General features: G+C 36.2%; 2 non-coding genes and 1 pseudogene across 2 annotated transcripts; 1 reads left to right on the top strand and 2 right to left on the bottom strand.

Annotated features, from left to right (window-relative positions):
* Positions 1-32,214: 32,214 nt before the first annotated feature.
* LOC126679626 (5.8S ribosomal RNA) lies at positions 32,215-32,370 on the bottom strand. Its single transcript, XR_007640916.1, has one exon. It is a non-coding gene; the product is annotated as a 5.8S ribosomal RNA (ribosomal RNA).
* Positions 32,371-35,515: 3,145 nt separating this feature from the next.
* On the bottom strand, positions 35,516-35,622 carry LOC126679653 (small nucleolar RNA R71). Its single transcript, XR_007640939.1, has one exon. It is a non-coding gene; the product is annotated as a small nucleolar RNA R71 (small nucleolar RNA).
* A 1,386-nt stretch (positions 35,623-37,008) lies between these two features.
* On the top strand, positions 37,009-37,971 carry LOC126676798 (ethylene-responsive transcription factor CRF2-like; annotated as a pseudogene).
* The last annotated feature ends 34,118 nt before the right edge of the window (positions 37,972-72,089 follow it).

Genomic DNA, 72,089 nt, shown 5'->3' on the forward strand with positions numbered 1-72,089 from the left:
ATTCTAAATTGTTCTGCATATATGAATAGATTAACTTTTCCCCACACAATATATATGATGCTTTTTCTGTTAAATAAATTGTCTAATTTAATTTATTGTTTATCGGCGTTATATTTAGTTTACATTCGAAATATAAAATAACTAATCATTTGAGAATAAGTATATAATTCTTAAAATTATATGTTTTAATCTTTTAATTGATTTGGTGATAGATTTGAAAAAAAATGAAAGTTCGTGATTTTATATGGCAATTTTTAAAAGTCGTGATTAAAATGAAAATTCGTGTAAAGGTCGTGACTTTTTATGGAATTAACCCTTTTATAATATGAACCAATTAATTCAATTAGGAATAACTATACATTTTTTTATTAGGGGTGAATAATCTTTGCAAACTTCAAATTGTTTACTAAGCCGTCTCTAAGTGCATCAAGAGGTTGTGGGTTCGAACCACGCCTCCGTAACTAACAAACTAACAATTGAGAGTCTAAAAAGTCGATTATCTTTGATAAAAAAAAAGACACTAAAAATAATAATTAAAAAGTAATTTTATTTGAAAGTAGTGTTTTGAAAAATGAACGGAGTGACCACTGGTTTTTGATTCAACTAGTTGAACCATTGTTTTTTCTCAAAAAATTGGACTCGATTCATGGCTCAACCGTTGGTTAAATTGGTCAATCACTAATTCAAACACTTGTCAATTCAGGTTGTTCAGTTCAATCTGGTTACAATCTCGTTGGACCAGATTTCAATTTTTTTAGGTTAGATGGGTCAAGCAACTGATCTTAATTTTCATTTAAATCAGTGAAAACGATTGATTTGGTTTTTTAATAGCTAGTTTAGAGTTGATTTTTTCTTTGATTTGGTTAACCAATTGGTAAAACTGAAAATTCGATTTGATTTTTCTAGGATTAAAGGTTAGATTCTATTTTCTCTCGGTCTAATAGAGATATGGGTATGCATTATTCAGTGTACTTTGCTAATCAAAATATCAAAAGTGAAAATAACTAAGCTAATAAAACAAACTGAATTAAAGATTGATACTTGATTTTTATCCGCGTAAATCATTCGGAAAATTATAAATTACAAATTGGACTCGGTTTATGGCCTAGTCATTGGTATACCGGTGTAATACCCCGTACGTTTAGCAATTTGTCCTTTTTTCATAACCCGGGCTAATATGATAAAGAATATCGAAGTAATTGGATAGGCAAGACCCGAGTAGGTCGGTTTTAAGAATTCTAATACGGAAAGTTTGATATTAGAATTCATTAAAAGGATAAAATTTGGGACTAAAAGGAACGGTTAGAAAAGTTATTAAAACAAAGATTAGGTCCCAAATTGGTAAATAATAAGTTAATTCTCAGGAAGTACATTTAAAGAATTATCGACGAAAATAATAATTTTGGATTAGTATTATTTATTTGGGTATAAATAATACGTATATAAGCGAGTGATTAACCGTTTAGTTAAAAAGATAAGTTTGAAAGAGAAATGATTTAAGAAAATGAAATGAAGGATCAAAATGGATATTTAGCCAACATATATATAGAAAATCATATGAATATGATTTAAGAAAGAATAAGAAGCTTATAGAGAAGGGTTGACGAAGAAAATCTTGCGATCGATATGTTTTCGCCGTTTCTCATCCGAATCGCGCGATTTTCGTTACGTTTTCTTCAGAAATCTGATCCCTATCATACACTAAAAGTGCTGTAAATGATTTGTCATTCTGTTTTATGAACAAAAAACAATCTGAATGTGCCTGAAAGTATCCTTGAGATGTTAAGGCATCATTCAACTTCGTGTTCTATTGTCTGCTAGCTTATTTTAACCCATACAAAGACTTTGTTAGTTTGCAAACTTGACCAGTTTTAGAAAGATTCATACCTTGTGGAACTTCCATATACACTTCTTCATGTAGATCTCCATGAAGAAATGCATTATTTATATCCAGTTGTTGTAGGATCCAATTATTTGATGCAGCTGTTGCCAAAAGAACCCTTATTGTTGTCATATTTGCTACTGGAAAAAATGTGTATGCGTAATCTATTCCATTTTGTTGTGTGTACCCCTTGGCCACTAACCTTGCCATATACCTTTCAACTGAGCCATCACAATTGTACTTTATTTTAAAAACCCACTTACATCCAATAAGCACTTTATTCTTAGGTAAATCAGTAAGTATCCATGTATTGTTACTATCTAATGCATCAAGCTCTTTTTGCATTGCTTCTTGCCAAACACTATGCTTAACAGCTTCCTTAAATGTTTTTGGTTCACAGGTTTCTAAAACATTAACAACAAACACTCTATGGGATTTTCCTAAATTATCATAAGTCATGACTTTGTCTATATTATATGGAGTTGTCCTATTTGTAACAGTATTGCAGACATAATCTCATAGGTGTATAGGTTCATTGATTCTCCTAGATGATCTCCTAAGCTGATTTTGAGAAACTGGCATAACATTCTCAGTAACATTTTCATGAACAATATTATCAATAGTTGGATTTACAGGATAATAAAAAATAGGAATAGCTATTTCATTTTGGTAAAACTAGAGATGAAGCAGATTTTGTCAATACTGAAATATTTTGATAAGAAAATAGATTCTCATAAAACCTTATATTTCTAGATATAAAAACTTGTTTAGACTGTAAATTATATAACCTGAACCCTTTAGTATTTGCTGGATATCCCAGAAAAATACCTTCAACTGCTCTAGGTGAAAACTTATCCCTAGTATGAACCAAAGTAGAAGCATAAGCCAAACAACTAAAGACTTTTAAATTATCAAACTCAGGAAAAACATTAAACATGATTTCATATGGAACTCTATTTATAAGAAAAACTGGATGAGATACAAAGTCAGACCAAAAAGACAAAGGTACAGAAGATTGATATTTTAAAGCCCTTGCAACATTCAATATGCGTTGATGCTTTCTCTCAACAACTGAATTTTTCTCAGGTGTATAAACACATGAAGTTTGACGTTTAACACCTTTAGAATCATAAAAACTAGGCATGTTAAACTCTTGACCATTATCTGATCTTATACACTTAATGTTAACATAAAACTGAGTTCTGTATAAGTATAAATATTTTGAACAATATTTCTTGTTTCTGACTTAGCTTTTAATAAATATAACCAAATATATCTACTTTTGTCATCCACAATAGTAAGAAAATATTTATGTTCATATATAGAAACAACTCTAGTGTCACGACCCAATCTCATGTGCCGAGACCAGCGCTAGGGAATAGGAGTGGTTCCTCCGAAACCCGTAGCAAGCATAAAAACGTAAAACAATTTTTCGCAAACATCAAATATCATGCATGACAGTCATAAACACGTGTCATGTACCACATATGTCAGGCTATACATTTTCCTCTGGCAATCACAAAACAGTAATAACGCAGCAAGCGTAAAACATTCATAACTTTAAAACGTTAAAGTTATATATACAGAAACCCGTTTGATACAGACTGAAATACAAAATATCTATCTACTGCAGCTCAAAGAGTAAAGTACTGTTTTTTTACATACTTTCAACAATATCAGACTTCTAAATCAAGGATAGAAGTCCGCTGCTTCAAAACTTCTTTTCACCTGAGAGAAAAACTGTGAGGGGTCAGTATATGGGAATATACTGAGCGAGTTAATACATTTACTAATAAGTATTCAAGTAAAATATAAAACAATGCAATAGCGATTAAATCACATGTAGCCAAGTACAGGATCCGACTGAAATCCTAATCCTCGAACATGCCAAACATATATAAACAAATCAAATTGATTCAAATGGTCCAGCCCGAGAGCAATTTTGACTCAACCCCGTCAATCGCGACCAACCTCTTAATCCCAAATGGTGGATCCAACCGACTAGATACGGGGCTCAGGTTACTTTAACCGAGTTCTCTGTCACGACCCAAATTCATGGATCACGACCGGCGCTAGGGAATGGGAGTGGTTGCTCCGAAACCCGTAGTAAGCCTAAAATCCTTTATAAATTTTTTCGCGTTTTAAAACATAATAAGGTTTGCAACCTCGTTGCATAAATACTTTAACACCTTTATTAAAAACGCGATCGTAATTCAAGATCATATATCACATATGATCTGTTTTCAGAAAATATCGTTAAAACCTTTCTCTCGTTTAACGTAAACACATTTCTGAAAACTGGGTCTTAAGACCCTGATTGTATTTCAAGAAATCAGAGCGCAAACATCAATCTCAGTTGACGCACCTGCTCTGTTTTCAATACAATCCTAAAATGCTAAATCATGAAACCAGTGTATCTCTCAAACAACTGGTCCAAGCATTTTAGAAAACACGCAGCTTTTCAAAACTTATATCTTATATACAGTAGTTCAATCAGAGTATATCAAAATAAGTTTGAACTGCTGTAAACAGAAAGACAGACTTCCCAGTACCCAACTACTTGCAGCTCTAGAGGTATGACTGACATTGACTTCCAGAATTATTGTGGAAGTCCGACCTCGTACTTGATTACCTGAAAGGTAAACATTGGGGAGGGTCAGAAATATAAATATTTCTGAGTGAGTTTACATATTTACAATTGAATATTTAAATCGCATATATGTAAAGCATTTGTACATATCAAAAATATTACCAACTACTTGATCCAGATGAAACCCTACAAGGCAGACTATTGTATGGGTCTCAACCTACACAACATGGGCCTTAGACCGTGAACTGAATCACTGCCGTCTAAGCCAGGTGTCTGGACCGTAACCGTGAAACTGCCATCACAGTACTGCCTGTGACCGTAACCGTTACTGCCGCCTCAGACTGTTAAGTCAGGGTCGCTAGCACTTCTAACGCCCAATGACATTAACTGACCTCTATGTCAGACACAGGCTCGTATCTATCGTACTACTGGTGATCACACAGTCCTATTGAAAACCAATAGGAAGTTTGTTCCAATGGATCTTTCATGGTTAATTATACTAGTGCGATTTATTATTTAAAAACAGTTTAAATATAAATATTCAAAAGTAAAAACCACAAAGTAAAACTCACAGTACTGTCGTCCCCATTTTTTTTAAAAACGTAAGCTCCAAGAAAGCTTGTCAGTCAAACACGTTGGTGTTTGGCTCACTAGATCGACCACTCGTCGGATCTAATTAAAATTCAAATGTCAAAACACATCAGACATTGAATTTCTAACTCTAGTCCTATCGTATAAACGATATACACAATAAACAAACTCTGACACTATAAATATCGCATATAAACTAATCTCTATATTGAACTTCTCGTTCAATATATAATACCATTCTTGTATATACTTATAGTCCTTTGGACATTAATCACATTGATTAACGTATGACTTTATTAAAACATCACATTGTTTTAATAAACCAACTATCCTCAAACGTCTAGGTTCTTTTTTAACCTTTTAAACGTATCAACTAACGTTTCAGAAGTCCCTTGAATCAACAATCGAGTATACAACTCGAACTAGGACGAAAACGTCCAAATACCGGACCTCCGACTCGCTGTGCGTCCGCACAGAGGGGTCTGTGCGTTCGCACAGCAGAGCTGTGCGTCCGCACAGCCCTGGCTGTGCGCTCGCACAGCCTTTCCCTGGGCTGTGCGCCCGCACAGCTAGCCTGTGCGCCCGCACAGCGCTTTGGCTGTGCGTGTGCACAGCTACGGGAACACTCCCCGGGCCAAATCCGACGTGTTTCCGATGCTCCGGAACATTCAAAAATATTAATTCAACACTCTACTACACAATCCAATTCAATTCTATTATTAAAACGTCGAACCAATACGTACGCCATCGATTCGATACGTTTACCGTTTAATATCGAATATATAATTAATATATATCGAAATAAATATCGTATACGAGATTAATACCTCGATTACTACTTGATTCGTTGAAGAATCGGAGTCGGAATCGCGAAATGGATCGCGCCGCGGCGGGACCTAATTCCTCGCGCCACTGCCCATCTCCTTTGCCTAAGCAGGCACGTCATTCTGAGGAGCAGAATGAATTATGCGTCCCCCCTCTCCTTTATTTATAGGCAATTCATATGGCTAAAGTACCATTTGGTACTAGCTCAATCATGCACTTTAACTCTGATTTTAATTAGTCGACCGTAGTCCAAACGGAGACTAATTTCAAATTTTATAAAACTTTACCCAAAAATCCAATAAAATATAAAACGAATAAAAATATAATTTTTATTCGCATCCGACTTATATTTTATTTTTAAATAAATCTCCAAAGATTTATTAGGTCTAAATCAGTCCCACTTAAATAAAATTACTACGTCCAAATTTAATGAAAATTGAACCGTAGCTTCTTCGAATTATTTCGCGAATAATGACACCAAAAGTATTCGCTCGGGACTTATATATGATTTTATATTTAATTTAGACCAACTAATAACATTTAATTAGTTTATAACTGAAACTAATTAAAGTTAAAAGTTCAGGGATCAAAGTGGACATTTTTCCAACTTGGCGCCCACTTCTCCACCGCCTCATTCTTTTTATTTTCTTTTTTTTTTTTTTTTTTTTTAATATATATATTTATATATATATCTTAACTTATATTCGCCTATAACTCGTCGAGCTTTCCGAGTTTCGATATTTTAATTTCGGGGTTTTGTCCGAAATCTTAAACTCTCCATTTAGAGTGGTACATTGATATTTTAATTATCAATATATCAATTTATACGACGCTAAAGAGTATTTTCAAATTTATTGCTCCCGTTCACACTCGTTTATTAAAATTTAAATTCCCGATTTAAATTTTAAACTCATATTATTACGATACTCTTTTACGAATTCGTATAAATTAAATTTACGTTTAAATTTAATTTACGTATTTTGAATTTATTAAATCACTTCCCGTGATTTAATAATCTTAAATAGTCAAACCTAACTATTATCCTTTAACTATTAAATTTAGTCTTTCCGAATATTTTTCTTAATATTCGAACCGGCAAAATATTATTTTTAATATTTTGATTACTTCAATTTGACTTCGTGGCATATTCTAATTACTTAAAATTCCGGGGTATTACATTCTCCCCTCCTTATAAAAATTCGTCCTCGAATTTAAAATCTAATGCCACTTATTAAACAATTCTATTAACCCTTAACATCTTTCTACCTCGATCCTTATGCTTTATGTAGCATAAACTTACTTCTACTAGAGGTAGATTCTAAAATCCATCCTTACACTCTTCGTGTACGATACACGAAATACTTATCACGACGCTAGCTCGTCGGTTGCATTTTTATGCAATTTCTTTATATGTCACGATTTATCGTGACTTGGAGTTAACACTCCACACTTCATTATTACTTAGGTTATATTCTTTATCGTATTCCTCTCAACTTCTTAATTACTCTTACTCTTTGGATCAGTGTCTTTCACTGAATGTTCTTCGTTTGTCAACGAAGCGTAAATCTTTACAATGTTCAATTATATATACTTACACGATCTTTATCCTTTTTTCACTTCTCTTTCTATTTGGATTTATACATTTCATCCATCGGTAAAGTGTGTTTTCTCACACTATTCCATCGTGTATATTTACACAACTTGTGTACTCTATAGCCTCTCTTTCTTTTACTTCTCTTAATACAAAGGAGATCAATTACTTTGATCTCATAATGCTGTCTCTTAGCATTATTCTATGATCTTCTCATTATCGGTTAGGTTAACCTAACTCCATATTCTTTTATACACTTGGGATGTGTATATTCTTACTACTGGGTTTACTTCTTTAAGTATTTTGTTACTTATGGGCAACAAACAACACTACTGTCTATTTACTGATCTAAAACTTTTCACAAGTTTTAGTCGCCCGTAGACTTCACCTTTATCGTTTTAACTGTCATCAACTTGCTGCTATTTGCAAAGTTTTGAGAGTATGAAACATATGATCTTCATCATACTGTCCACCACCATTTACATTGAGTCAAAACTTTCCTAATACTTAGGTATTTTGACTACAAATCCTTTGTCATCTCTTCTCATTTCCATTCTAGTTTGGAAATATTTGCCAAAATCAATATAGTGATTGGCATTCCAAATTGACTTACTGGTCCTTTGGACACTTTACTATTATTCTTGTCACCTCTTTCTATGTATCGTTCCCTCGATACATTTCTATTATATCATAGTACCTCTTTGTGGTACTAACACAAAACACTTTATAGTGACACTCAGACTATACATGTCTGGTTCACACAATTTATTGTCCCGTTTTAGTATTTCATCAACAATACTGAATTCGCAAACTTTTCTTTGCGTATCAATACTAATCACATACTCTAATTGTGTATTTCTAAGTTATACTATCTCTAAAGTAATCACTTCATATTGGTCTCATACTTCGTTGAGCCAATAGAATTCCAAAGTTTAAGACCTTACGTCTAATACCTGATCATACTTGACAATTCAAGGTATGAATGTCTTGTTTAATAATCACTAGCACAGTAGTGTAGTATGCATTTATTTTTGCAAACCTCCACACTTTCACTGCGCTACTCTGATTCACAATCCACTAACTGTTCTCTTTCCGGTTAGGTTGTAGGATCTCTATATAACATTCTTCTTATATCATAATCTTTTGGTTTTATTTACCAAGCATATTTTCCTGTCTAAAAATCTACATCCATTGACTTTTGATTCGTAGGCAACTTACTTCTTGTATAATACAAGCAGTGCCTCTTGACTCCTATCACAATATCTTCTATTGCCTTAAATCGTTCGCACGTCGTAACTATTAGTGTCTTTCGACTTTCGGTGCAACTATAACTATTATCAATTCCAATTCATACATTGGCAGTTACCTCGTGCTTTCTCGGCCATCGAGGAACATTTTCTATACCTCCATCATGTTATATCATAACATATCTCCACTTGACTCTTTAACACATCTTATATATCTTATGAATAGTGTTAATACTTGCACTATTGCCAATCATTTCTTTTTAAATCTCTGCATCCTATCTCATGTTGATTTGCCTAATCAACTTTCGCACTTTCTTGTTTGAATTCCATTACTGATGCAAAGATTTTTTTGAAAAATCTTGCAAGCAGTGTTCGCAGTCCTCAGCGAAACATAAGAAATTACTACTTTTATAACCATACTGGTTACTTTCACTCATAACCTCTTTGATGTTTTCAAACATCACTTATTATTGATTGTGTCCCAAAAATGTCACTCACATTTGGAGAACCTAACTTAATTATGATGTTTTCTCAGAATTTATAACACTAGTCGCACACATTGTGCGTCTCATTTCTTTATTAGTCACACAGACTCATTCTCCCTTAACACCACTTCCAGAAATAATGCAGAAATAGTTTGACTAGTTGTTCTTATATATCTCATAAGAACATTTGAAGTGTTCGCTTACTCCATATCCACATCAGAATTAGTAGTACTCATACTACGTTCTGCAAATCCATTTATCAGATTTAACTTATGCTACCTTCATGATAGGTTGTATCATAACCTCTCTCGTGTCCACGTTTTACAAACGTGTGAAACATATTTCTATTATACTTCTCTATCTCTCTTCGTGCAATATCCGTTTGCACTCTTATAAGTATGTCTATGTAATACCCCAAAATATTTTAAGATAATTACGTCGTGCCACGTGTCGTGATTTCCGATAAATTAAATTAAGAAGAATTTAATTTAATTATATCGGGAAATTTGAATAAATTTTAATAAGTCAATTAGCGGGATTTGGGGATTTAACTTCAGAAATTAATATAAAATAATTTATAAATCCCGTAAGGAATTTTATTTCGCCAAAGTCCGCGAAATAATTTATAGTATTTATGGTAAAAGTTTCAAGTCAATCGGAGACTGTTTAAAATTTGGACGCGAATAGGTTTTGGACTAAATTGAAACTTTTGAAAAGTTTCAAGGACCAAAGTGCAAGTTAGCCAGATATATATATAAAAACCCTTCAGATGAAGGATCCAGACACTCCATTCCTTTCATTCCTTTCGCTCGTCAGTTCATCGCCGTTTCCGTCGCTCGATTCCGTTTCTCGTCCATTTTCGACGTTTAATAATTCGAATTGATCGTATTCACGAGGCGAATCACGGTAAGCTTGACGTTTTACCGTTTCGTTGATTATATTTTGAGTTATATTGATTCAAAGTTTTAGGCCACGAAACGATTTTATCGTTTATTCGATTATAGGATCGTATTTGGGTGTTTTGAAGTTAGAAATAGCGTTTTAGTTACGTTTTGAGCGTTTTGGCATGATGGAGCACGTCGGAAAACGATTTCCGGGCAAAAGCCCGTGGCTGTGCGTCCCACAGCCGAGCTGTGCGAACGCACAGCAGGACTGTGCGAACGCACAGTCAATGGACTGTGCGAACGCACAGTCAACTGTGCGAACGCACAGTCAGGTGACTGTGCGAACGCACAGTCATGGACTGTGCGAACGCACAGTCTGCTAGGACTGTGCGAACGCACAGTCACACCGTGCAGACGCACAGTCCCCTGTGCAATCGCACAGGCAGACGTGCGTACGCACAGTGTTTTCGTCTATCGACCTAGTTCTTCGAGAAATTTTATACGCGCATATCGAGACGTGAAATGGGTTAGTAATTGATTAATGTGAGACATTAACCTAATGAAGTTAAAAGTGATATTTTATCCATAAACGAGTTTGATACCGTTTATCGGGATAATCACGTGAGAGGCACGATGGTTAATAAAGCTCAGTGTGTCTAGTCTTGAGTCTAGAGTCAATCTTAGAATAGGATTCTGATGTCAGTCAAATGTTTTGAAATTTGTTTTAGATCCAGCAAGGCAAGAAGGAGCTGGACCAGGAGTTCGGGAAGCTTGACGTTCTAAAGCCCCGACGTATTTTTGGATAAGCGTTTTCTGTGAGTTTATACGATTTGCTTTTAAAGTATTTAAGCAATTATTTTATATTGCTTTGTGTTTGAATTTCATGTTTGGTATGCGAATTCTTTTTATGAATTGCATATGTTTGATTTGAAACCAGTATTGATCCGATGGAACGTGCTACCTATTGGGCGACAATAGGACTGTGTGATCACCAGTTTCGATATGACTCAGCTGGGAGCTGATGATGAATATGAAATTTACGATTGGGTTATGATTTAGATACGCAGAGTGAACTCGGCTACGGTGTAGCCTGGAAGTCCCCGTATCTAGTGGCTGGGCCACCAGCGAGTTGGACTCGCAATTGATATTTATGATTGGATTGATAGATTGATTATTAGTATGTTTGAGGATTAAGGTTTCAATCGGATCTTATACTTGGCCGCATATGATTGATTGCGATTTTACGTTTTATTTGAATACTTATTAGTAAATGTATGAACTCACTCAGTATATCCCAATATACTGACCCCTCACAGATTTCCTTTCAGGATAAAGACGCTTTGAAGCAACGGACTTCTATCCTACTTCCAGAAGTCTGTATTTTTGAGTATGTAAAGAAACAGTACTTTACTCTTAGAGCTGCAGTAGATAAGTATTTTGTGAGTCAGCTGTAATATATAGTTTTCTGTAAATATTACTCTAACGTTTTAAAGTTTTAAACGTTTTACGCTTGCTGCGTTATTTATATGTGGTGACTGCCAGAGGATATGTGTGCCTGGCATGTGTGCTTCTGCATGACACGTGTTTGCTTATGTCATGCATGACGTTTACATTTATAATTGCGAAAAATTATTTTACGTTTTTAGGCTTGCTACGGGTTTCGGAGCAACCACTCCCATTCCCTAGCGCCGGTCTCGGCCCTGAGATTGGGTCGTGACAAAGTTGGTATCAGAGCATGGTCCAGTTACCATTGCTTATGTTAGAAAAGTGATTGATTTTTCCTAGGATTCTACTGCAGCACATAGGACTCAAGTCTTGTCTTTGTTACGTATTCGTTTGATTTTCAAACTTTCAGCTTTCCCTCTAGGATGTGAGTCTGTCTTATGTGTGTGTTCGCTTGTGATGAGATGCGCGTTTATTACGGTATGCGTTTGCGATAATATGCGGTTATGTGGCTAAGTAACGCTGTTTGTCTTGGTCAGGATGTCTGACCAACGACAAGAACTAGAGCGAGCTGCCGCTGCAGCACGTAACGTTATAGAAGGGGCGCATGACGTCCATCCAGAAGCTCAAGATGAGTCTTCTGTTCAGGGAGGAGGTGGTGGCCAAGAGGCCCAGGCGCAGGCACCTGGAGTGCAAGCGCAAGCCCAGCAACCTAATGTTGTGGGTTTCGATCTGAATCAGTTTCTTACGGGAATTGCGGCTATGCAAGCCAATCAGGCTGAGGTACAGAATATGCATCGTGAGCAACTACAGCAGCAACAGTTACGCAATGTGGCTTTCACTGATCGAGATATCGTTTTGGCCTATATGCGCCTTAAGCCAACTAAGTTCGACAGTACAGGTGATGCTCTTGATTTCCTCGAAGAAGTAGAACGTAATGCTCGACGCCTGCAAGCTAATGAGAGACAGACCATCATTATGGTGGAAATGTCATTGAAAGGACCCGCGAAAGATTGGTTTCAGCAGCACATTCAGCCAACTATGGATACTATGACCTGGGCTGAATTTGCAAACCACTTTAGGGAATACTTTTTACCATATGCAGTGACAGAGAGTTATCGTAGCCAGTGGTTGACCCTGAGTAGAGGCAATCGGTCTGTGCAAGAGTATGTGACGGAGTTTACCAGGGTGAGTAGGTTTGCACCAGACCTGACTACAGACCCAGTCAGAGTGAACTCGAGGTTTGTAGAGGGTCTAGGAGCTGAATTTGTGAGTCTGACGTCTGATATCGGAAGAACCCTAGTGCAACTGATTGATAGTGCTAGGCAAATGGAAGTTTCTCTGATTCGTTTTGGAAGAATTCCTGATCCTTCCAATGTTGCACTTGTGAGAGATAATACGTTTCGTAGCGTACAGAGCGCACCTACCCGATCATATGCTGGGAATTATTCTCGACCTCCATCACGTCAGCAGAGAAATAAGAGAGCTCGATATGGAACTAGAGTCAGTACTTCAGGCACTGGATTTAGTGCCAGATCGATGAGTGACATGGGAGGCGGAGTTCCCATATGTCTGAACTGTAATAGGAAGCACTATGGCGCGTGTTACACTGCTAGTGGAGCATGTTTTAACTGTGGTCAACGGGGCCATTTTGCTAGAGATTGTCCAAGGCAGATGCCCCAAGGTTCGATGACTACTGTAGTACAGCCTTCCTATCAACAGCAGAGAACTGCGCAGCAGATAGCGTCAGGATATGATCAAACAGGAAGTACCTTCACTGGCCAGAGAGGCCGTGGCTATGGAAATCGTGGAGGAAGAAATGGCGGAGGACGCGGTACTGGTCAGACTTCGCAGGCTGGCGGGAGTCAGGCCAGAGTCTTTGCACTGAATCCTCAGGAGGCTCAGGCTTCCAATGCGGTGGTGCAAGGTACCTTTTCTATCGCTTCTCAAGACGCTCTAATTTGATTTGATCCGGGCGCTACGCATTCGTTTGTTTCACCTAGTTTTGCTAGTAAGTTAGGAGTGCAACCAGCGTATCTTAGGAACCCTTTATCTGTAGCTACCCCAGTTGGCGAGAGTGTGGAAGTTAGTATCGTTTATCCGTCCTGTCCTGTGAGAGTTCAAGGACGAGATTTGTTAGTTGACTTGATTTTACTCGAAGTATTAGCTTTTGATGTCATATTAGGAATGGATTGGCTAGCTCAGCACTACGCCAATGTGGATTGTCGAAAGAAGACGGTGACGTTTAACACGCCTGGAATTGAAGCAGTTTCAATTCAGGGTGATAGAATGGAATCTTCTGCAAGTATCATTTCAGCTATTAAAGCTTGTAGTATGTTGAAGAAGGGATGTCAAGGATTTTTAGCGATAGTACGAGACACAGAGAAGAAAAGTATAAATTTAAGTGACGTGCCAGTTGTGTCAGAATATACAGACATTTTTCCAGAGGAATTACCTGGATTACCCCCAGACCGCGAGATTGAGTTCTGTATCGAATTGGCTCCTGGCACGAAGCCAATATCGATACCACCTTATCGAATGGCGCCAGCAGAGCTCAAAGAACTTAAGGATCAATTAGAAGAATTGTTTGATCGTGGTTTTATCAGACCGAGTGTATCCCCATGGGGTGCACCAGTGCTATTTGTGAAAAAGAAGGATGGATCGCTTCGATTATGTATTGACTATCGACAACTGAACAAGGTGACGATTAAGAATAGGTATCCGTTACCTAGGATCGACGATTTGTTCGACCAGTTACAAGGAGCGAAATACTTTTCCAAGATTGATTTGAGATCAGGTTATCATCAGCTAAAGATTCGCGATGACGATGTTCAGAAGACTGCTTTCCGAACTCGATATGGACATTACGAATTCCTCGTTATGTCATTCGGATTGACGAACGCCCCAGCAGCCTTCATGGATATGATGAATAGAATATTCAAACCGTACTTGGATCAGTTCGTGATCGTGTTCATCGACGACATTTTAATCTATTCGAGTACAAAAGAAGAGCACGCACAACATTTGCGGATGGTACTACAGACGCTAAGAGAGCATCAGCTTTACGCCAAATTCTCTAAATGTGAATTTTGGCTAACGGAAGTGGCTTTCTTAGGTCATGTGGTTTCACAAAGCGGCATTAAGGTTGACCCAAAGAAGATTGAAGCTGTGATAGAATGGAAACGACCTGAATCAGTTACGGAAGTTAGAAGCTTCCTTGGTTTAGCGGGATATTATAGACGATTTGTACAGGACTTTTCGAAGATCGCTGTACCTTTGACGAAGTTAACTCAGAAGAACGTGAAATTCAACTGGACGGACCAGTGTGAACTCAGTTTTCTGAAATTGAAGGAGTGTTTAACGACGGCACCAGTCCTAACGTTACCAGAAGAAACGGAAGGATTCACAGTTTACTGTGACGCGTCAAGAGTTGGGCTAGGATGTGTCCTTATGCAACACGGTCGAGTGATTGCATACGCTTCGCGACAGCTCAAGAAGCACGAAACGAACTATCCCACGCATGATCTAGAGCTAGCAGCGGTGATTTTTGCATTAAAGATTTGGAGACATTATTTGTACGGCACTACGTGCGAAATCTTTACAGATCATAAGAGTCTCAAGTACATTTTTGACCAACGAGAGTTAAACCTCAGACAGCGGAGATGGATGGAGCTACTGAAAGATTACGACTGCACGATACAATACCATCCAGGCAAGGCCAACGTAGTGGCAGATGCCTTAAGCAGGAAGTCAGCTGGAAGTCTTGCGCACGTTACAACGACATGGCGGAGGCCATTAATCAACGAGATACATACGATGTTTAGCCAAGGAGTGGAGTTCGAGATCTCATCTCTCGGAAACCTAATGGCTCAGTTAACGGTACGATCGACGTTGATTGATCAGATCAAAGAGTTGCAAGCAGACGACCCTCAATTGACGCATCTAATCGAGGAAGTTCAACAAGGAAAGAGTCAAGATTTCAGTATCGTCAACGGAATCTTGAAATACGGCAGTCGAATGTGCGTTCCAGATGTGGAAGACTTAAGACAGAAGATCATGGAAGAGACTCATGGAACGATTTATAGCGTTCATCCTGGTTCCACGAAGATGTACCATGACATCAAATCAACATATTGGTGGAGCGGAATGAAGAAGGATATCGCAGAGTTCGTGGCGAAATGCCCGACTTGTCAACAAGTCAAGTTGGAGCATCAACGGCCTTACGGATTTCTTCAACCATTACCTATTCCGGAGTGGAAGTGGGAGCAGATCACGATGGATTTCGTAATCGGACTACCCAAGACACAGAAAGGTTTTGACTCTATTTGGGTAATCGTGGATCGTTTGACGAAGTCAGCGCACTTCATTCCTATCAAGACGACTTATTCTGCAGCAAAGTTAGCGGAGATTTATATCACTAAGATTGTGAGCCTACACGGAGTTCCCGTGTCAATCGTTTCCGACAGAGGTTCCGTATTTACCTCTCATTTCTGGAAGAGCTTACAAGACGCGCTGGGAACGCGATTGAGTTTCAGCACTGCGTTTCACCCTCAGACAGACGGTCAGTCTGAACGGACGATTCAAACGTTAGAAGATATGCTTCGACTTTGCGTATTAGACTTTGGAGGTAGTTGGGATACGTACCTACCCCTAGTCGAGTTTGCCTACAACAACAGCTATCATTCAAGCATCGAGATGGCTCCTTACGAAGCATTGTATGGGCGAAAATGTCGATCTCCTATTTGTTGGGACGAAGTCGGAGAACGAAAGCTCACTGGAGCAGAGATCATCCAGATTACGTCAGAAAAAGTTCCGTTGATAAAGCAGCGTTTGAATACTGCTTCCAGTCGACAGAAGAGTTACGCGGACCCCAAGAGGAAGGATATCGAATTTCAGCTCGGAGACTACGTGTTTCTCAAAGTGTCACCGATGAAGGGAATAATTCGTTTCGGAAAGAAGGGTAAATTGGCTCCGAGATATGTCGGACCATATCAGATCGTGGAGCGTATAGGCTCAGTTGCCTATAAGCTAGACTTGCCACAGGAGATGTCGCAAGTTCATCCTGTCTTTCATATTTCCATGCTTCGGAAATATGTACCAGATCCTTCTCGAATAATTCAACCGCAAGTGGTGGACGTGAGCGAGGAACTAACATACGAAGAACGACCAGTGCAGATTGTCGATACCCAGATACGACAACTGCGAACGAAGAGAATCCCTATGGTGAAAGTTCTTTGGAGAAGTCAATCTGTAGAAGAGTGCACGTGGGAGACAGAGGAGGATATGAGGCAAAAGTACCCATATCTATTTACGCAAGGTACGTGGCTAACTTTTAAATTCGAGGACGAATTTATTTTAAGGGGGGGTGAATGTAATACCCCAAAATATTTTAAGATAATTACGTCGTGCCACGTGTCGTGATTTCCGATAAATTAAATTAAGAAGAATTTAATTTAATTATATCGGGAAATTTGAATAAATTTTAATAAGTCAATTAGCGGGATTTGGGGATTTAACTTCAGAAATTAATATAAAATAATTTATAAATCCCGTAAGGAATTTTATTTCGCCAAAGTCCGCGAAATAATTTATAGTATTTATGGTAAAAGTTTCAAGTCAATCGGAGACTGTTTAAAATTTGGACGCGAATAGGTTTTGGACTAAATTGAAACTTTTGAAAAGTTTCAAGGACCAAAGTGCAAGTTAGCCAGATATATATATAAAAACCCTTCAGATGAAGGATCCAGACACTCCATTCCTTTCATTCCTTTCGCTCGTCACCGTTTCCGTCGCTCGATTCCGTTTCTCGTCCATTTTCGACGTTTAATAATTCGAATTGATCGTATTCACGAGGCGAATCACGGTAAGCTTGACGTTTTACCGTTTCGTTGATTATATTTTGAGTTATATTGATTCAAAGTTTTAGGCCACGAAACGATTTTATCGTTTATTCGATTATAGGATCGTATTTGGGTGTTTTGAAGTTAGAAATAGCGTTTTAGTTACGTTTTGAGCGTTTTGGCATGATGGAGCACGTCGGAAAACGATTTCCGGGCAAAAGCCCGTGGCTGTGCGTCCCACAGCCGAGCTGTGCGAACGCACAGCAGGACTGTGCGAACGCACAGTCAATGGACTGTGCGAACGCACAGTCAACTGTGCGAACACACAGTCAGGTGACTGTGCGAACGCACAGTCATGGACTGTGCGAACGCACAGTCACACCGTGCAGACGCACAGTCCCCTGTGCAATCGCACAGGCAGACGTGCGTACGCACAGTGTTTTCGTCTATCGACCTAGTTCTTCGAGAAATTTTATACGCGCATATCGAGACGTGAAATGGGTTAGTAATTGATTAATGTGAGACATTAACCTAATGAAGTTAAAAGTGATATTTTATCCATAAACGAGTTTGATACCGTTTATCGGGATAATCACGTGAGAGGCACGATGGTTAATAAAGCTCAGTGTGTCTAGTCTTGAGTCTAGAGTCAATCTTAGAATAGGATTCTGATGTCAGTCAAATGTTTTGAAATTTGTTTTAGATCCAGCAAGGCAAGAAGGAGCTGGACCAGGAGTTCGGGAAGCTTGACGTTCTAAAGCCCCGACGTATTTTTGGATAAGCGTTTTCTGTGAGTTTATACGATTTGCTTTTAAAGTATTTAAGCAATTATTTTATATTGCTTTGTGTTTGAATTTCATGTTTGGTATGCGAATTCTTTTTATGAATTGCATATGTTTGATTTGAAACCAGTATTGATCCGATGGAACGTGCTACCTATTGGGCGACAATAGGACTGTGTGATCACCAGTTTCGATATGACTCAGCTGGGAGCTGATGATGAATATGAAATTTACGATTGGGTTATGATTTAGATACGCAGAGTGAACTCGGCTACGGTGTAGCCTGGAAGTCCCCGTATCTAGTGGCTGGGCCACCATCGAGTTGGACTCGCAATTGATATTTATGATTGGATTGATAGATTGATTATTAGTATGTTTGAGGATTAAGGTTTCAATCGGATCTTATACTTGGCCGCATATGATTGATTGCGATTTTACGTTTTATTTGAATACTTATTAGTAAATGTATGAACTCACTCAGTATATCCCAATATACTGACCCCTCACAGATTTCCTTTCAGGATAAAGACGCTTTGAAGCAACGGACTTCTATCCTACTTCCAGAAGTCTGTATTTTTGAGTATGTAAAGAAACAGTACTTTACTCTTAGAGCTGCAGTAGATAAGTATTTTGTGAGTCAGCTGTAATATATAGTTTTCTGTAAATATTACTCTAACGTTTTAAAGTTTTAAACGTTTTACGCTTGCTGCGTTATTTATATGTGGTGACTGCCAGAGGATATGTGTGCCTGGCATGTGTGCTTCTGCATGACACGTGTTTGCTTATGTCATGCATGACGTTTACATTTATAATTGCGAAAAATTATTTTACGTTTTTAGGCTTGCTACGGGTTTCGGAGCAACCACTCCCATTCCCTAGCGCCGGTCTCGGCCCTGAGATTGGGTCGTGACAGTCTACTACTGACACTTTCAGTCAGTGTACTTTATCTCAATCTCAATTGAGCTTAAATTAGTGACTTTACTTATACCATAGCTAGGTAAAGTCAAACTCACAATCATGTATATCGATAAAACGTTTCCATGTTACTCTTAATATCGATATACACTAATTGCAACTTATGTTTTCTCTTCTTATTCTGTAATTACAGCTTATATGATTCTTTAATATAAGCTCTTAGACTATGTACTTCTTTTCTATGTACACCCTTTTTTTTAATAAGCGATTTATCTTACACTCGTACGCTTATTCCATCGTAACTCGTTTCATACGACGTTACTTTCTATATTTCCTCATATAGATTTACTATCGGCTGTGTCCCTTCACGGGTCTACAGTCTTTTTCCTTTTATTGTCGCGAAACTCTTATCTTAATATCCGGATATTTCTACTCTTAACATGTTATTTACCTCAAACTATGGCTTACTCAGAATCTTTCATTCATTCTGATGCATAAAATTCTCAGATCTTACATCACTGATCTGACTATCGCTATTTTTCACCTCTTAACTTTATACATATATAGCTGTCTTACTCGCAGCTAAGAGTCATTCTCAATGCTCTATAGCCCCTAATATATTTAATTAACTGATTATCAACTTCTCGCTCCGTTTTTAAAACATTAAAAATAAAACATCTATATCACATTTTTCCACTTTTGGTCGGCCATACTTTACACATTTCTGGTCCGACATTCAAATTACATGTACTCTACATGTATATTCCGCACCAGCCAGCCAAGACTTCACAGTCACTAGGCCCGGTTATCGAAATTTTCACAATTTGAAACCACTGTTTCACAACAGTTTTCAAATTTATTTACATATCTATGGAGCTTACATTGATAATCCTAAGTTAATTAAACTTTATAATTCATAATCTCATCACTTGCACTTTTGGCTCACTGCCAGAATTCACGCAAGTTTCCTATCGTTACTTTCAAAAACAACTATCGTCTACCTCTCCGTTCGACGATCGCAACGGTTAATCTCTAGGTAACCGTCTTAGGAATATCATATTCCAAAATTAAACCGATCCAACGGTTCAATTAAAAGTTATCAAATTTTTACTACACCTTATCGGTTTTCAGACATCATCTGAAACTTACTTTATCAATACACTATGTCAATCAACTACACTTTGAATCATGTATCTTCCACTTGCCTTGAGTCTTCCTAAACTCAAGTTACACTAATCGCTAGTGAGAAGTCACGTATCACTAACGTCTTAATCACTGCTCGATCAGTAGGTTCTATCTCTCCTTTCTTATTTCTAGTGTCGTAGGGTACAATGCCCTAGACATCTTATTTAAGGATATTCTTATCCTTAACTTTCGTATCTCAGATATATTTATCTATCTGATACAAGTTGTAGTTCATTTAGCTACAACTAGTTTTGTGCTTTCCGGTCCATAACTTTTATTCTCCAACTTCCATTCTCATATGCTTATGTTGCCCCTCTCGAGAATCGCTTACTACTTGATCTCGAGTATTTACTTTTGTTACAGAGTTCTGGTCTAGGTATACTTACAAGAAAAACAAATCTGTTTGAAATATTTCAATCATCTTTGGGCCCTTTCAAAACAATTTGTTCAAAAATTCATTTTTTTTAAATATTTGCATAATTATGCATAGGGTGATGACGTCTCATGTCTAGGCACAATTATGCTTTTAAAATCATTTAAATGAATAACCATAGCAGGTTATATCATTTGGTTTTTGTAAGTTTCCTTCTGACCCTAAACTCTGTAACCAGTAAGATTTCTCCACAACTACTCCACTTCTCTGAATTCGTACTTCCTTTGTCAATCGTCTCCTTGTACAACTATCGAATGCCTTCGACAGTGTCTTCACGTTATTTCCATGCTTGATATTCAAGCATCGTTATCGAGTTGTCTAGACCGCACACACGCGTATATCGCAGTCTTATATCCCAAAAGGGAAGGCTGAGAACCTATGAAACATAAGAATATATGTAGGAGACATGACTCGAATCCTATGTGCTGCAGTAGTTCCTATGAGTACATATGACGTCTACCCCATACTTTATTTCCATGTATCAGCAATGTTTTTAAATTCTCGAGTCCGAGAACTATTGCTCTGATACCAACTTTGTCACGACCCAAATTCATGGATCACGACCGGCGCTAGGGAATGGGAGTGGTTGCTCCGAAACCCGTAGTAAGCCTAAAATCCTTTATAAATTTTTTCGCGTTTTAAAACATAATAAGGTTTGCAACCTCGTTGCATAAATACTTTAACACCTTTATTAAAAACGCGATCGTAATTCAAGATCATATATCACATATGATCTGTTTTCAGAAAATATCGTTAAAACCTTTCTCTCGTTTAACGTAAACACATTTCTGAAAACTGGGTCTTAAGACCCTGATTGTATTTCAAGAAATCAGAGCGCAAACATCAATCTCAGTTGACGCACCTGCTCTGTTTTCAATACAATCCTAAAATGCTAAATCATGAAACCAGTGTATCTCTCAAACAACTGGTCCAAGCATTTTAGAAAACACGCAGCTTTTCAAAACTTATATCTTATATACAGTAGTTCAATCAGAGTATATCAAAATAAGTTTGAACTGCTGTAAACAGAAAGACAGACTTCCCAGTACCCAACTACTTGCAGCTCTAGAGGTATGACTGACATTGACTTCCAGAATTATTGTGGAAGTCCGACCTCGTACTTGATTACCTGAAAGGTAAACATTGGGGAGGGTCAGAAATATAAATATTTCTGAGTGAGTTTACATATTTACAATTGAATATTTAAATCGCATATATGTAAAGCATTTGTACATATCAAAAATATTACCAACTACTTGATCCAGATGAAACCCTACAAGGCAGACTATTGTATGGGTCTCAACCTACACAACATGGGCCTTAGACCGTGAACTGAATCACTGCCGTCTAAGCCAGGTGTCTGGACCGTAACCGTGAAACTGCCATCACAGTACTGCCTGTGACCGTAACCGTTACTGCCGCCTCAGACTGTTAAGTCAGGGTCGCTAGCACTTCTAACGCCCAATGACATTAACTGACCTCTATGTCAGACACAGGCTCGTATCTATCGTACTACTGGTGATCACACAGTCCTATTGAAAACCAATAGGAAGTTTGTTCCAATGGATCTTTCATGATTAATTATACTAGTGCGATTTATTATTTAAAAACAGTTTAAATATAAATATTCAAAAGTAAAAACCACAAAGTAAAACTCACAGTACTGTCGTCCCCATTTTTTTTAAAAACGTAAGCTCCAAGCAAGCTTGTCAGTCAAACACGTTGGTGTTTGGCTCACTAGATCGACCACTCGTCGGATCTAATTAAAATTCAAATGTCAAAACACATCAGACATTGAATTTCTAACTCTAGTCCTATCGTATAAACGATAGACACAATAAACAAACTCTGACACTATAAATATCGCATATAAACTAATCTCTATATTGAACTTCTCGTTCAATATATAATACCATTCTTGGTATATACTTATAGTCCTTTGGACATTAATCACATTGATTAACGTATGACTTTATTAAAACATCACATTGTTTTAATAAACCAACTATCCTCAAACGTCTAGGTTCTTTTTTAACCTTTTAAACGTATCAACTAACGTTTCAGAAGTCCCTTGAATCAACAATCGAGTATACAACTCGAACTAGGACGAAAACGTCCAAATACCGGACCTCCGACTCGCTGTGCGTCCGCACAGAGGGGTCTGTGCGTTCGCACAGCAGAGCTGTGCGTCCGCACAGCCCTGGCTGTGCGCTCGCACAGCCTTTCCCTGGGCTGTGCGCCCGCACAGCTAGCCTGTGCGCCCGCACAGCGCTTTGGCTGTGCGTGTGCACAGCTACGGGAACACTCCCCGGGCCAAATCCGACGTGTTTCCGATGCTCCGGAACATTCAAAAATATTAATTCAACACTCTACTACACAATCCAATTCAATTCTATTATTAAAACGTCGAACCAATACGTACGCCATCGATTCGATACGTTTACCGTTTAATATCGAATATATAATTAATATATATCGAAATAAATATCGTATACGAGATTAATACCTCGATTACTACTTGATTCGTTGAAGAATCGGAGTCGGAATCGCGAAATGGATCGCGCCGCGGCGGGACCTAATTCCTCGCGCCACTGCCCATCTCCTTTGCCTAAGCAGGCACGTCATTCTGAGGAGCAGAATGAATTATGCGTCCCCCCTCTCCTTTATTTATAGGCAATTCATATGGCTAAAGTACCATTTGGTACTAGCTCAATCATGCACTTTAACTCTGATTTTAATTAGTCGACCGTAGTCCAAACGGAGACTAATTTCAAATTTTATAAAACTTTACCCAAAAATCCAATAAAATATAAAACGAATAAAAATATAATTTTTATTCGCATCCGACTTATATTTTATTTTTAAATAAATCTCCAAAGATTTATTAGGTCTAAATCAGTCCCACTTAAATAAAATTACTACGTCCAAATTTAATGAAAATTGAACCGTAGCTTCTTCGAATTATTTCGCGAATAATGACACCAAAAGTATTCGCTCGGGACTTATATATGATTTTATATTTAATTTAGACCAACTAATAACATTTAATTAGTTTATAACTGAAACTAATTAAAGTTAAAAGTTCAGGGATCAAAGTGGACATTTTTCCAACTTGGCGCCCACTTCTCCACCGCCTCATTCTTTTTATTTTCTTTTTCTTTTATTTTTTTTTAATATATATATTTATATATATATCTTATCTTATATTCGCCTATAACTCGTCGAGCTTTCCGAGTTTCGATATTTTAATTTCGGGGTTTTGTCCGAAATCTTAAACTCTCCATTTAGAGTGGTACATTGATATTTTAATTATCAATATATCAATTTATACGACGCTAAAGAGTATTTTCAAATTTATTGCACCCGTTCACACTCGTTTATTAAAATTTAAATTCCCGATTTAAATTTTAAATTCATATTATTACGATACTCTTTTACGAATTCGTATAAATTAAATTTACGTTTAAATTTAATTTACGTATTTTGAATTTATTAAATCACTTCCCGTGATTTAATAATCTTAAATAGTCAAACCTAACTATTATCCTTTAACTATTAAATTTAGTCTTTCCGAATATTTTTCTTAATATTCGAACCGGCAAAATATTATTTTTAATATTTTGATTACTTCAATTTGACTTCGTGGCATATTCTAATTACTTAAAATTACGGGGTATTACATTCTCGCTCGTATCGCATTCATATATATCCAATTTCAAAATTCATATTCATAATCAATTTCACAGCTGAAATAAATCAAAATTGGTGATCATGCAGTCCTATTGTCGCCCAATAGGTAGCACGTTCCATCGGATCGATACTGGTTTCAAACCAATCATGTACGTATTTCTTGTCAAAACATTGCACTGAAAGCATTCCATTCAAATGTAATGAAATGTAAGATATTTGCTTGTGTAAATACTTTAAAAGTAAATTATATAAACTACAGAAAATGCTATTCCAAAAATACTTCGGTCCTCAGAAACGTCAAGCTTCCCGAGCTTCTTGTCCAGCTGCCTCTTGCCTCGCCGGATCTAAAACGATTTCAAAATAATTGACTCACATTAGAATCATATTCTAGGATTGACTCAAGACTCGAAACACGACAAGACACAAAGCATAAACTGTCGTGCTTCAAACATATGCTTTCCTGATAAACGAATCATACTTCTTTCGTTTCTTAATACTTCTTGATTCAATTCCCGATATAGTATTTAGGTTTTCAAAACAAACCTTAAGTCTATATGTTTAATTTCGTATACCAAAACCCTAGTCATGTTTCTCCTGTTCTGTGTCTAAATTTTACGTTTTCGGAGTCCGGAGATCAAAACCAAGTCAAATTACATCGCATCGGGTCTCGGGGTACTATTCCGGTTTCAAAACGGGCTTGAGACGTCGTGCCAATCATCAGCACGTCGTGCCAATCATCTGCACGTCGTGCCAATCATCGGCACGTCGTGCAGACGAGGACAGCAGGTCCAAATCAGCATAAAACCGCTCAAAAACTCGTTCCGACATGCTTGAGACATTTCAGAATGTACCAACATCAAAACAACACACGAATTCATCAATAACATATGAAAAACGCTTAAACGAATAAAAAACGTAACTTTGATACGATCTCGCCGTAAGCTTAATGTTTTAACCAACAATCCATCAAACAAACTCGAACAAACGGCGAAACGACGTGCTTAACGTGATTCCCCGTTGAAATACGGTCAAGTCAAGTTATAGAACGTCGGAAACGGACGAGAAACGGAGATCGAGCGACGAAAACGGTGAGATCGTTGAAAAAGGAAAGGAGATGAATATATGATTCTAGATCTTTCATTCAATGATCCAAATCTTATATATAAACATCTAATTTGCACTTTGGTCCTTGCAACTTTCCAAAAGTTGCAATTTAGTCCAAAACCTATCCGCGTCCAAATTTTAAACAGTCTCCGATTGACTCGAAACTTTTACCATAAATACTATAAATTATTTCGCGGACTTTGGCGAAATAATTATTTGCTCGGGATTTTTATTCTATTTTATATTAATTTTTGAAGTTATTTCCTTAAATCCCGCAAATTTGCTTAATAAAAATTATTCTGAACTCTCGATATAATTAAATTAAATACCTCTTAATTTAATTTATCGGAATTCACGACACGTGCCACGACTTAATTATCTTAAAATATTTGGGGTATTACATCTAGCAGGACCCTAAATATTAATATGCACAAGATCAAAACAATTCTTAACAACATAACTACTTATTGGAAAAGGAATCTTCTTTTGCTTAGCCAAATGGAAAATTTTACAATGCTTATTAACATGTAACTTTATTGAAGAACAATTAGTCTGTAAACATTTCAATCTAGAATCTGTTGAATGTCCTAACCTTCTATGCAAAAGAAAACTACTATTATCTACATAAACTTTATCAGAAGTAATCACAGGAACATCAGTCACAACATCTCATAATCAATCATGGGATTAATCACAACATTCACATAAATTTTCAGTCTTAAAAAGTGCTTTATCAAGTTGATAAAGTCCTTGAGTCTTTCTAGCTAATACAATCATCTTCCAACTGAAAGGATCCTGTATTATGCAGAGATTTTTTTATAATGAATCAAACAATAATTATAAAATTCAGTCAATTTACTAGTTGAAATCAAGTTAAAATAGAAATTAGGCACATATAAGACATTATGCAATACAAACTGCTTAGTGAATTGAACTGTCCGTATATGAGTAACAACATTTTTGTGAATTTGGTAGAGTGATCTACACATCTATAACCTTTTTATATGAACTAAAAGACTCTAGTGAACAAGTGATATGGTCGGTTTCCCCTAAATCTATAATTCAAGACTCATATTTAGTTTTACTAGTATAAGCACAAGCTAAAAAATGCATACCAGAATCTGTATCAACGGATTTGAAGTTTGATCTGTAACACGCGTGTTGATCTTTGGTGAGCCTGCTACTGCATTATGCTGCAACATACTCATAATTTGCTTATATTGATCTTTGGTAAACACTTGAACAAATTCTTTAAAAAACGTATTATGTAGTCTCTATCCTGTTGATCTTTAACAAGCTTTTAAAGCATCACAACTCACTGAGGATTGCAACTACAAATTGGAACTACCCTTAGATTTGAATATTCATCCCACAAAATCTTTAAGTATGTAAAGTAATCTGTAACATATAAAGCATTCTGTTTAAAAGCATACATTTGCTCTTGTAAATCTGACATTCTAACAGCATTTCCTTGTGAAAATCTATCATGTAAGTCTTTCGATACATCTAAAGCAGAATCAATCCAAAGAATACTCTATGCAATAGAAGGAGAAACAGACCTGAGTATTTAAGAAAGGACCATCGTATTACACCTTTTCCAAACAGGATGAATTGGATCAATCTTTGATGGAACATGAATACTGCCATCAACAAACTTCAATTTATTCTTAGAGAGTAGACACATCCTCATTGATCTTGCCCAAGAATGATAATTCTTATCATTCAAAGCTGGAGGTACTAAAACCAAAGAGGAATTTTCACTGGGATGTAAATAAAAATTACTAGAAGGATTATCAAACTCTGAATGAGTATAAGCCATTGTGACTTAGAAATTTTTAGGGTTTTAATGAAAAAGAAACAGAAGATATAAAGAAGAAATAATATCAAAGAAATCAATGCGAATCAATATGAATATCAAGAAATGTACTTGGAGAAATTAGCAGCGGATTTGTTTGTAGAATCAATGTATATTTGTTTGAAGAATCAATGTGTGTTCTTGAATAATTGTTGCTCTGATACCATATAACATTTTGTTTAATGATTGAAGAAAAAGAAGAAGAAGAAGAAGAAGAGAAAGATTAAAAAGGAATAATAAATATTTTCATTAATTGTAAAATGAATTTTACAGAGTAATTTATACAAGTAATTGACACGTGTATTTTGTGTCTATTCTTAATCTAACGGCAATTTAGCTCAGCTCATCAACTAACAGCTAACTTAAGCCTATAACTAACTCTTCTAACTAGCTAACTAACTGATATCTAACAAACTCTAACTAATTCAGGAAATAAACAGATTACATATAATCATATTAGTAATTTAAGAAGCTGATTTTGATCCTCTATTAAGTTGCAGGAAATGTAGAGTTGAATTTATTTTTAAAATATCATCCCTCATTCTATAAACATTACTAAAAAAATTTCATATGTTTTACTTTTATGTTATATAATTTGTAGACAATCAACTTGCAAGGGAAGCTAGAGTTAATAGAAATAAAAAATTAATGGAAAAAAGATGTGTATTATTGAAAAATATTATATGTAAGATATTTAAGGATATTATTTATTTTTATAAATATATATTATTGATTTAAATTGAATGCACTAATACTTATAAGCATTTTGTTTTTTTTAATGCTTACAATAAAATTTCGCATTGTAATTTCAAATTTTGTAAGAATTTTTATTGATTGGTTCAATTTGTAATTAGGTCAAATTTCACATCATAATATCAAAACACATTAATTTAATTTAGATTTTTAATCATATTTAGGATTTTAAAATATACATTAATAAAATCAATTTCTGTTAAATTAATTTCAAAATAATTCAATTAAATTTATGAACTATTTAATTAAAAAAACAATTAATTTTGAATCTTAAAAAAAAATTATTTCGATTTAATTTTTAAAATATGCAAACTGTACATTTAAATTTTTTTTATTATACAAACTTTATACATCTAATACTTATATTATACAATCTCTACATCTAATTCTTCTATTATGTAAACTCTCAACATCCTATATTAATATTATACAAACTCTACATCTAATTATTTTATTATGTAAACTAATTATATTAATAAAATCAATTTCTGTTAAATTAATTTCAAAATAATTCAATTAATTTATGAATTATTTAATTTAAAAAATAATAATTTTGAATCTTAAAAAAATTAAAAATATCCATCTAATTTTTAAAATATGAGAAATGTACATCTAATATTTTTATTATACAAACTCTATACATCTAATATTTATGTTACACAATCTCTATATCTAATTTTTCTATTATGCAAACTCTCAACATCTTATACTAATATTATACAAACTCTATATCTAATTATTTTATTATGTAAACTAATTCTTTTATTATACAGTTTCTACTTTTATATAAGTTCAAATACTTCATTAAGCTGTGTTATTCAATTTATTTAGTACACCAAGGCCAAAAAGAAGACGTTTAGCCACATCACACATGCAGTAGCCACTTATGCTGAAAAACACCCATGCATCTTTTGGTTATGCGGTAATCAAACATGCATTTTATAATAAAAAAGGAACATCAATTTTATTATCCATTGCAAAAAAATTAGATCACATAAATTTTTTTAATAAATATCTTAAAGTATTAAGAAGCATGGTATCCGATCCACATTTCATTAAAAGAAATAGCCGCTGATAAATTTACAAAAAAACAGATGAAACTCATTGGAGAGAACAAAATAAATTCCGGTACAAGAAATAATTAAGAAAATAATAAAATGCAAAAAATATATAGTAGATATTCATTATTTTAAAACAATTCATTACTATATTTATTAGAATAAATTTTAATTTATTTTATTTTATTAGTTCATATATTATGAATTTAAATTATTTAAATTATTTATATTACTTTTTTAAATTTAGTAATACTTTAAATTATATATAAATTTGATTCCGGGCAAATGCACGGACTTTCGACTAGTACTTATACAATTGAGAGGACCAACGGAACCCTCTCATTCATTTTCATCAAATAGAGCGTTTTTATTAGTTCCCACTTTTTTCAAAATACTTCATTTCAAAATAACTCTTTTTATTTACTTACTAAATTTACACTTTTAATTTAAATTAGTCTTTTTTATTTCTTATAACTCTTTTATGCAAAATATTTTCAATCGATTATAATGATTCCTACCCAAAACTAACCATTATTTTGATTAAATGATTCTTTGTTCCTATCAAGATATAGCTATTTTTTCCTTCTTGTGGTATTCAAGCATCAGTTTGAATACAATGTGTTTGCGTGTGTTATTCAAGCATCAGTTTATCGTCTGGTATTCAAACATCGGTTTCAAGTATTGTGGGTTGGTGTTTGAGTAAAAAATGTAGAAGTTCAATCGTAAAGTTCTTTACTGATTGAAGAACATTGAATTGCTGAGATTTGGTGTTTTTTGCCTTTAGGCTGGTTTTTTGTGGAATTTGATCGGGGTTGCAAACTTGCTGCTCTTCTCTTATTTATACCCTTTGTCATTTGTGAAAACTGTCGCTTCTTTCAACTGCACACGTTTTTTTCCACCTTTAAAAAACTGTAAATCGTGTCTCTTAACTGTTGCTTCTCAAAAGAACGTGCTTTTTAACTTTTATTCTTCAGAAAAAATATCCTTAGACTCTTGGCCATATAAACTCAATTTAATGGCCATCTTAAATATGGGCTTAATCTTCTGACAACGGACTTGGGCCTTCTGAATATTCTGAGAATTAGGAGTCAGCCTCTGAAATCAACTTTTGCAGTCAACTTCTAAATTAAGTAGAGTAAACCTCTGGAAATTAACTTCTAGAGTCAACTTCTGAAATTAAACTTTTGGAGTCAAATGGAATCAACCTCTGAAATTAACTTCTGGAAATTAACTTCTGGAATCGACCTCTGAAATTAAACTTCTGGAGTCAAATAGAGTCAACATTTGGAATCAACTTCTGAAAATTAACTTCTGGAGTCAACCTCAGAAATTAAACTTCTAACCTCTAGCCAATTTTTTCCATTAACTTTTTCTATCTTTTGAAAAAGAATAAGGGCTTTATGGCCTTTTATCCATATTTTTAATTTTAGTGCAAACGCATGCACACATATAGAATAGATCATATTGCATTCTTGCATTTTTTCCCTCATCTGTACAGACATGGTACATAGCTTCAAGCCTCCATCCCATTTAATAACTAGCAGGCGCCAGCCCTCTATCTTCAAAAGCCACCACCAAAGTTAGCACGCGCCAAGCCTACATCGCATAGAAACGCACAGAGCAGAAAACCTATTGGTCAGACAGCGGGCCACCGTGCAAGGAATCACTCCCCATAAACACCAGGCTTCGAACCTCCATCTGAACCCAGAATCAAGACAAGGCGCCATTCCTACTCCAACACCAAAACAAGCATCAAATATCACCTTCAAAAGCAGAAGACAGGGAGGCATCAAGTCTCCACCAGTCAAACACTAGGGGCATAGGGTCTCCACCAGCCAGAGAATCGGGGGCATCATGTCTCCACCAACAAGATAAACAGGGGCATCAGGTCTCCACCAGCCAGAGAATCGAGGGCATCGTGTCACCACCAGCAAGAGAATCGAGGGCATCAGGTCTCCACCTGCTAGAAAATCGGGGGCATCAGGTCTCCAATAGCCAGAAGCAAGAAAAAACGGTTTCCCACAATACAGAAACACAATCGTTCGGGTCCTGAGAAGCATGCTCTCACTCAAACCCTTCTCGTAAGATCAAGGTCGGTCGGCGGTGCAACCTACTAGGGGATCCCGCCAGTCATCTTCTTTGCGCATTACCAGTTTACTCACCCGTTGACTTGCACAAATGTCAGACTCCTTTGTCTGTGTTTCAAGACGGTCCGAATTGGGAACCCGTTGGCCGATACCCTGAGCGCGCTGGTGCCGAGGCACGCTGTAGTGGCGGGCGCTGCATTCAACAATCGCAGCAATAAAATCTCCGCGGACGTATCAAGAGCCCAGGCTTGGGCTGCCGCTGCAATCCGCATCGGTCTGCACCCCGAGCGGGTCGTTCTCCATCCGACCAGGGCACATCGCCGGCCCCCATCCGCTTCCCTTCCGACCATTTCTAGCACTCTTTGACTCTCTTTTCAAAGTCCTTCCCATCTTTTCCTCGCGATATTTATTCGCTATCGGTCTCTCGCCCGTATTTAGTCCTTGACGGAATTTACCGCCCGAATATGATTGCATTCCCAAACAACCCGACTCGTAGACAGCACCTCATAGTGCGACAGGGTCCGGGCATGACGGGGCTGTCACCCTCTTTGGCGCCCCCTTCCAGGGGACTTCGGCCCGGTCTGCCTCTGAGGACGCTTCTCCATACTATAATTTGGTCGCTGAAGGCACCCAATTCTCGACCTGGGCTATTCCTGGTTCGCTCGCCGTTACTAAGGGTATCCTGATAAGTTTCTTTTCCTCTGCTTATTGATATGCTTAAACTTAGCGGATAGTCCCGCCTAACTTGGGGTCGCGGTCAGAGACTGACCTGAGGATGCTCTAGGGTCAAGGAACGTCTCGACTGCTAAGAATAGCGCATGACTATTTTAGAGGGTCTTTTCAACCACCAATCTTCATGGCTATCATTTTCCGGGAACATAAATTTTGGGCCAACCACATGCGCAAGGCACATAGGAGGCCAACTTCTGCTCCCATGACTCCCAAGGTGTTGATAGGATGGGGCGACGTATGCGTGACACCCAGGCAGGCGTGTCCTTGGCCGAAAGGCTTCAGGCACAACTTGTGTTCAAAAACTTGATGATTTATGGGATTCTGCAAGTCACATCAAGTATTGCATTTTGCTTCGTTCTTTATTGATGTGAGAGCCGAGATATCTGTTGTCGAGAGTCATTTGATTCTTGAAAGAAGGAAATGTTGAGCAGACGATAGAGACGAACGAGCATTTGCCTGAAATCCCTCCCATCTGCCTCAGGAAAATGAGGGGCGCGGAGCCACAAATTTCCCCAACTATCTTTTAAACACGTTCACGGGTCAATCTGCAAGGTGCAGGTTTCGACAATGATCCTTCCGCATGTTCATGTACGAAAATTTTATTACGACATCTCCTTCCTCTAAATGATAAGGTTCAGTGGACTTTTTGTGACGTCGCCGGTGGCGAACCAACCACGTCGCCGCGACATACTTCACCAGACCATTCAATCGGTAGGAGCGACGGGCGGTACGTTCAAAGGGCAGGGACGTAGTCAACGCGAGCTTATAACTCGCGCTTACTAGGAATTCCTCGTTGAAGACCAACAATTGTAGTGATCTATCCCCCATCACGATGAAATTTCAAAGATTACCCTGGCCTGTCGGCCAAGGCTATAGACTAGTTGAATACATCAGTATAGCGCCTGTGCGGCCCAGAACAACGAAGGGCATCACAGACCTGTTATTGCCTCAAACTTCCTTGGCCTCGAAGGCCATAGTCCCTCTAAAAAGCTGGCCGCGGAGGTGTACCTCCACATAGCTAGTTAGAAGGTCGTGGTCTCGTCCGTTAACTGAATTAACCAGACAAATCGCTCCACCAACTAAGAACGGCCATCCACCACCACCCATAGAATCAAGAAAGAGCCCGTGTCGACCTTTCATAAAAATTAATGCATCCCTCTCAAAAGTCGGGGTCTGTTGCACGTATTGGCTCTAGAATTACTACAGTTATCCTAGTAGTAGATACCATCAATCAAACTATAACTGATTTAATGAGCCATTCGCAGTTCCACAGTCCGAATTAGTTCATACTTAATATTTGAGACAAGCATATGAATACTGGTAGGATCAACTAGGTAGTTGATAGGTGTATTTTACTCCTATAATTAGGGTCGTTTATACTCGGTTTTTGTCACGTTTATTATGAATTACATTCATTATTTGGTGTTTTATATGCTTGATAGTGTTTGTTAGTGTTTAAGTGAAAATTAGGGGATTATCGAGTATTTGGAGCAATATCGACTAAGGATTATGTATTGAAGTTAAAGCATTAGCCTGCGGACAAAGAAATCGAATTCCAAGAGAAAAATAGCGTAGGTCTCGAGCGAGACAGGTGTGTCTCGAATGAGACCCATGTAAGATTAGCAAGGGTTTGAATGAGATAAGGTTTGAAGAAACGAGATTTTCTCTCGGAAAGTAATGATTCGAACGAGACAACGAAAATTTGGCCATGGTTGTGTCGAACGAGATCGTGAGTTAAAAATCCTTATCAGTTTTTGATTTGGATTTAATTTCCTACTCCGACTCCAACTTAAACTCTTAGAGGACTCCAGAGCTTCCTCCACTATATAAAGACCTTGTAATAGCATAGATTAAGACAATAGATAATTTAGTTTATTTTTTACTTCATCGATTAAATAGCTTTTTAGCATCTTTTTCAAGCAGTTTATAAGTAGTTTATAATTAGTTTTTGCGAAGAACGGTTGTGAATATTTCAAGTTTAATCAAGACGATTCTTCTGAAATTGATAACTCCGGTATTTATTGTTTTAATTATGTTCAATTCTTCATCATCCTCTTTGTTTCGTTTCAGCTTAAGCATGAGCAACTAAATCCTTTGTTCGGGGATTGATATGAACACTTAGATTAGTTCCGAATTGGATTATGATTTTTTAAGTGAGTAAATCGTGTTTTAATTACTACAAGTAATGCTTGAATTGAATTGATCACTTGTTCATGATGTTGTGTTTAATTAACTAATTTAGAGATTGTTAATTAAATAGACATATGCAATTAAGAACTTAGAGGAAAACACCGTGAGAGCGGGTTGGAATTTAGGTAGTCATAGAGTTTGCTTCATAATTACAATTTGATTATTTAATTCAGTTTTAATATTGTGAGAGCAAGTTAATAATTGGTTAGTTAATTAGGTTGTGATTCTATTCGGATATATGAGGCTTGAGAGAGCGGGATTCGGTGCATTAGAATAGCTCGATTCACGATAAAATCACTAATAAGTCTTAATCCATTCTTTTACTAGTTTATTAGGAGTTATCAATCCTTGAACACTTTATCATTATTGTTTAAACCTTAATCTACTTATTTCTTTTCAGTTTATATTAGTCTAATTATTTGAGTTGGTTTACTTTAGTGTTTAATTAATTTACAAAACTCCATTGAATTTTCTAGCTAGCCAATTAAAGAATACTTTAATTTAGTTATTTAGTTGATTACTTCTGCGGGATCGATACTTGGTCTTTCAAGATTATATTACTTGCGCGATATCGTATACTTGCGATTATTTGCCAACAAATTTTGGGCGCCGTTGCCGGGGAGCAATTGCGATTAAATAAATTAAGAGTATCTTATTCTTCATTGAGTTAGTTTTATTTTCAGTTATTTTTATTACTTTGTGAATTTATTGTTATTGGATTTTACGTTTGGTTTTTTTGTTTTTGGTTTACGCAGGGATTTTGGTTAGTGTATTCCTAATATGCGACCAGCCAAACAACCGCTAGAACCGTTTCAGTCAAACCTAACTTCCTTCGAAAGAAGTATCTGAAAATCAGCTCGGAAATCCAAAACAATGGAGGAAGAACGTAACCCTCCTTTGAATCTTGATGGGGTTAATCCTCCGGCACCACGTGACGATCTAGCTCTAAATAGGCCAAACGAAAGGGTCGTCGCTCATCCACAAAGATGTATCTTGGGAGAATTCTTCTTACCCAACGTGGACAACACCAACTACGGATATTTCGCACCTCCGATCCTTGCTAACAACTTTAATATCAAACCGGGAACGATTCAATTACTCGAGAGTCGTTTGCAATTTTATGGGTTGGATAGCGAGGATCCAAACGCTCATCTCTCAAAGTTTACGGAGGTTTGCAACACATTCAAAATCCATAATGTGACGGAGGATCAAATCAAGCTTAGTCTTTTCCCTTTCTCTTTGAGGGATAAGGCGAGGAATTGGATTCAATCACTTCCAAGCACCTGAATCACAACGTGGAAACAATTGGGACGAGCTTTTCTAAATAAATACTTCTATATGGGCAAAACAGCGAGGATGACCAAGGAGATTATAGATTTTCTACAACTACATAGTGAATCTCTATATCAAGCTTGGGAACGCTTCAAAGAGCTTCAGAGAAATTGTCCGCATCATCATCTAGGTAGAGAACATCTCATCTCTATCTTCTACAATGTTACTAATGAGCGTACACGGACAACTATTGATGCAGCATCGAGAGGGTCACTTATGAAGAAAACTTATGATGAGGCCAATAATTTGCTAGAAGAGCTTGCTATGAATAGTTGTTCTTGGTCAACCGAGCGGTTGAGGCAACCACCTCAAAAGGGTGTAATGACCCTCGAGCAAACCAAGAGTTTGAAGTGACGAAAGCCAAAAACGCAGCACTTCTAGCACAAGTCAAGATGTATAAACAACAAGAAAGTCAAAGGAACGCTCAACTTATGGTAGATCAAATGGGTTGTGAGACTTGTGATGGGCATGATCATTCGGGAATGGATTGTCCCGTTCTACATCAAAACTCAAATGAGCAAGTCAACTATGTTAGTGGACTAAGGCAAGACAACGACCCCTATTTAAACACCTATAATCGGGGTGGAGGAATCATCTGAACTTTTTATGGAGAGACAACTCGGGTCAAGCCAATGCCAACCCAAATATGGGAGGAGCAAATTTTCAAGCGGGAAACCGTGGTCAAGTCTTTTTTCTTTTGGGGCACCAAAAGGTGCGCACCAAAAGACTTCGGAAGTTGGTGCAGGGAGGTGAGGCATGATGCACCCCCCTAAAGAGTCCATAGGTAGGGTGTGGCTGCTTTGTTGAGCCGCGCTACGGAATCGAGAGCTCCAAGTGGGCCATTTTTTGTACGCAGAACTGGCGATGCGGGATAAACCGGAAGTTGAATTACGGTGCCCAACTATGAATCAATTTTCTTTTTAAATAATTTAATTTTTTTAAAAGCTGAAGGACTTGTTTATATTTTTATAAATAAGAAAAAACATGATAAACCGTGGGGGTTTTAAATAGTGAATACGAGCAGAAAAACTAGTGAAGACCCTAGTGCAAGAGAGGGGGGATGTGCTAATAAGAAGTGTGGTAGCAGACAAAACAGAAAGGACATACCTCAAGATTTGACGTTGACAAGATTAAACATTGCACCATTAACTAAATAATTAAATATTTAATATATTTTTTTACCAGAAAATATTTAATATAAAGAATTAACTATTTATCACTCTCTCGCTGCTTTGATCACCATTTCAAGACATGTTACGCTTTCCTTGAAATTTCTCGTTCTTTCATAAATCAAGAAGAAAAGTGTTCAAAATCTACTCCATTTTCACTCTTCTCTTTAACGTTCTATCTTTCTTTATATCCCCGCCCTGTATGTCTCGGCTCCTTGCCTTTTAATCTTTATTTATTATCCCTTGTGCCGGTCAGAATCTTTTGGATTCTGTATTTAACTGCTCTTCTTACACTTTCAATGTCAAACTTAAACAACCCAGAAAACCAGAAACCCCCTGAAGAAAATGACTCGAATCAAGTTTAGCGAGCACAAAAATCAAACCAAGCTCATCATGCCATTATTAGATACAAGATCACAGAGATTTGTTCGAATATCAGTTACAGACTCATATGCTACCGACTCCTCTAACGACGAAGAATCAGATATTGAAATCTTTAAGTCGCGACGGAGAGTCAAAAAATTTGTAAACAAAATTATCATAAAACCCTCGTCTTCGTGCTCTATTCGAAACGACTGAGTTTTGAAAAGCAATTACAGGGTGTCACAAAAGAATGGACGGAGAAAAAGTGTTGCAGGGAGATCATTTCTGGTGAGTGTTATCCCGCTGAAGAAGAACAGTACTACAGTAGGTAAAAGGTTTAGAGGTGTCAGACAAAAGCCTTGGGGAAAATGGGCAGCGGATATCAGAGACCCTTTGAGACGTGTACGGTTATGGTTAGGTACTTACAATACTGCTGAAGAAGCTGCTATGGCATATGACAACGCGGCTATTCAGTTTCATGGAGCTGACACACTCACAAACTTCTTCACTCCCCCAGCTAAATATTCAAAAGCCACTAACTCAAGCTATGAGTCTCAAAATGTTATTTCTATGGTGTTCATTATCTGTTTTTCGACAACGTTATCCAGCAAAGAGGTTGAATCACAAAGTGCAGCCATTTCCGGTAAAGAAATAAATGAAAGCTGTGAAATCAAAGAGCGGTCGAGTGTGTCGGAGAATTTTTTGGAGTTTTTGGAATGTTCTTCAATGTTTCCTAATAAGTTTTTCAAATTTCAGAGTTCTATGAGTGATTTTTTTGAGGAAACAAGCTTGATACCAAAGAGTTTTCTAAAAGATGGTATTGGCGATATGTTTCTTGATTCTAGCGTTGATTTCAATTCCGGTTTCTCCATTTGGAATTACAACGATGACCATTTCCAAGATTTTGGAGATTTATTCTGGTCGGATCCACTCATTGCTATTTAAGAATATATTAGTACTAGTTTCTATATGACCAGCAATTTAGTCTTAAGCTGGGAAAGTTTTTTATCTGAAAATGAAATATATCAGATGTATTTTAGATTCACTTTTTATTTGTTTGTTTTGTGAATGAATGGAAATGAGCATTTTGAGTAATTAATTATAATTAAAAAAGAACAAAGGATCACTTTACCCCTTCAACTTGGTATAAAGTATCAAAAACGTCCAAATTAGAAAAACCAGATCACTTTTATTCTAAACTTGGCAAAACCGGTTCAAAAACACCTCTATGCTGACGTGGCACCTTAATTGGAAAGTGAGATTTTAAATTTTAAATAATTAACTCTAATTTAATTTAGTTAACTCTAATAATTAATATAATTTAACTAAATATTTAATCTAAAAATTCATCGGGTTTTTTTTTACACGATCACCACCACTGTCCCTCTTCCTCCACCAACTACTGTCAAAATCCTTCAATAAATTTCCAAAACACCAGCCATTGATTTGTCTGCTTTGAGAGACGAATCCAGATCTTGATTCGAGACGACGATGAGCATCTGCCGGTGAATAGTTCCGACAGCTTCTCATCAGTTTAAAAATATTGATTTTTTTTGCAAAAAGTACAAAAAGGTTCTTTATATTTTTAGTTAATATAAATTTAAGGGGTAATGTCATAAAAATTCACGAACTTTACACCTTTTCTCATTTTAATCATGTACTTTAAATTTTCTCATTTTCATGCACGAACTACCACTTTTTCTCAAATTTATGCACTGTGCTGAGGTGTCACGGCTCCACTGGTGTAATTCGCTGAGGTGGAGGTCATTTTACACCAATGAATGAGTGCCACCTCAGCACCGTGAATGAATTTGGGAAAAAGTGGTAGTTCGTGTATAAAAATGAGAAAATTTAAACTTCGTAATTAAAATGAGAAAACGTGTAAAGTTCGTGATTTTTTTTGACATTAACCTTAATATGTAAATTCTTAAAAAATTGTTTTTCAATTATTATGGATTAATTTGCAAAATTAAAAAAAGGACCATTTTAACCTTTTTCCTTTAAAAACCACCTTGGGAGAAAAACCACTATCAATACCGGAGAGTGTATCTCACTCTCTTGGGTGAGAGTGGGGAAAGAGGTTTTTGTACCAAAGTGATTGCAGCAACAATTTGTTTGGCAAAAACAATTGTATAAAAAGGTTTTCATACTAGGAGTTCTTTGAGTATAAAATGTGTATGAAAAAAAGGTGTTATGGAGAAAGTCTTATCTTATGCTCGTGAGAAGAAGTCTTGTTTAAAAAAATTTATTTCAGCATAAGATGTTGAATTGTCAATATCCTGGTGCAATCTAGGAAACTTTGTCTTTGCCCCCTTTTCATGATGCAATAAGGTGTCCATGATAATTTGATATGATTTTCAGCTATAAAAGGATGCCCCTATATGACGGAGATATGTTTTCCCCAATAATATGGAAAAGTTTCAGAAGATTCCAAAATTTATTGAAATTTCCCTATGTATTGTGTTTCAAGAAGAGGATAACATGTTTAAGCCATGAAACTAATAGCAGTAATTTTCATGTGAGTGAACTTTTTATTAGTACGCTCTGATTTTTGCTTGAGCAGCCTATATAGGTTTTCAACTCAGCGAGATTTGCTCTTAGTGTTCTCGAGCCGCCCTTTACGGGTTTTCAACTCGACGAGCTCTCTTTCATTATGCTCTAATTTGAGTTGCCTTTTATAGATTTTCAACTCAGCGAGCTTTGCTCTAATTTTGGCCCGAGACGCCCTTTACGGGTTTTCAACTCGACGATCTCTTTTTTAAAACCTCTAATTTTTGCTTGAGCCGTCCTTTACGGATTTTCAACTCGGCGAACTTTTTATTTTTGTTTTTCAACTTTGTTAATTGTTTTTGCATCTGCTGCCTCTCATGTTATGCATCATTATTTGACCTCTCATGCTTACCATTGATGGTTGTATTTTATTTCAGTGTTCATTTTAATTGTTTTCCATTAATAATCAAATTGCAATAAAAAAAGTTTTGACCAGTGGTTTATCATGGATGATTTGTTTGGATAAAGATGTGAGTTTGACAAAAAATGGCTTATGTAGTCGTATAGAGAGATTTTAAATGGATAAACGTAACAAGTTATTCGTATGGACAACTTGAGCTATATTTTGGTGGTTGAAATGATTTTTCGTGGCTGGAAAGGGTGTTATTTTTATAGTTGGACTTGAACCTGAGAATTTTGTTCTCAAGTGCCTACGTACCTATGAGACAGGATCAAAGTCCACATAGTTCGCGATGCTTAGTTTGTATTAGAAGCATGCAAGGTTTCACAAATATAAAAAACGAATGAAGAAAATTATCATTTGATAAACATATAGATCCACTCTTAAACATACCTTTGGAATTCATTTGTCTTGACCGAATTGCCAGGTAAGATCAGAGCTTCGTTCAAATATACCTTTTTACCATATACACATTATTGAGTCGTAGTGTTCATAATTCTTGTAATAAGACTAACTCTTTCATGGCCTTATTTCAATTAATTTTTCTTCTTTTCTCTTTTCTCTCGTTTTTTCTTTTTTTCTCTTTTTTCTTTTTAATTGGCCTCCCTTAATCGAGCATCTCTAAAATAATATCACGACTCTTATTGATCTAAGATATTGTCCATGACTTTTCATATTCATGTAAGGTATAAGAGGAAGAATTTATCCTATGCGAAAGGATTTGTCACTCTGAAATTTTGCTAATGTAATTTTATTTGAATTCGGTTACGATGCATTGAAAGATTCTTGGATGACGTCGAATAGACCTCCCTTGACTTGAATTTAGCTACGATGCCTTGAAATATAGAATAACATAATTTTTTCTTGATAAACCGCCCCCATATTTGAAATCTAAATGGAATTAACTTTAGCCGAATCCTCTTTATTAAATAAAATTATTTTAAGGGACCTTATACTTTTAATGGGCTTCAAGTTGTTCTGTCATTTTCTGAATTTCAAGCAAAACCTTATTTTTTTACTTCTTCATATAGAGATTTGATCAATTTTTTTATCAAAATTAGTTTTTATTCATTCGTTCCTAATATTTATTTGACCATGCATCTTTCAAGATATGAATATAAAAATAGGGTGCAAAAGGGATAGTGAAAATAAAGGACATTATGTTTTGACAAAATTACATTTAATTAAATTTGATAAATTGATTGGAAACATTTGTGGCAGTCAAAATGAACATGAAAAATTATTTTGAGCTATCAATTGATAAGTAGTATTTCTTACTTGTTGAGACCATGTTTGTCACGACCCAAAATATTGAGCCGCGACCGGCGCTAAGAAATGGGAGTGGCAGCTCCGAAACCGCAGTAAGCCTAAAATAACTCAAAACGTTTTTGAAAATAATACAACACATACGTAATCGGAAGCAAACATATATATTGTCACGACCCAAAATCTCGAGTCTCAAAACATTGTACATTGTACATTTTTCGCTTTCAAATCAAACATTCATTCATAAAACTATTTTATAATACTATAACCCCATTTAAAATAAACATCAGAATTAAAATACTTAATACATAAACATTAAAACACTAGTCTACTACGGACTTATAGAATAAAAATCTTCTTTTCATATCTTGAATAAAATGATTATCAAGGAAATAAAACTTTGAAAGTTTTCATCGGATCATCATTTAGTTTCCTGTAAAATTGGATGGACAACGGGGTCAGTATAAAACTGAGTGAATTCAGAATATTACTAATAAATATTACATAAAGGTAAAACACTTTAAAACCACTTTATGTAAAATATACTCTTTTGAAATCATTTTCAATACTCTTATCAATTGAATTCAACATCTACTCTCTTTTCAAATACCACTACTAGAAATTCGCTGTTTAGCGACGGAAATTTTCGTCGCTAAATAGCCAAAATCCGTCGGCAAATGTGTTTGTCGACGGATTACGTCCGTCGGTGGATTTCTGGTCGCAAAATTTTTTAGCGACAGAAGAAAACTTTACCGACGGATTATTGAAAATTTAGCGACGGTAAAATCCGTCGCTTTTCAAATACCACTACTAGAAATTCGTTGTTTTAAATAGCCAAAATCCGTCGGCAAATGTGTTTGTCGACGGATTACCGACGGACGTTGTCCGTCGGTGGATTTCTGGTCGCAAAATTTTTTAGCGACAGAAGAAAACTTTACCGACGGATTATTAAAAATTTAGCGATGGTAAAATCCGTCGCTAATTTTTTTTTAAAAAAAATTAAAATCATAAAATATAATATTATTTAATCGGTAGCCCACCGAACCCAACCACCCGCGATAGACCACACACTGTCACCCACCCGCAAATTTCACAAATTTCCCAGCTTCCCAGTAGGTCATCCATCCTTCAATTGCTCCAATCCAAAACTCTTTAACTTTGGAATTCCCCCGCGCGTAACTCCATCTTAACCAGTTCATATTCTTGTTATATATGTATGTATGTTATATTTAAATTAACAAATATTTGCTCCCGCAATTTACTTCCACAATATAAAATATATTTTTTTCATACTAATTATTTTTTATACTTAATATTTTTAATAATTTTTTTATGATTATTTTAAATAAAAACAATAAATTATTGCTTTTACACTTTACCCCCACATTTTAATATAATTATTTTTTACATTAATATTTTTAATTAATAATTTTTCAAATACTTTTATTAATAATATTTTTTAATAAATAATAATTTTATTGATTTAATAATAATTTTTTTAATTAATAATTTTTTTTAATTAATAATTTTTTTAACTAATAATAATTTTTTAATTACTAATAATTTTTTAATTAATAATATTTTTTAATAAATATTTATTTTTTAATAATTATTTATTTTTTAATTAATAATAAATATTCAATAAAATTTTTTCTATTAACTAATATTTTTTTAAAAAATATAACTTTTAGCGACGGATTGTCTAATCCGTCGCTAAATGTGATGCATTAGCGACGGATTAAACAAAGGACTTATCCCGATGTCATGCGCATTGACACCAAACAAAATATTCTCCCATGTGCATATCTCTATCTCAGCACATAATCACAGGTGCATATCACAACTCAACACCTCTCACATACATCATTACAGAGTGACATATCACCAACATAAATTTCAAACCATTTAAGTACAACCAAATCACCATTTGGCCAGAAAACAAAATCACAAAACAATTTCAACACCAAACACTATAATGCATCATTTACCCAATCAAATGACAATCCACTAGGCTAAATGGCATATGTCACATTTATCAACATTGAATCAATATCTCATAAGCATAAAAGCTTTACAAATATCAAATAATCATATAGATTCAAATCAACACCTCTTTCATTATAACAACATTTAGCTAAGCAACTTTCAGTCATATTTCAAAACAATTCAATAACTTATTTCAAACACAGTAAATCTTCACATATTGAATATTAAAATAATAATTCGATCTCAATAGCAAAGGCTAGCATATCTATTCATAAATATCTTCACATTGCACATAAAATCAAATATAGCTTTACACCTTTGCATTGAATATTTCATATATAAAATAAATATTTTTTACATAATATTTAATAGTAATAGTATAAACTCACAGTTCTTTCGCTAATCCAAACTTTAGCATGAAAAATGGCCAGAGCACGACGAACCAAAAAGGATATCTTTGGCCGAAACTTAATTCACGGTAATGATATGTTTTTCGGCAAAATTTTATGAAACAAAAATGGTAGAGTTGAAGAGGACGTCGATAGCTTCGATTTCATATAAAGAACATCGAATTCCGATATCAGTGTAGAGAGATATCGATCAAACAAGCTCGAAGTATCAAAACCGTTTTTTAGAGAATATATCGATTAAGGAAGAAAACGTACTATAAACATTTTCTATATATAGACTAACATATCGCCACGTGTCACTGCGATTGCGTGACACGTGTCGTTGCACATGCGCGCCACGTGTCGTTGTGCATGCGTGCCACGTGTCGCCGCACATGCTCGACCTGTGTCTCCACTTATTCATCGCCACATGTCGCCATATGTCTCTTTGCATGCGCTCCTCATGTCGCACCATGTGTCTACTTGCTTCTATGCCAAGTGTCCCTACTCGTTACTTTCTATATTCTTAAAATTTGTTTTACTTCCTAAATTTCGTATCTCGACATTTTAATTTTTAGAACTTTGTCCGAAACTTTCAGCTCTCCAATTAGAGATGCATATTGATATGTTAATTTCTTTTATTTTAACCTCTATTTCACCAAATACTATTCTACACGCATATTTCACTTGATATAAACACTTATCCATTTTTATATAATTATAACTCCAAATATAATTATATCTCATCCTTAAACCATAATTTATTTATCCTCTAAATTTATTATATTTATTATTATATCAATCACGACACGTATTTCATCGGATTTTCAACAAAACGTGTGTCACACGTCAGATTCATACGTCATAACAATGAGAGATATTACATTATTCCCCCTTTAGAATAATTCATCCTCGAATTATAAATCAAGACAATGAGTATGAATTTTAATTTGGACTAATTTTTTTTAATACTTAAGTTGTTTTTCTTCCTTATTCTTTTAATTACTTCTGATATCTTACTATCGGTTACAACATTCAATAATCTCTCATTATTTAATTTACTCTACATTTTGTACATACCCAAATATCATACTTCTTTCTTATTCCAATTTCTTTCATCCCTTTCAGCATTTACTATATTCTCATAACTCTTTATTCTTTTCATGTTTCTAGGTTACGCACGTCAAACTCGTACTTACCATATCCTTGTATCAAATCTTGTTTCCTTAATTTTGAAATTTCAACATTTAGATATAACCTTTCATCTTACAATCCAATTTGATAATAACTTACCATTCATCATCCATTTCATTTCCCTTATTTCCTTCTTAACCCTACATTTCCAACGATTTCACTTCCAATCATCTACTGATACTTTTTCAATGTAATGACTTTACTTTCATCCACTAGGTTTAAAACACTTTCTACCTTTGCCTTACACTAATATATCATCTATCTTTCAATCGCCATCTTCTTCTTCACATTTTTAATCGTATTCTACGATTTACTATATATCTTTCTTTCATTATGTGATCAATCATCAAATTGTAATCCAAATCTCACTACTCAATTGTCGAGTATTCCAATACATTATTTTCCTTTATGATATTAGAATCCACAACTCGGTTATACAGTCGTTGATTATTTCCATTACAATCCAACGATACATACATTATCTTTTCTTATTCTTACCATAACTTTAACCATAAATACTTATCACAATGTCCCTCCTTATATCTTCCAACCCAATTATGTACCATTCATATGAAACATTAACGAGAACGTCTTTTACTCTTTTTACCACTTTTCAGTGTATGAACTTATTGTAACAATAGCTCTATATACAACATCCATTAATCTAATACATCTTGTCTTTATGATTGTCACTTATTTCCTGTTTCATACAGCTATCACTTTACTATTTATCTCCCTATATTATAATCCATTTGTAATAATTTCAGGAGACGGAAGAGTAGAACGCCTGCAAGGAGAAAGTCGAAGGACGAAGGCCAAAAGAGAAAGATAATAGCCTTCATTTTTGTATCAACTAGCATCTTCATGTCAATTTCAATACAATCAAAGTTCTCTTTTTGACAAAGTAGCAAAATACAAACTAAAAGCAACAGCAACATCGGAAGATAGAAACAAATAGATGTAAAAACGACTCAGGAGATACATATCTCCCAAGGCAACGTCCAAATAAAAGAGGAACAGGCCTCTAAAGGAAACGGTCAAACAAAAAGAGATACATATCTCATTAAGGCAACGGCCATATAAAATGCAGAAACATATCCCCCAAAACAAATAAACAATAAACAACACAACATCAATGTGAGTCGACAAACAAGCAAACAAAAAGCCAAAAAACTTCAACAAAATCTCATAAGAGGCATACACAGTGCGACAAGAAAAACAAACAAGAGAAACAACAAAAAAATAATATTATTAAAAATAGATGTGCGGCATAAAAGGAGGCCATAGTCCCCAACATCATAAAAAAATAAACAAAAAACAACAACAAAGAAACAAACTTTAGACACCACCGGAGGAATAAGGAACACCCTCAGTTAACGCAGGCGAAGGTACACCAGAAGCGGGCAGAGGAGAAGACAGAGCAACAACAACAGAAGAAGGAGGAGGAACAACCTCGGACAAAGGAGAGGCATCCACCAACGCCTCAATTGCAGATCTCTGCGCAGCCAAGGAAGAGAGACACTGGTCACAAAACCGTGGAAATGAACATAATGGAAGCAGAGGTCCGCCATTGAATAGTCCCTCATAATAACCGACCTGATGGACCGGCGATACTGCTGAAACATCAGAGGAACTACGCCAGTAGCCTCCCCAACTTGATTCTCCAATGCTTGGCCTTGCAACTCCAGGCGAGAACAATTCACCTCCACTTTCACCTGTTACAAACGAACATTATTTAGCATGACCTCGAGGTCTGCAATACGATCCTCGCGATGACGAAGAGATTAATGCAAGGACTCCACCTGCTGACCCCTCTGATCAAGCTGCTTTTCCAGAGAAGTGGCGAGAATAGTCTTCTCACGAAGGTCGTTTCTTAGAGACTCGTTTTAGGCCCTCAATTGTAATATCTCATCCAATTGACGCTTATGTGCCTCCCGGACACGAACCATAGCAGCAAACATTTGCTCGAACTAAGCATCAACATCTGTCTGGGTCTTAAAATTAAAAAAATGAGTATGATCTTCCTCCAACCGACGGACCTCATCAAGAAGCCGGAAACAAGTAGAATAGATGGACGGCGCACCTTCCACGCCAGGGACTTGCCCAACCATAGACAACGGACATTGACTCCGGAGATAACCAAAAATGGCATTCCAAATGTAATTGGCGTCAAGAGGAGTCCCCTTCGGAAGTATAAAGATCTCTAGGTCGACTGCACTGCCCTTCAAGACAAAGATGGAGCGTGGCACATCTCGACAAGGACGAGAGACGTCCTTCGAGGAAGAATCTAGGGGACCAGTAGCAGGAGGCTTGCGACTAATCTCAGAAGAAACAGAAGGAGGAGTCATCAAAGCGTTGCAGCAGAAGAGGACACCACCACCAGTGATATGGACGTTCAAGCAAGGGAAGGCTGACATCAGCAGCGCCCTCGTCGTCACTCAGGAGACCAACGTCCATGGCATCAAAGATGTTATTAACCATTAGAAGGGAAAAAGGAAATGACAGCAACAGAAAGATGAAAACAAAAATCACGAAAGAAGTAAAGAAAAGAAACAAAAAGAAGAAGAGCTATTTATAAACTTTCTCGAGAAGGAAAAAAGATGAAACAAAGGGTAAAAAGGGAAAAAATAGAAGTAATAAATGGTAATAAAGAAGCTATAACCACTGCAGCACTAAAATCGAAGAGGCGCGGACAACTGAACCGTCAATAGAATCATGAGAGAGAAGTACGATTCGCGAAAAATGAGGAAGAACTTCGAAAGACATGACAGCTTCAAATACACGATAACAAGGCACAATAAAAAGAGGAAAAAGAAAGGAAAAACTTGGCAAGAACAGAGGCAAGCATGGGGTCTCCCTGAGCATTTTCGTTGCTTGCTTGGGTTGAAACAAACAAAACTGATCAACCCAATCAAGCTACGAAAAGCACAGGAAAGACCCTAAGATAAGGCAGATAGAAAAATAAAATGAACACAAAAGAGAAGAAGAGAAGGATTTGGCAAATGAAATATATACCAGCCTACGCAAAACAACAGAATCCCCTTGAGCTTTTTTGTAGCCTGTTTAGGATGGGTCAAATAAAACCAAACAATCAAAACACGCTACAAAAAGCACAAGGAGAACCCCAGAAACAACAAAAGAGACAGAACAAAGATCGCACCGGTTAGCCTACCGGACCTCCTCACGACCAGCTCAGAATGAGCAATTCCACAAAATTCAACACAAGGAAGCCACAAAATACAGGGAGGATCGCTCCAACCCCATAAGATACAAAACTCCCAAAAAAAAGAGAGAGAGAAAGAAGAGAAAGGGGAACAGTGGCATTAGAAGACCAATAGAGTATCAAAGTCAATATCTCCTATAATAAACTCACGAAGAAACCTTCCACAAAGATTACAATAAACGAATTTTGGCATAAATACCCAATTATTGCAATACGTCAGGGGGGATTAATAATGGAACAAGCAAATAAAAGAAGGGAAAAGGGAGGAAATGACAAATCCCACATCGGTAAAGGAAAGAAGGAAAAGCGGAGCGCGTAGACAAACACTATAAAAGGACCACAACTCCACCTGCCAAAGGGATCGCCAAGAAAACCAACCGTTACCCTACGTACACCTGACCTCATAGCATCCCTAATCTTAGATTGACATCCGACATCCGGATCCATCAATAATTTAGTGTTTGATTATGATTTTTTATATGTCTCGTGCGACCCTAGGTTAGCTAATTAAGTGGTCTATTCATAAAGGTTGGTGATGATTAGGGTTTACTTAGTAGTTGAGATATGTCACCTCTGTGCAAATGAGTGAAGTGGTGAGATTTGGAGTGTGAAGTGATGAGATGGGTAAGGTTAAAACTCTTAACTTGACAATTACAACATTAAATTCGTTTTAAATCATTAATTAAGTGATAATAATGTCTAAATGGATTATTTGGTGCATAGATATCACGATCCAAAATATTGAGCCGCAACCGGCGCTAGGGAACGGGAGTGGTAGCTCCGGAACCCGTAGCAAGCCTCAAATCACTATTAATTTTTCAAACCACAATTAATTAATAAATAATATTTAACCCTGAAAGCAAACACATTTATATAACATATAACCAATATTTAAATTAACTGTTTAAACCTCACGAGCTCTAGTTACCGTACCCTGTACGAACTGGCCTCGTGGTACTATATACATCAGTTAATGTCTCAAAACATGTCACCGGAATCTGGGGCCGTGAACCACATATAAAACACATAGCCTACAAAACATATAAACAAGACAGCAAATATTATGTACAATCAAAATGTACTGCTGTCTAGGCTACGACTCTGTCAACGCGGGACCACTACTGCAGCATTCACAGAAGTCAGAAACTATACATACACAGCTGACTTATGGACTTCAAAATTGGCTTCTAGCTAAGTCCACACACTAAGCACCTGAAAGATATCAAAGGTGAGGGGTCAGTATTTGGGAAAATACTGAGTGAGTTTGCATTTACTAACAGTATTATTATAAAAATATAGCATCGCATTTCAAGAAAACAATAATATAAAAATACATATAAACATGTATTTGATCCGTACGAAACTAATATCCTAGCATGCGACATAATTCTCGAATAATCAAATCATACTAATCCAGATAGTCCGACCCGGGAGTGCTCACACTCTACCTCGTCGATCGCGACCTATCTCTTAATCCCAAAGTGTGAGTCCAACTCACTAGATACGGGGACTCCAGACTACACCGTAGCCGAGTGCTCACTCGTATCGAATTCATTATCCAACTTCGAAATTCATATTCATATTTGTATCATATTCAAGTCATGTTTATATCAAATCATTTCTCAAATGCAAACACACTAGAGTGACTCAATACTGGTGATCACACAGCCTATTGACACCCAATAGATAGCTAGTTTCTTCGGATCGCATACTAGTTCCATATATATACACTTGATACAAATATATAATATTTAATCAAATCATATAACATGCGATGCGTATAAACAGTATACATATCTATATAAAATAACTTTAATATATAAAATACACGAAAGTAAAGTGCAACTCACTGTGACCCCAATCCAATCAATGACGTGGTCGATAAAATGATATACCCTCGCTATCCCACGTCTACTGACCTCTCTGCTCGCTGACACGTCTGATTCATAATAATTGACGTTAAATAGTTAGTTATTAGCCTCGTGTTTTTTTTATACATGTATTACTTTAAATTCTAGGGTATATTTCATTCTTAATGTTATTCGTGATCTCGATATTCCTTTATCGCATTCACGATATATCCAACTGTATTTCTCGTATTCGAGAAACATATACTATCTTTAACGTTTTCCATTATCGTTGCCCACGTAAAACGTCGAGGTAAAACTTCACTTTTTAAATTATCGGGGTCCTTAATCGTTTTTAGGGTCTAATATTCAAAAATATTCAAATCCCGCTCAACTAGAGCTAAAAGCCCAATTTGATCCCTATGGACCAACTGTGTGCGTTCGCACACATTAGTGTGCGTCCGCACACTTGGAAGTGTGCGTTCGCACACTTCGGTGTGCGTTCGCACACTGCAAGTGTGCGTTCGCACACTTCGATGTGCGATCGCACACCGAGTGCAGCCCCCGGAAAATCCATTTTCCGGGGCTTTTCGACCATTCCGACGTGCTATCTCATAACAAACATCTATAAAACTCTATTTTCTTCAAAACCCGTACTTTTTTTTTTTTCAAAAACGCTAAAAACGATCCAAAATCATTAAATTCCTAACTCTAAACTAAAACCACCATTAATTCGAATTTACCACTAAAAATCAAGATATTTACCTTCAAACGAAGCTTAGGATTGATAGAGGATTCAATTCTGAAGGAATCGCCGCGAAAACCCCTTGAATCGGACGTCGAATGGCGAAACGACAGTATCGATCCAATTTTCTCTCGCCTTCTCGAGAAGCTTCTGTTCCTTCTGTTTCATATTTCTCTTCTTATATAATTAGGAAAAAATGCCACTTTGGTCCTTGTTCTTTTTATTCATTATCATTTATCCTTTAAACTTTTCTTTCGTACGATTTAGTCCATAACTAAATCAATAAACTCTTAGATTATAACTTATATGTATTATTTATACCCGATAAATAATACGAAGTTCGATATTAATGTTTTCCCGTCAAAACCTACAAATTTCCATTTTCGATACAAAGTGGCTAAATTACCACTTTAGTCCCTATACTTTATTTTGAGCTTTTCTTGATATTTTTCCTCTTAATTCCAATTCAGACTTTAGAATTGAAATATAATATTAATTTCTCCGCAATAATCTTTTCCAAAACCGACCTACTAAAATTTATTTATCTTTATTCTATCGGAAAACTTTCCGATAACGCCTCTCGGGCGAGTTCAAACTGGAGACGTGGTCCAATTAAATAATTAAACATTTTGGGGTATTACATTCTTTCCCCCTTATAAAAATTCGTCCTCGAATTTTCAAAAAATTTGTGGAGACCTTATAATTATCCTTACACTTTCCTCGATGTTCACTAGTACGTTTTAGTCGCAGTTTTTCTGTTACTTTAGCCTTTAGCTCTCCTTTTATAGCTTCGTACCCTCATATAGTTGAGAATCTTCTTGTTATCATTCTTGTTCATCTGTTGTCTCTCTGAAGTAGTATGGCTTTAGCGTACCCTTGATACTGAGGTCTTTGTGTCCTTATCACATGGTTGTCATTTATATCACAACTTATGATTTTACCTTTCTAAATTCCATGTCACTTTCTATTTGTGACGACCTTTTTCATCTACTATCATTTATCACTTCACAACTTCTTCATTCCCGAAAACAATACTTAATTATATGTCGAAAACTTACCACCTTATATTAGACTTCTTTCTCGAGGAAAATATAGTATTTCCGAGTTAAGAATCTATTTAATGTTTCTGCATCACATGAGAGACTATCCAAAGATTCTGTACTCACCGTGTTTGCTATAACATTTACTTTCCGGAATGCACTTGTAGTGTAATCTTAGCTTTGAAATGATTCAGATCATTTTCTATGCTTGAGATCCAATTTACTTCCCTTTGTGAAAATCTCATTGATTACATCATACAACTCATGTCTCTACTCATCACACAATTGTCTACTACAACTACAACTTCAATCATCAGAAAGGATATGTCCAATAACCTTGCACTCTTTGAAAATCAAAGAAAATCTTGTATAATTTTTTTTTGTGATCACAATTTTGAAGTAAAACCCGTTTGAAAACAATTTGACTCATCTTTAATAAGTTACTTTAGACATTTCCAATTCTGCAGAAATCATTATTCGCTTTCTTCTTTCATTGATCATTGTGATTCAACTATAACGCCTCGATCACTATCAACATCTATCGTTACATCCTTGTTCGACTACAGTCTATCTTTGTTCAAGTTTAACAACTATATCAGTTTTTCAATCGATACATATCCAACCACTATAATAGATATCAAATAACAATTAACATTCAAACATTTATATGTAAAATACCTCAAAGATAATGCCACTAATTCACTTCGATCAGTTCCTGCATCACTTAATCTCCATGTAAAATTTATCCACTATTTCTGTCCCTTATAGTTCTCATACCACTAAAGGTTATATTCATCATTACGGGGTCGATCGGGCCATTGTAAATGTTACTCTAAATGCACTGCATTGTAACCGTGTTTGACTACTATATCATCAAAATCCATATTCACGTACAAATATAACTCCACATATTTAAATCCTAACCCATTGATGCATCTAACATTGATCTCTATCATATTCGACAGGAACATATATGTTCAACTTCATACATTCATTGGTGTACTCAAACACTAATATTTCACTTTTCTTTAGCGTCTTTAACCATTCTCTCAGAAAATCTACCTTGTGGTTTCTCTTTCTTAATCATCATAGGTGTAATACCCCAAAATTTTTAATTATCCAATTGGATCACGTGTTCAGTTTAGATTCGTCAGAGTGGCGAAATTAGAAAGATTTTGATAAAATTCAGATAAATAAATTTCAAGTAAGTTGGTTTCAGGAAATTAATTATGAGAAAATTAAGGTTATATTTCGATTCTAAAATTAGAATTGGAATTAAAAGGAAGAATGTCAAGAAAAGTCTAAAATAAGGTATAGGGACCAAAGTGGTAATTTAGCCACTTTGTGTCGAGAATAGAAATATTGGATTTTGACGGGAAAGTGTTAATATCGAATTTTGTATTATTTATCGAATATAAATAATACGTAATTGTTATAATAAAATAGTTTATCGATTTAGTTATGGACTAAATCGTATAAAGGAAAAGTTTAAAGGATAAATGATAAGAAACAAAAAGAACAAGGATTAAAGTGGCACTTTAGCCAAGAAATTTAAAGAAAGAAAATATGAAATGAAGAAGCAGAGGAAGGATCGAGAGAAAGGGAAGGTTATCGCCGATTACATCGTTTCGCCGACGTTTCTCCGTTCGACGTCCGATTCACGTGATTTTTGCGGCAATCTCTTCAGAATTCAACCCTCTACTGATTCCGGGCTTCGTTTCAAGGTAAATATATTGATATCTTGTGGAAATTCGAATTAAATGGAGGTTTGGGTTAAATTAAGAATTTATCGATTTAAACTCGGTTTTAGCGTTTTTGGAAAAACGAAGTTACGGGTTTTGAAGGAAATAATTTTACACGTGTAGGGCGAGTGATAGCACGACGGGAAGCCAGGAAACGACGTTTCCGGGGGCTGCGTGCGGATCGCACGTGGTGTGCGATCGCACATCCGTGGTGTGCGAACGAACACCAGCGGTGTACGGACGCACACCAGTGTGCGATCGCACACCAAAAGTGTGCGAACGCACACCGGTGTGCGAACGCACACCCACGGTGTGCGAACGCACACCACCTTGTGCAGATGCGTATTCCATGAGGGACTAAAACGGACTTTTTGTCCGAGGGACTAAAATAGACTTAGCTCGACGTTTTACGCAAGTAACAATAATGTAAAATGTTAAGGGAATTATATAACTCTCGGATACAAGGAGTAGTATTTGGTAAGTCGTGGATACGACTAAGACTTTCTGAATACGAGAATAATACTAAGAATGAAACCAATACTTAAATTATGAAAGTATTATACGTATTAAAGTATAAGGTGCACGTCTAATCATTAAACAATTTATCAGACGTGTCAGCGAATAGTGGAGTCAGTAGAAGCGGACTAGCAAGAGCATACCATCAGATCGATCTCATCATTTCTTGGATAACGGTCACTGTGAGTTGCACTTTACTTTCGTGTATTATATATTAAAGTTATTTTATATAGATATATATATATACTTTTTACACGCATCGCATTATATATAATTGATGGAAATGTTATATGTTTTATTAGTTTCTATATATGAGAACTAGTATGCGATCCGAAGAAACTAGCTACCTATTGGGTGTCAATAGGCTGTGTGATCACCAGTATCGAGTCAGTCTAGTATGTTTGCATTTGAAAAATGACTTGACACAGCTGGGAGCTGATGATGATTATGAAATTTACGATTGGGTATATGATTTTGATACGAGTGAGCACTCGGCTACGGTGTAGTCTGGAGTCCCCGTATCTAGTGGCTGGGCCACCAGCGAGTTGGACTCGCGATTGATATTTACGATTGGGTTGAACGATAATGATTATTCAAGATATGTGTCGCATGCTAGGATATTAGTTTCGTACAGATCAAATACATGTTTATATGTTTTATATTATTGTTTTCTTGAAATGCGATGCTATGTTTTTATATTAATACTGTTAGTAAATGTCAACTCACTCAGTATTTTTCCAAATACTGACCCCTCACCTTTGATGTCTTTCAGGTACTTGGCTTGTGGACTTAGCTAGAGACCAATTTTGAAGTCCAGAAGTCAGCTGTATATGTTAGTTTCTGACTTCTGTGAATGCTGCAGTAGTGGTCCTTCGTCGATAGTATAGTAGCCTAGACAACAGTTCATTTTGATTGTAGATATTCACTGATGTTATTGTTTTATATGCATTTTGATAGGCTACGTGTTTAGTATATGATCCACGGCCCCAAATGCCGGTGAGATGTTTGAAACACTCACTGATGTATATAGTACCGCGAGGCCAGTTCGTACAGTTTACTGTAACTAGAGCCCGCGAGGTTTTGAAACAGTTAGTGTAAATGTTTGTGTATACATGTTATGTATACTTGCTTCTGTTGCTTTATGTTATTTGTTTATTGTTTGCGAAAAATTAATAGTGATTTAAGGCTTGCTACGGGTTCCGGAGCTACCACTCCCGTTCCCTAGCGCCGGTCGCGGCTCAATAATTTGGGTCGTGACAATGTTTGTATCAGAGCAGTTTGGTCTAGTTACCACTACTGGATTTGTCTGATTATCTGTTTGACTGGAAGTAATTTTTCAGTAAATATACCTAGGAACTACTGCTGCAAGAGTCAGACCGTAGTTGTCTGTTATTGTGTGATATATGCATTGGTAATATGTAGTATGACGTGCGCGAACCAGGACTATTAAGTTAGTAAGTGAATAGTATCTGTAATTTACGCTAAGAGATAGAAAGTGGTTATATGTTTGCAAATTGCGAACGATTGAGGTAATTAAGTGACTATTTGATCGTAAATTATGTGCGACAGGATTAAATGCTAAATGTTTACAACATTTTATAAGTTGATACTGGAATTGCGTGTGAAATGAGCTCAGATGGTCGCTTACGTTTGAAATTGTCTCTTTTCAGCATGTCTGGGCAAAACGGAGCTCAGTCGCATGCTGTGGAAGAGCGGGAGGAAGCGCCTCCTATATTTCAAAACGGGTTTCATAACGAAGTAGGCGAACCATCTGGGGTCCATCAGAATGGATTCCACGCAAATAATGGAGTATCGCCAGAAATATATCAAAATGGTTTTATGTCTGTGTCGGAGATAGGTAGTTCTTCTAGAAGCAGAGTTAGAGTGCATTCACCGGAGATAGAATACAGCGAAGAAGAGGAAGAGGAACCGGAGGAAGATCCGGAAGAGGATCCTGAAGAAGATCCTGAGGAAGACCCTGAGGAGGATCCTGAGGAAGATCCAGAAGAAGAATTAGAAGAAGAGGCAGAAGAGGAAAATCCTCAGGAGGAAGAGTATGAAGAAGAAGAACAGTTAGATGAATTAGACGTCGAAGAGTACAGAGGTGACTATTTCTGGTCTGGTGTGCGGAGGTACCGCCATTTGAGGAAAGATGCAGACATAGCCAACGGTCAGGCACAGATAGCCCTAAATCAGGTTAGGAGGCAGATGCGTTCTTTTTCTAGAGGGATGTTAACTGCAGGAGCGTATTCTACTGATTTTCTGCGGATGGCGGAAGGAGTCCCTGATCTGAACGAAGATAATAGGACCATTAATCGTAGGTATGTCAGGGGTTTAGGACCTCAGTGTATGAGCACGTGGACGAACATTTTAGCACGCTCACTACGATGGCCCGTAGAATTGAAACAGAGCATGAGTGGGCGGGCGATCCGGTACGACCCTATTACTTTAGACGTGAGTACCACCCAGATTACGTCAGTACGTCCTCCAGAATTACAACCAACCCCTATTTTGTGCAAAGAGGTGGAAGAAACTCTGGTAGAACAGTTAGGGGCCGACATACAGGCGTAGTTATTAGGGAACCTAACGTTCCACATCAGGCACCTCCCGGTATTAGTGATTTACACGCTTTAAGTTATTGTGTTTATGTGTTGGCATTATTGTGTTTATATAATTGCTGCATTACATGATAGAATAAGATGTGCCTATAGGATAAAGCCTCGGAAAGCGAGAACCTATAGGAAGCGTTGTAGTTAAACACGCGCTTAATGAAAGAATATATATAGATATAACTTATAGAAACAATAATATAATAAATATCACATCATATAATTATCGCAAACGTAATTCCTATATTACGTTTTAGAATTTGAAGAAAGAGATAGATTACTTACAGGAAGTCGATGTGAAACATCGGTATCTGCGTCTGTTTATGACGTAGAATAGAATATTGCAGAAGTGATTATGGTAATTACAGCACTAGAGAATTTTGAATTTAATTGAGTTGTCGAAGATATGGAGAAAGAAGTGATATCACAGACGAACAGTCTGTAAATGACAGAAAAATGACAGCAATACAAAAATTTGAAATATACCCAATAAGTATAAAGAAAGCCGTTAATAGTCGCAGAGCGTATAATCTAGAGTAAGACATACGATTTTATGAAGATTTTGAAAGTTACTATGATTTTTCAAGGTACAATTGTGCTCAGGCATCGCATGTGACATTGTATAATCATGATAGAAATGCATAAAAGAATGATTTTCAAAATTTTAGATCATGCATCTTATCTTTGTAATGGAAAAAGAAACTGCGATTTTGAGCAACTCCTTGGTGATGAGAGATGTCATCACTCTGAGCAACAATTGTACTAACGATTTTAAATGATTTATGAAAAGTGGTTTAGAAAGAGCTGCGCAGCCAAAAAAAGTTTTAAAAATCGTTTTGTTTAGTAAGTAAACTCGGATGTAAAGCCCTGCGACAAATAGTAAAAGATTCTTAGTAAAAAGAATAAAAGATGTAAAAGAAACCCCAATAACAAAATAGAGTCATGTAAATAATTATTGCTACAAGACTAATGAAGTTAAAAGAGTTATCGCCGGAGAGCATATGCAGATAAGCTGCAATGCACTGGCAATACTTAAGGATTTATCCTTATGATTGAAAGAAGGATGAAATGACAGAGAGTCGTGTTAAAAGAAGAAAGTATAACGAGTACATAAGAGTGATAGATATATAACTATTCTTATGTAGAAATAGATGAAGTAGCAATTAAAGGTTATAATTGGGGGAAAGAAATTAAAAGTATAAAGGATGAAGAGGTGGTAATATGAATGATGAATATCAAGTGATATTTAAAGGAAATATAGCGTTATCGATATCAATGTTTAAAGATACAGAAGTAGAAAGAAAAAGGGATACAAGTGACAAAGAAGATGATTTTGTGAGACATGAAAGCTTAGATTAGACAGATCGAAAGAGATAATGATGCTATATGACTGATATTAAGTAAAGTTACTAATATCAGCATTAATAATTATAAGTTGCGTTAACAAAAAGGAGAAAGGTACACGTATGGATATACGTGTCAGTAAATGTAAGAGTGGTGACATTATAAAAGAAAGTATAATGAGGAAATTCTTATGCCCTCGAAAGTTTTACAAGATGGTTAGAGACATGAAAAGTTTTAGAGATGTGTCAGAAAGATTATCGGAAGAGAGAAGCAATACCAAAACTATTATAAAAAGAGGAAAATGTAATGAATACAGCTAGAAAAGATAAGATGATACCTTGTAGAGTGAGGATAAAAGTTATGAAGCTATTCGAAAGTAGGAGGAAGAAGTTTAAGACGAGAAAGGAAGTTGATTATATAGTAAGAAAGAATGGCAGTTAAGGAAATAAATAAGTTATTAAGGACCTACTGAATCCATCAAGGATAAAAGTTAGAGATGAAGTTAGTTAAAAGTTAAAGATAAGAAAGAGTTAAATGAAGGTTAATTAACGAGAAGGATTCTCGAAACAGTTAGATGTTAAAGAAACATAAGAGATTCTTATGAGGTCAACGAGAATAAGGAATTGTGACGTAAAGGGAAGACAACTTTGACTAAAAGTCAATAAGAAACTCAAAATGAACCTCAAAGGAATAGCTAGAGAGAAGAGAAAAGGATAAGAAAATGAGAATACGAATAGTATCGGTCAAAGAAAACGGCTGTACAAGTTACACGATTAAAGGTAATATGAAGTGGAACGTTTAGGGTAACGGAAAAAGGAATGAAGGATCATAGTCAACAAATGACGTGAAATTCACGATAGTTCAGAAAAGCAAAGGAAGGAGAAATAGAAGATAGTAAAGGATATATCAGGCTTAGCTATATTAAGAGATAGTGAATGTATTAGACGTGAAACAAGTTGAAGAAAATTGAATGATAAAGAACGAAGTGTCAGACAAAGATAGAAAGGAGTGAGAAATGATAAGAACCGGTTAAGAAAGAAAGGTGATAACTATAGACGATAGTAAAGATCATAACTACAGGTTATGGTTACAAGAGATAACATTCATAGGAATATGAATAAAGTAAGTACGTCATTAACACGTCGTGACCATTCATGTATAAAGGAGACGAGTAGCAACCCTATGGCTACTAAGAATGAAATGATGAAACGAGAAAACATTAGGTTATGGTTAGTTACAACCAAGTAATAACGACGCAAGGATTATGATGTTAAGGATGCATCTACAGCTACATTATTCTAGAAAGACGACAAGTGAAACAAGGATGACAATGAGAAGATTCTCAATTATACAGCGGTAGGAAACTATGGTGAGCAAAATAGATAATTGATTAATGAGGTTACAGTCATACATGAAAAGCTAGGAGTTAAAGTTAAAGTACAAGAAAAGATACAACTAATATGTATTAATGGACGCTAAGGAGGCAATAAGGATAAATTAAGATCCCAACAAGATTTATGAAAATTCGAGGACGAATTTTTATAAGGGGGGAAGAATGTAATACCCCAAAATTTTTAATTATCCAATTGGATCACGTGTTCAGTTTAGATTCGTCAGAGTGGCAAAATTGGAAAGATTTTGATAAAATTCAGATAAATAAATTTCAAGTAAGTTGGTTTCAGGAAATAAATTATGAGAAAATTAAGGTTATATTTCGATTCTAAAATTAGAATTGGAATTAAAAGGAAGAATGTCAAGAAAAGTCTAAAATAAGGTATAGGGACCAAAGTGGTAATTTAGCCACTTTGTGTCGAGAATAGAAATATTGGATTTTGACGGGAAAGTGTTAATATCGAATTTTGTATTATTTATCGGATATAAATAATACGTAATTGTTATAATAAAATAGTTTATCGATTTAGTTATGGACTAAATCGTATAAAGGAAAAGTTTAAAGGATAAATGATAAGAAACAAAAAGAACAAGGATTAAAGTGGCACTTTAGCCAAGAAATTTAAAGAAAGAAAATATGAAATGAAGAAGCAGAGGAAGGATCGAGAGAAAGGGAAGGTTATCGCCGATTACATCGTTTCGCCGCCGTTTCTCCGTTCGACGTCCGATTCACGTAATTTTTGCGGCAATCTCTTCGGAATTCAATCCTCTACTGATTCCGGGCTTCGTTTCAAGGTAAATATCTTGATATCTTGTGGAAATTCGAATTAAATGGAGGTTTGGGTTAAACTAAGAATTTATCGATTTAAACTCGGTTTTAGCGTTTTTGGAAAAACGAAGTTACGGGTTTTGAAGGAAATAAGGTTTTACACGTGTAGGGCGAGTGATAGCACGACGGGAAGGCCGGAAACGACGTTTCCGGGGGCTGCGTGCGGATCGCACGTGGTGTGCGATCGCACATCCGTGGTGTGCGATCGCACATCCGTGGTGTGCGAACGCACACCTGTGATGGTGTGCCAACGTACACCAGCGGTGTGCGGACGCACACCAGTGAAGGTGTGCGAACGCACACCCACGGTGTGCTAACGCACACCCACGGTGTGCTAACGCACACCCACGGTGTGCTAACGCACACCCACGGTGTGCAAACGCACACCACCTTGTGCAGACGCGTATTCCATGAGGGACTAAAACGGACTTTTTGTCCGAGGGAATAAAATAGACTTAGCTCAACGTTTTACGCAAGTAACGATAATGTAAAATGTTAAGGGAATTATATAACTCTCGGATACAAGGAGTAGTATTTGGTAAGTCGTGGATACGACTAAGACTTTCTGAATACGAGAATAATACTAAGAATGAAACCAATACTTAAATTATGAAAGTATTATACGTATTAAAGTATAAGGTGCACGTCTAATCATTAAACAATTTATCAGACGTGTCAGCGAATAGTGGAGTCAGTAGAAGCGGACTAGCAAGAGCATACCATCAGATCGATCTCATCATTTCTTGGATAACGGTCACTGTGAGTTGCACTTCACTTTCGTGTATTATATATTAAAGTTATTTTATATAGATATATATACTGTTTACACGCATCGCATTATATATAATTGATGGAAATGTTATATGTTTTATTAGTTTCTATATATGAGAACTAGTATGCGATCCGAAGAAACTAGCTACCTATTGGGTGTCAATAGGCTGTGTGATCACCAGTATCGAGTCAGTCTAGTATGTTTGCATTTGAGAAATGACTTGACACAGCTGGGAGCTGATGATGATTATGAAATTTACGATTGGGTATATGATTTTGATACGAGTGAGCACTCGGCTACGGTGTAATCTGGAGTCCCCTTATCTAGTGGCTGGGCCAGCAGCGAGTTGGACTCGCGATTGATATTTACGATTGGGTTGAACGATAATGATTATTCGAGATATGTGTCGCATGCTAGGATATTAGTTTCGTACGGATCAAATACATGTTTATATGTTTTATATTATTGTTTTCTTGAAATGCGATGCTATGTTTTTATATTAATACCGTTAGTAAATGTCAACTCACTCAGTATTTTCCCAAATACTGACCCCTCACCTTTGATGTCTTTCAGGTACTTAGCTTGTGGACTTAGCTAGAGACCAATTTTGAAGTCCAGAAGTCAGCTGTATATGTTAGTTTCTGACTTCTGTGAATGCTGCAGTAGTGTTCCTTCGTCGATAGTATAGTAGCCTAGACAGCAGTTCATTTTGATTGTAGATATTCACTGCTGTTATTGTTTTACATGCATTTTTATAGGCTACGTGTTTAGTATATGATCCACGGCCCCAGATGCCGGTGAGATGTTTGAAACACTAACTGATGTATATAGTACCGCGAGGCCAGTTCGTACAGGGTACGGTAACTAGAGCCCGCGAGGTTTTGAAACAGTTAGTGTAAATGTTTGTGTATACATGTTATGTATACTTGCTTCTGTTGCTTTATGTTATTTGTTTATTATTTGCGAAAAATTAATAGTGATTTAAGGCTTGCTACGGGTTCCGGAGCTACCACTCCCGTTCTCTAGCGCCGGTCGCGGCTCAATAGTTTGGGTCGTGACAATAGGTCACTTTATTTATACCTCAAATAGGATCTCTATATCACAAGAGTACTATTAGCACTTATCCACCATGCAACTTTATCCAAAAACTAATCCTCACTAAACTTTTGTGATTCAGGTTCTACCGACAATCTCAAAATTCTCTCGATATAAAATGTTAGTTGAAATTGTAAAACGCAGCTAGACAGGTTTTATTAAAAAATGAATCAAAGTAGTTCAATTTATATAGGTTCACATCAGGTTGATTTTTGGTTTTATAGACTGTCAGATACATTTCACTTAAAAAGATATTGAATTTGTGTATATAAAATGTCATTTAATAGCCAATTCATTCCCAGCAAATAACAACAAAATTTCAAGAATTATAATTCAAAATTGATACAAAATTCTTACAAATGTTTCCTCAAAAACCCACTCAATTATCAATTTCTCTATTCCAACAAAAAAACAGTACTCCAGTTTTTGCGCGCTGCATTGCCCAGTCAATCCGCATACTTCATGGCAAACCAACAACCCACTAAATCGACGCAACAACATTCTAAATTGACAACTCGATTTAACACATGAATCATATCAGTATTTGCAGAACAATCTACAAAATCCAAACATATGGTATGATAGAAACAAAATAAAGACATCTCAAAATTAAAAAAAAAATATGGAATTAATTCTCCATTAAATTTTATTTGCTACTCATATTCAATTTGGTCAAACAAAGCCAGTAATGACACTCAAAACCAATTGTATTTGGCTATAATGAAATCTCATTTATAGAAAAAGAGGAAAAATGAAATTTATGATCAAACCATAGAAGCAGGAGAAAAACTTCTTATAAAAAGTACATACATGTTGATTTTTTAATTAAAAATAGCAACATCTATAACTTTTCTTTTCGACTCCGACTACCAGCGGGTCCAACCTCCGACTACCAGTGATCCTACCTCCGACCACCTTCGGTCTTACTTAAGACCACCAAGCAATTGATTTTACAATTACTAACACTCACAATGTTAATTGAAATGAGATGAAGGTTGAAGAAGACAGACAGAGACGTGAAGCAAAGACCTACGATGCCATTCAATTGCCGTTTCAGCTGCCATGGCTGCTATATATTCTAATAATTTATTTTGAGAAACGGTAACTGGTATGTTGCCATTGCTAATTGTTATGTTAAGAAAAACAAAGGGGGGTATATCATAAGGATAAAATGGGAAATCCAAAAATTAAAAGTTATGCGTGGAAAGATATTTTGAAAAATGAGAGATTTTTGCAAAAAATGAAAAGTTGGGTTATAAACACAAAGATTTGAATTTTTGGGTGATTTGGTGTAATTTTCTCTTTTTTGAATGTATTTTTGAACTTTAATATTATAGGATTATTAGAACCAATTACAAACTAATTAAATATTATTAAATAGTCCAATCAAAATTTCCAATTGGAAACTAATCAATATATATATATAGTATAAAGTAGAACCCAAAAACACTGTACATTGAACAGTGTTTTTGGGTTCCAACATATATTTTATTTTTACTTTATATTACAGCACTGCCATTATACCGTACTAATGTTTCAAATCCGCTTTTCTTTTTAGGTTTTATTACAATTATACCATTATCTTTTTATATTTTATGAATTTAAAATCTTTTTAAGTCCGAATCCACATGGCATGCATGCATGCCACTGTTGAGAAATATATTTGACACGTTGGTACTTATTTTTCATATGTTTTTTTTTCTTAATTTTCACATACTTCATGGAGAAGTTATCTTAAGATTGATATTAAATGGATAGAGGGAGAAAGTGACATTGAAGTTCAGATCGTCCGAAAATAAAATTCAGATTTGACATGTATTAGTTAGTTGGCTTCAGAGCCTTCTTCAAGATGTGCTCTATTTTTAATTTTTATCATAATTTCTTCTTCTTTATTTATATTCTTAAGTTGTTTTTCTTTTTTATTAATCTTTACTATTAAGTTTTTTTTTTTCAGATTTTCTCTCTCATAGTTATTTTTTGATATTTTTCTTCATAAGTACTTGGTCGATGATGCTAATGCTGAGTGATAACTTGTGGGTTGGGCGGAGCGTCTCGGGTCTGAAGATGCCTCCGAGATTGTATCTGAAAGGCATAACGCAACCGTAAGAAGGGCGCCGGAAGGGGATTCCGGCAGACCTCTCCGACGGTCAAATCAGTAAGAGTTTTAGTGAGAGAAAGAATAAGAAGTGAAAAGGAGTTAAGAGTTGAGAGAAAAAGAGAATTAACCTTTTTACCTACTTTTTCTTGGTCTTTTATACTATGCCGTTGTTTTCTCTTTGTCTGGGCCGACAAGTTTGATCTCATTCTCTTTGTCTATGCAGATATCGTCGGAAATGTTAGAGTACCGTCTATCATATTGCTGTCCTTGTAATCAGTGTGGTTTATCTCGGATTTCACCAAGATGGTGTCTTGAAGGGTCCTACCTGGTTGTCCGAGATGATGTTATGAAATGTCCTGCACGGTTGTCCGAGATGATGTTATGCAAGGTCCTGCTCGGTTGTCCGAGATGACTTTGTCTTGTGTGTACTTGATCGGTTTGGCCAAGATAGTTCTTTATTTTTGTTTCTTGATGTCGGTTTGGTGGTATGCCTGCTCGGTTAGGCTCCTTTTTTGAGATTGTTCATCCATCTTGTTATCATAAGCCCCCCCACCCCCAGTTACTTCGGATATTTATGTCCAAGATGAGTTTTCCTTGCTCGGTTTTTTGTATCTCGGTTGGTCTTTTTAAGTGTCTTTTGAGTTGCTTTCTTGCCTTATACTTTTTGATGGCACATGTCTTTCAATAAATGATGTCTGTTGACATCTGTTTTCCACTAGCACATTTATTGAGGCGTCGTTTCAGTTGTCCCGCTTCGGTTTCTATAAAAACCCTCATTTTTTATTTTGCTTAGTTTCTTTTTTCCTTTCTTTTCTCTCGTTTCTCCTTTCCATTTGTTTTGTTGGGGTCTGTTTTTCTACTTTCGAAGCTTTCATCAGTAAGTTCTTCTTTTCCATTTATTTTGATCTTTTTTTATTACTATTTCTTCATCTTTTTTCTGTTTGTTCTTCGTGTTCTTGCGTTTTTCTTGCCTTTAGGTTGGTATAGTTGGGTTGTTTTGATTTCTTATTTTTGTTTTTTCTTGTAGGTTTAGAATAATGTCTTCTGAGGACGATTCCCAGAATGTATCTATGGATCCGTATGAGGACGGTGATGTCAGGACTAACGACCGTACCTCAAAGAGTAATAATAATGATGAGGCCGAGCTGATTGGCTCGGCCGAGGAGGAGTTTGGTGTCCTTCCTAGGATAAATAAAGTAGAGGATTTTGGTTGCTCGGAAGCGACTTCTTGTGTTCGACCGAGGCGAGTTAGACCTAGAAGTAGCAAAACTGCTGAGAGCCGCAGGGTTAGGATGGAGACTACCTTTGCCGAGCTAAACCAAAGTTACTTAGATTAACTTATCTCCCGATAAACTTGCCTGTGGGGTATACTTTAGAGTTATCTCCATCGGTTTAACAATAAACCATCCAGTAGATCCGGATTATATAATAATAAGCGTAGAACATTTTCATTCTGGTGTGTGCATCCCTTTTTAGTCCAATTTAGTGGCTTTCTTAAAATTTTATAACATGCCCCTTAGCCAGTTTCATCCCAACGGTATTAGGCATTTATTTTTGTCTTCAGAGGTTGTGTAAACGACGCTAGATTCCCTTCTCGGTGGAATTGTTTGCTAGCGTCTATGTTCTTCTCTTCGGGGGTGGTCATGATTATTTGTCTTTCAAAATCCTTAAATTGGAGCCTAGGCATGTTATAGAACACGTTTTCACCTCGGTTAAAAGGTTTAAGGAAGATTGGTTTCGGATTCGGCATCCGACTGCTTATGCCGACTTGCCTCAACGGTGGTTGTGCAACTCTCCTGTGACTCTTCTAAGACGGGATGCCGAGGGGATGGAAACCCATAAGCTTTTACAGGATGTTCTGAAGATGAATGGACATTTTAACACCTATTCTCTTATTCTGAAACTGCCCCTTGTTAAGTTTAAAAAAACGTCAAGGTTGTTTTTTTGGTACCGACTTAATCTATATATATTATTATTATTATTTTTTATGCTTTGTATTTTTGCTGTTCTTACTCGGGTTTTTTTCTCGCAGTGTTTTACATGGCTGTTTTTGCTAAGGCTCGTCGGAAAGGTGACGGGTCTTCTAAAGACGGGGTTTCTACTGAGATGTGTCCAGTTGGTGATAAGGCTTCTGGGAAGAGGCCTATGTCGGTTGTGCCTACTGCTGCGATGCCTCTGTACACTGTGCCTCCTCCGGTAAAAACTGGGAAGCGGAAAACTTCAGAAAAGGACGAGAAGAATCTTCCTTTGGCTGGGAAGGCTTCTGGTTTGGATGAGAAGCAAGTTGTTTTGCCTAGTGATTAAGGTATCATCGCTGGTGCTGGTGCTAAGTTGGCTGTTCATGCCGAGAAAGCTCTTGTTCCTTCTCTTTCAAATAAGAGGAAGAAAAATATTGAAGAAGTGGGCGTTGGATTGGTAAACTTGGAGGACTTGAAATTGACTCCTCGGCTTGTCGCCAATTATCTTTGGGCTAAATCTATGGATGATACGGTGGATTCTCTTTCGACGTCCATCCGTTTTACTCGAATGGTTTCTCTTCCTCGAGACCGCGAGGCGCTTGCTATAACTGATCCTAAGGATTTTCTTAACACGAGTGTGTCTCTCTCTCTTCAGGTATGTTTTTTTGCGTTGTTTGCCTGTTTATTTTTGCGCGGTTTTGTTTTGCTTACTCTTCCCCCCTTTTTTTGTGTTTGTTCTTAGTTAATCAATCATCTTCTTGGTGCCCGGTCCTATCAAGAAGATTTAGATGCACAAGCGTCTGGTGATAGAGAGAAGCTTGCTACGTCGCAAGCCGAGTTGGAAAAAGAGCAGATCCAACGTGCCAATGTGGAATCTGTTTTGAATAGCAATAGTGAGAAATTTAATGCTCGGATTGAGGAGCATAACAAAGAGCTTGCCAAGTTGAAGAAAGAACGAGATGATCTGGCCCTTCTGAGGGATTCTTTTGAGAAAGAAAAAGCTGAATTGAGAGAGAAATTGTCTAAGGAGTTTGCCAAAGAGAAGGAAGATCTTCAGAAGATAATTTCTGGGCAGAACTCTAACTATATGAAGCTTCATGACATTATGGATGATACTACCAAGATAGTTCAGACCCAGCAGCATGATATGATGGTTGAGTTTGCTTATTTGACCGACGCCATGCAAGATGACCTGAAAGAGCGTGTTCATCCTTTGCTTCTTCCTACTGCCGATCCTAACTGCTTGTATTTGGATATGGAGGGTATGTATGAAAAGATGTTGGCTGCTCGGAAAGCTGTTGCGGATAGGGAAGCTGCTGAGGTTCAGAATGCTAAGGATTTTGAAGCTGAGCTTCAGAAAGAGCTTGAGGATGATGTTGTTCCAGTTGCTGGTGTTGTGCTTGGCAAAAACCCTGATGTTAACGAGGTGACTAAAGATATGGCTAGGTCTCCTACTCTTCTGTTGGATGTCCGCCATTATGAGGAGGATGGCTTGAGCGAGGGGACCAGTACCGCTTCTGGTACCGGTATTTCAGTTCCTGATGAGGTTAATAATGCTGTAATAGACTAGTTATTTGGATAGGATTTTCTGTAAATTTTTCAAATAATATATCGGCTTTTATGGCTTTGTTGTTATGATCTTCCTTGTGTGAAGTTTTGTTTCGGTTTTTGCTTTAAATTTGTCTTGGTTGGATTGATTATTTTATTCTATTTTAGGCTTGTCTCTAAATTGGTCAAAGTGATTTTGTTTTAAGCTATGGCTTAGATCGGTTAAAGCGATAGCTTTTACTATATGCTATAGCTAAAATGATTGCTTTGATTTTATTTTAAGATATGGCTTAGGTCGGTTAAAGCAATTGCTTAAATTTTTTCTTTAAGCTATGACTTAGATCGGTTAAAGCAATTGCTTAAATCGGTTAAAGTTATTACTTTGAATTTGTTTTAAGTAATGTCTTAACTCGGTGAAAATGATTGCTTTGATTCCTTTTAAGCTATGGCTTAACTCGGTGAAAGCGATTGCTTTGATTCCTTTTAAGCTATGGCTTTACTCGGTGAAAGCGATTGCTTTGATTCCTTTTTAAGCTATGTCTTAACTCAGTGAAAGCGATTGCATTAATTCCTTTTAAGCTATGGCTTAACTCGGTGAAAGCGATTGCTTTGATTCCTTTTAAGCTATGGCTTATCTCGTTGAAAGTGATTGCTTTAATTCCTTTTAAGCTATGGCTTAGATCAAAGAAAGCAATTTCTTTAATTCCTTTTAGGCTATGGCTTAGATCGGTGAAAGCGATTGCTTTAATTCCTTTTAAGCTATGGCTTAGATCGGTGAAAGCGATTGCTTTAATTCCTTTTAAGCTATGGCTTAGACTGGTGAAAGCGATTTCTTTAATTCCTTTTAAGCTAAGACTTAACTCGGTTTACTTTGACACACTTTGTTTCTTTCTTTTTCTTTTATTGATAGGGGAAAAACTTGCATTCTTGCCTACAATTGACTTTGACTTTAATGCAAGTGAAAAATTAACAGACTCGATAACCTAACTGATATAATCTTTTAAGAACTCTGGTATTCCAGGTTCTTGGTAAATCTCGACCTGACAGATAGGTTAGGTAATAAGCCCCTCCTTTCCCAACTTTCTTTTCTTGGTAGGGTCCTTCCCTGTTTGCTCCGAGCTTTGATACTCCTTTGTTACCTCTCGCTATGTCGGCTCTTCGTAGTACTAGATCTCCTACCTCAAATGTTAGGGGTTTAACCCTTTTGTTATGATATGTAGCCACTCTTTGCTTGTATGCTTCGATGTGCATTAATGCTTGCGCTCTTCGTTCTTCTAATAAATCAAGGCAAAGTCTGGTGTTCTCTTTATTTTGTTGCTCATCGAAGTATTGCACTCGGATGGTAGGCATGCCTATCTCTACAGGTACCATTGCTTCACATCCGTAGGTTAATCTGTATGGAGTTATTTTAGTGCCGGCTTTCGGCGTGGTCCTGTATGACCACAGAACACTGTGTAGGTCGTCGGCCCATCGACCTTTTGCTTCATCCAAGCGTTTTTTCAACCCGTTAACAATGGTTCTGTTGGTGACCTTGGTCATTCTGTTGGTCGGGGGGTAGGTGACCGACGTGAACCTTAGATCTTGCTCAGTGCAGTAGTCTCTGAAGCTTTTGTTATCGAATTGTTTGTCGTTGTCGGTTATGATGATTCTCAGGATTTCAAAGCGACAGATGATTTCTCTTCGGACGAAGCTTCATACTCGTGCTTCTGTAATGGTAGAGACAGCTTCGGCTTTAACCCATTTGGAGAAATGGTCGATGATAAGTGTATATTTTACGTCATTTAGAGGTCATTTATTTACTAGTTTTTAGTACTTTATGATGTAAAATATACGCTTATTTAGTTAATTTCACTTATTTGTTAAATTATATGTAAAACGTACATATTTAATATTTCTTGAGTTTTTCGGAATAAAACAGAGTTAAAATGCAAAAATAGTCAGAGCCAGAAGGTTTCGAGTCAAGTTCAAGAAAGCCAACCAAGTTCTGGGTCAAACCGAGTCAAAACCGAACCAAACTAAAAATGAGCCACAAACAGCAGCTCAGCCGGCCCACTACTATGAACCGGCCAAGGGCCGACTCACTTCTCGTCTTGAAGCATATTTTCGGTTCTTAGAAAATCGCTTGAGGATTCTTGGCAAATACACTCATACACCTTCCATAAGCAACATATATTGGGTTTACACTCAAAGAGATCTTCCTTGACTTGCATTCAAAGAAAGAAGTGTTGACAAAATGATCATTAAGGAAGAAGAAATCATTGTTGACTTAGATCAATCCGCTTTTGCAAATGAGATAAGTCAACTTTGATACACTTAAGCTTCTTTTGGAAACAAGATAAGTCAACCTTGATCCTCTCAAGCTCATTATGGAAGAACTTGATTAGCACTCAAAGAATATATAAAGATGAGATTGAATCAAGTTATCTTTTGAAATGAGATAAGTGAACCATGATTCATGCAATTAAATATTTATAAGTCTTTTATGTTAGTTTTGAATATTTTCTTAAAACAAGTAAGGGACACATATTTAGACTTTTAGGAAGTTTTTATACTTGATTACAATGTTTAATTTACTTTTTCATTTTACATTTCCCACCTTAATTAGTTTTTATACTTGATTACAGTGTTTGAGTTTTTATTTATTATTTAGTATTGCTTAAACTATTTGTAGAATGTTATCTTTAATTAGTACTTTTTAGAATTCTATCTTTATTATATTTTTCAGTGTTATTTTAACCAGTTTGTTTTGTTTAGATTTTATTTGTTGTCCAGCCCCACACCACTATGCGCTCAAAAACAGGCATTGTTATCAACTAAAAGCGGATAGCAGCTCCTTGCGGTGCATTTTGCTGCAATCCTAAAAAAAGGGAAGAATTTTTACTATTCTTCTTCTTTTCTTGCACTTTCTCATACATTGAGGACAATGCATTCTTTTAAAATGGGGGGTGGGGAAAGAAGAAAAATAATAAAAAGTGAATAAATTAGAATAGATTATATAAATAAATAGTGTGAGGAGGGGTATTATTTTTAATTTTTGCTTGTCCATGTAATGTTTTAGGTGTAGTTTTGAAATTTTATCAACAATGATTATCTCTCGATCAATGAATGTCCTGAATGCATTTTCTAGTTTAAACAATTAAATGTTGATGCTTGCCTAATGAAATACAAATTGTATGACATGTTTTGACGAGATTATGGTGAATTTTAATGGTTGATTGTGCAATCTTGAGCATTGATCAAAGTTACCTAATGCGGATGCATGATATGTGTAAAATTGGTTAATTTTGAAAATTCTTGGGCATAAATTGGCATGATTTCATAGGAGTCAAGTATTTGGCATAACAACACCCTATTTTGAGCCTTATTAATTATTGGTGAGTGTTGATTGCATGCGAAATTCCTAGAACTTGCTCGGTGTCCATTCGAGACTATATTGCTGAGTTTTTAACAACTAAATGATTATGGCATTAGGATTACCCCATTCTTTTAGACCACTTTCAAAAGCCTACCCTTTCTACCCTTAGTTTACACCCCTTGAGCCTTAGCCATTTCTTTGGTTTTAACCACATTTTAACCATTTATCCTTTCACACTTTACCTCTTCGAACACCCCAATTTGACATGGTAAACTTAAATTGAGAAAAGAAATATGAATCTAGCTTGACGATAAAAAAAGAAACTGTGAACAAGTGTTGTAAAAAGAAAATAAATGCCTTGAAAGAAAATAAAAAGAAAACAAGATAAAAAAATGAATAACAAAGAAAAATAAAATCAATAAAAATTAGCAAAAGAAAATATATAAAAAAAGGCCAATAAAAGAAAGAAAAAGTTAAATTGTGCGAAAAATTCCAAGCTAGTTCATTACTTATACTTCATAGAAAATGTTGTTTTCCAAGTCAAGTTGTAGCCTAAATTATCCAAATTCTCTTACACCTAACCCTTAGCCAAGTTACAACCCATTTAAAGTCCATATAATAGTTGTCATTTACCGAGCTAAATAGTGGAGTCCTAAATTAAGAGCAAGCTTATTGCGAAATTGCATGTTTAGTGAGCTTCATTTTCACACCCGAAACACTTGAGTGTTAGAGTGATATCTTGTGAGAAAATTGTGCTTATGCTTGATGCTTATGAATGATATGCCATAACTTGTCCATCGATTATTAGACTAATTGATCGCATGTCTCGCAAATGATGGTAACCTTGTGATTGTCTTGAGTTAACATGATACCAATTGAAGAGGATTCTCAATGTCATCAGAATGAGTCATTATAATTGCATTCCTCATTTGTTTGCATCTCTTTTAGTTGTTGACATTTGACGATTGCATCCGTGATTTTCATCGGTCGGGAGTAATGTTGTTGACAATGGTTCAAAATTGCTTAGGTAGTTAGATTTGTGTTTATAAATAATCATACTCTTACTTGAGGTCATTTATATACTAGTTTTTAGTACTATATGATATAAAATATACACTTATCTAGTTAATTTTACTTATTTGTTAAATTATATGTAAAATGTAAA

The sequence above is a fragment of the Mercurialis annua genome, linkage group LG4 (genome assembly GCF_937616625.2).
Source record: "Mercurialis annua linkage group LG4, ddMerAnnu1.2, whole genome shotgun sequence".
Taxonomy (NCBI): domain Eukaryota; kingdom Viridiplantae; phylum Streptophyta; class Magnoliopsida; order Malpighiales; family Euphorbiaceae; genus Mercurialis; species Mercurialis annua.